The 72,089-nt window shown below is 42.3% G+C and overlaps 1 protein-coding gene across 1 annotated transcript; it reads left to right on the plus strand.

Moving 5' to 3' along the window:
- Positions 1 to 6,083: 6,083 nt before the first annotated feature.
- On the plus strand, positions 6,084 to 54,687 carry epha8 (eph receptor A8; the record flags this gene model as incomplete). Its single annotated transcript, XM_080846430.1, has 17 exons — positions 6,084 to 6,171; positions 18,887 to 18,951; positions 33,803 to 34,469; positions 46,202 to 46,357; positions 46,677 to 47,114; positions 47,370 to 47,494; positions 48,578 to 48,740; positions 49,367 to 49,499; positions 50,437 to 50,504; positions 50,691 to 50,816; positions 50,973 to 51,158; positions 51,762 to 51,823; positions 52,589 to 52,798; positions 53,115 to 53,264; positions 53,468 to 53,658; positions 54,207 to 54,362; positions 54,573 to 54,687. 17 exons carry the CDS (start codon positions 6,084 to 6,086, stop codon positions 54,685 to 54,687), a joined length of 3,099 nt encoding a protein of 1,032 aa, XP_080702556.1.
- Between the last annotated feature and the right edge of the window lie 17,402 nt (positions 54,688 to 72,089).

Raw genomic sequence — 72,089 nt, forward strand, 5'->3', positions numbered from 1 at the left:
CATCAGTACAAAAGGTACTGTTCATATCACACACAGATGAAGGAGTTTGATTTGAAGGTATTTCCAGCCTGGAGCAAGCAAAGACACTGTTTTTTTTGATGATTTGATAGGAAGCACCTATTTCTCAGTAAAATGTATAGCATATCTGTGTTGCAGATTGCTTTGATTAAAAGCATCTAAATGTATAACTGTGCTGTGCACGGTTTACTTAGTTTTAACATGACGTTTGGATAAGGGGCAGACATGAAGTGGTAATAGGATTTTTTTTTAAATCAAGACAAGCCACTTTAATGAAACCACATTTATCCATCATGTCAGCCCACATGGTTGCCTCTACATTAGGGTTATCTCTATGCTATATTTACCCCTCTATGCTACATTTATGAATTGTTGAAAGGAAAATGGCTTAAGCATTTCTCAACAAGCTCAATACACACAAATGTTATCCTAAATACTATGCGTAAAGGAGTATGGAGCATGATTAATGATGTTTCCAAACTGGCATCAGTGGTCTAAGATTCTTCTCTGATAGCCAACTTGCACCGTGGGCTGTCAGGTACATATTGTCATGCTGTCAACCTGATGTGAAAAATGGTAATACCTGTTCCAACATATGCTGCAAGTTAAATTAAGATATATTCTACCGTTATTGGGAGTATCTTTGCCATAACAGGACTTAATGTAGCTCATTGTCATTATAAATATAAACACAAATAAATTCTGTTATGAGAGACATGTCGTGTTGTTGGTTAATATTAAATGTTTATATCACCTGTTATGACATAGTTATAAGGAATGTCATATGAACGATGAGGACATGTCATAGCTGTCATTTTGTGTCCTTGAACATGTGTGTCTGAACAAGTATTAACATGGGGGGTTGTTCATTAATAATCAAGTACAATTTGTTTTCATTGGAAGAAGTCATTATACGTAATAATGTGTCTGTGTGTGTGTAGATGTGTGTATGAAGATTTTAGAGGCTTAAATTAGTTATAACCACAATCCATAGCGAGAAAAGGAAATCATAATTTGTGAGGATTCTCCTGCTTCCATAAGCCAGTCACAGTTGAAATGACTGCGCGGGCTTTACAATGTGATTACCTAAACATCAGAAACGGCATCTTGCCATGGCAAAAGTGATTTATTGGCACGTAACATGTTGGCAAGCTCTTTTCCCCCCTCAGCCACTGCAGCGTCTATTTGAACTGTGTTTGACCTGTCCGCACTGTCCTCAGCCTGCCTGCAAACTGAACCCTCTGGAGCCCCTCGGAGGGGATGAAAGGAGAGGAGCGCTCACAGCACTAAAGCCCTGAGCCCGGTGCTGGGGCCCACACTCTCCTCTTGCCTGTGCTCGCTTTTCCCGCAGATCCATCTGGAAATACCCGGTGGCAGACGGCACGGAACCCCGCGGCCAAATCCCATCTCAGTTAGCAGCCCCTGCGTCCACACTCCAGCTCACCTGACTCACAGGTTTGTCTGTGCCGGGGGCAATTAATCCAAGTGGATCTAAGCCGATTGGCGAACGCAAAGCTGTTGCACGGGCAAACAATGGCAACGGTAATATTCTTGCACAGTGCAAGAAGACTTCAGTGAGAGGGCTGATTAAAATGTCTCACGCTTGATTTGTACAGTATTCCTGTGTCAAAATAAGCAAATCAGAATATGTCTCAAGTTTCAAGATTTCATTACACAGCATAGTGTTTGTGAAAAAAAGACTTTGATTGAAAATTTAAAAAAAATAATTGTAATGGTAATGATTTGATTGTAGTATTATAAATACAGAAATGCTTGACAGAATTCTGGATCAACAACCTGAGTTGACATACTTTCTCTTGCTTCACACACTTTTACTGCATCAAATTACATCATATCCATATGAGCAGCAGAGAGTGCGTGACAGAGAGAGAGAGAACATGAGAAAGCTAGAGAGAGAGAGAGAAAGTAGTAGTAGTGTAGTAGATGGACAAGAGGAACAGCAGACCATGTTGGGCGAGTGAATAAAGTGAAGCGTGTTATGCTAAATGACTGTGTCATCGCCACTCTATATATAGCCGAGGCACAATGGCCGACTCTTGCCTAGTGACCCTGCCATCTGCCATCACGCAGAGACACAAAATGGCAACCCAGAGGTAGCCAGGCAGGTAATTCAAGGTTACTGCCAGCCAACTGCTTCCTTCTGACCCCCGTCACGCACAGATACACTCCCAGCGCAGTCGTTTGGACTGGTCCCTCTCCGTCTCCCTACCTCAGGGGCTGCTGCACCTCTATGGGGTAGTCGCACACCTCCATGTTGGCTGGCGACACAATGCTCCTATTGGGGAGACAAGGCCTTCTGGGATCCAGGAGGGTAAGGGAATGAAAGCCAACCATATGACTGATGAGAATGAGCCAATCTGCAGTTTTTCAGTGTTTCCAAACAACATGATGACTCTACCTTTCAACTGCCACTCTGTGCCTCTCACACATTTTTTAAGTATCAAAAGGTCCAGTCCTCTCAGACAAAATATATATTTGACATGAAAGGTTTTGCAAGATGGAAGGAAGCTGTTATTACTTGAAATGCTAAATGGGACATACTCAACCATACTATAGCCAAGGATGCACAGACGATGTCTCAGCCGTCTGACAGTGATGATAGGGATAGGGCCGAGAGGAGCAAAGCCATGCGTGACTACAGGTAATGGCTGTGTGATAACTGTAGAGTTGTGTGCAAAGTAGTTTATAGATGAGTCCTCTACAACTTGACACCCATCTCGCCCTTTTTTCCCCAAGCCTTGCCTGATCTTTTCTCCTGATTACTTCCCCTTCTGTGTTGTAAATAATGTTTGAATCCATGAAAATTACATCTGAGCACAGATCACTCCAAACAAAGATGTATAATTCAGACAGACAGATAAAATATCCTTGATTGTAATGAGCTCTCGCTGTGTGTATGAGGGTGGTTGAGTGTATGTGTGTGTCTGTCTATATGTGTTTGTGTGTGTGTGTGCGTGCAACCGTGCATTCCATGTTAAGAGCTGTGGCAGACATATGTCTTGTCCTGATTATGAGCCGTCTCTCTCTCCCACACACCCACCAGCTCTCCATAAAGCATCACATCCCATTCTCCTCACCGAGAGGCTGAGACGGAACAGATATGCCGGTGTTTTTGTTTGAGCCGAGAGCAGACAAAAACTTTGCAAAGAAAAAAAGCCCAGTGAAGGAGGTGTCATCACCGCTAGCTGTTTCAGTCGCACAGAGGAGAGAGGTACAAGCCCTGAACGTCACGCTCTTTTCTCTCGGGGATTATATCCTAAAGAGCCGAGGGAAGAGCTCCCAGATTCAAACACAAGCACCCCCACACCCCCGCCCTTTTTTATTTCCTTCAAAACACCAAAGCTGTAACTACAAGCAGGGAAAAGTGTTAGGAAATGATGCCATTGCTGAACCATATGTCCAGAGATTCAATGAAGGAGTAGTGTTGCACGACATTGGCAACAACTAGAAATTCAAAATCACAACAGCCAATCGCAACAGTCAGAGAAACGACAGTCAGGAGCTTTAGAAAGGTGTCTGGAAAGTTCTGAAGTATCCTCTTCAAAAGCACTAAAGTCTAGACCTTGTGTGATTGGGCTTAGGCTCAATCCATGTTTGTCAAGGTTTCTCAGAGTTCTCACTTTTATACAACAGGCTGTCGGCTCAAAAGATTCTCTTCTATTTCAACAAAATCTCACCATCTGAAAATGTAATTTCAGCAAGCATAGACGTTAATTAGACACTTCAAGAATCTGGTGTCACTTCAGCAATTGAGATAAGCAACGCTATCTAACAGTCGTAGACCAAGTAATCAATTTAAGTCTGTCAGTGGTATTTTAAAAAAAAAATAAAAAAAAATCATCTGTTGTTGCTGAAGGCTACCATTACCTTCCTATAATTTACAGCAAATTGCAACATTTAAGTTTTCTTTGCCCATATATTACAATTGTATTATTAAAGCGTGTCTTGGCGTTATTGAAATCTGGCCTTTCTGCTGTAAAGACTCGAAAACACGCTCAGTAATGCGGCACAGTTACTGGTCTCGGGCCCAGGCTCTCGTGCAACATCCAAACATGCCTCAGACATGTCATTAGTCTCTTAGCATAGAGCTCGGTGCCGTGCTTCCCTCCATGCGCTCAGCCTCCGTGCGGCACAAACAGCACGCATCCACGGGGCACTGTGCAGGCTTGGCAGGGATAGGACAGGAAAGGGGTGGGGTGGGGTGGGGCGGGAGTGGGTGGTAGTTTGGGGGGAGAGGAGCACATGACTGCCGCCTAGCATCACACAGAATCTCCCCTGTGTGCTCGCTCTCAGAAGCCCCTCTCCCTCTTTTGGCCGCTCCTCTCTCTCCCTGGCCCTCTGTGTTTGGCCGTGACCAGCTGCCCCTCGGCTCAGCAGAGGAAGCCCTGCGTGAGCGAGAGGTGCTTTTCTTCATCGCCTCTCCAGTCATTACATTTCCATCTTCCCTTTTTTATTGTTCAGCAGCCTCTAAAACCAGCTGCTCATTGGGTGCGTGACTGAAGTGTTTGCTTTACGAATCCGTCCTGTTGTTGCCGGTAATTCCAAAATGAAAGTGGGTTTTGTAAATAGAAGTTTTCTTTCATGAAACTGCAACAGTTTTTTCAGAAGTAAAAAATATTGACATCACCTTTTTTTTCGCAGAATTCAGACACATTTACTGGCTATGCTGCTAGCAGTTATGCCTCAATGCCTTAAATCAAGGCTTTCACATACTTGGCTCAGCTGACACAAATTATTCTATTTAGCTTTGTAATAGGAAGGAATTACATTTACAAACATATAATTCATGCCAAAGTGTCAGCCTCCGTAAACAGACAGGGTTTAACAAAAATCATAATTACTTTATGCAGATTTCAGCCAAGATTAATTTACATTTTGATGAGCATTTAGAAAATATTACTTCTTATGAGCCCATAGGGTTGCTGCAGCGTTTCTTTCTCTTCACACAGGGCCGACCTTTCTCTTATCAACATGTTAAAATGCTACTGAAGTGTGCATTGACTAAACAAGTCACCGTTTGAAGCAGTTGCCAAGTAAATGAGGGATCAATCGTGCATTGTTTGTCCTTGAAGAAGTGTGATAAGACAAAAGACAATTGCTCTTCAGACTCCTGACAAAACTGAATGTAGTGAAGCCATAAGACGCACTTTTAGAATAAGTGGATATCGCCGAGTAATAACCTGAAACCAAGTCAGCAGAAACGTCTACCCTATATAAGGAGCATATTAGGCTAGATAGAGAAATGTCTTTTGTGTCGACGTATATGCATATGGAAAAAATACACAGGAAATTGTAGCTTTACAGTAAAACAAACCTTCATCTATGGGAAAGATTTGATCTAAACCTCTGTGTTTAAATACAAGTAGCACATCGGTGTAGACCTTTATGAAATCTTTATAATGTTTTTAAGCATAATTTCCCTGAAAATAATTCAATTAATAAATTCAATTTATTCTTGAAAATTGGTCTATACACACGTTTATCTTGTTAGAATGCAAAAGTATTGTGATTTTATCATAGAATCGACACAAAGTTATTATGTTGCGTATGCATATTTTTTGCGAATACATCCACCCTTAGGTTGGATTTATCATATGTGATATTTATGTACGATATATTTTAAATGTACCCTGATAAAGAGTGAAAGGAGGGAAGGGAAGAAGGGAAAGAGATGAAGAGGGGAGGAGAAGAGGGTGGAGTATTAGCAGAAGGTGTGGTTGGAAAGTGCCTTTGCTCAGAGGCAGAGCCAGAGTTCTCCTGCTCTAATTGGCTGCGGGCGCACTGACAGACAGTCGCGTCCCGCCCCCCCGTGCCACTCCTGGTGGTGTTGCATGTGGCCAAGTGCAGCAGGCAGTTTCTGAAGTCGGCGCAGAGTGCTGTGAATCCCTGCTCGAGCCACCACCACTCTGCAACACTGGCAAAGAGAAAGCCTGGGGAGAGAGGGAGCGAGTGAGAGGGAGAGGGGGGAAGGAGTGAGTGAGCGTGAGCGTGAGAGAGAGAGAGAGTGAGAGATCCTCACTTTGCGCCGGGTCCACATTTGCACGATGGCATCGGATCCGGGGCTGCTGCTGCTCGTACTGTGGACTATATCTCTCCAGGTTCAGGGCTCCAGAGACACAAACAGCAATGAAGGTAAGTGCCTCAGAGTGAGCCTGCTCTGTCACAGACGCACAACGCTGGCTTCTTCTTGTTTTACAACGCCTACAGGATGAGACTAAAGCGAAGGGGTTTTGTTTGATTGCCATGCATTCAAAATTGAGTGCAAGTTATCTACACACACACACACACACATGCACAAGCTTACTTTCAGAATTTGGGAGCTGTCAAACAATCTCAGGTCTGTGTTCATCTGATCAGACAGTTTTGATGTGAGGGAAAGGGTGTTTGAGTGAGTGCATGTATAGTCTCCATCCACAGAGAGACACATGCTCACTTGTGTGTGTGTGTGTGTGTATGTGTGTATGTGTGTCTTAAAGTTCATCCGGGAGCAGCGTGAGCTCCAGGGGACGCTTCTGGGGCTTGTGTGAGAGTGTGTGCGTGCAGAGGGCTGCCTGCTCTGAGAGTGCCTGCACGCAAAGCTGCTCCGGCAGCGAGAAACGATCAAGTGCCGTGCGTGCTGTCAGCCACCTCTGCTCTCTCTCCCAAAACACACAGGACAGGAACAGGCAAGCAAAGGGGAAGCAGCACCTGTGTGCCATCCTGTGTTTTTTTCCCCTGTACAGTCTGTGTTTGTGTGTTAGAGCAATGGGTTTTATTGATGTGTTAACATATATGATTGCATGTATGCATATGTTGTTATGGTGAAGATAGTATTTTTCTAATTCTTATGAGTCGCTGCTGGCAGCATGTACTTCGTTATTCTGTTTAAGGAGCTCAATAGTACATCAATATGTATGTTTGGCAAAAATTACGTGGCTCTCTTATTTGTTATGTGAAATGCAAAAAACAAATACATTTCATAGCCCACTGCTTTGAGGGACCAGCCCGTGTGCTGTTTACCTTCAGGTGAGCAAGGACAGACAATGTTTCTCACCGCGGTTGCAGTCGTGCAGGACGTTTTTCTCTCCCCTCTTTAGACCCAGATAAGCTTCATGTGTGACAGGGACGTGTGACTGTCATGGAGCTCTAAAGCCTGTGACACAGAGTGACCCAGGCTGAGCTGTCTGAGTGATGGGTCTGGCTGCTGTTGTGTCTGACATAGCCATGCACGGGCGGAGATGGTGAGGTGGGAGAGGGAAAGGAAAAGCTTACAAAGGGCACAGGGAAAAAGGGCTAGAGGATGCAGAAGGTAGAGAGGTAAAGAAACAGTTGAGTAGGCAGTGCAGACAAAGACGCAGGTTGAGGGAAATACGGGTGCATAGACAGGTGAGATGGTGATGTAGATAAGTAGCCATTAATGGGCACCCTGTGTAGGGGCAGTTGAGAGGGCAACACTGGGAAATAAGAGAGTGAGAGGCCAGTGTGAATCAGCATGCAAGTGAATGCTGGATGCAAACCTGCAGATAAGAGGAACTATGGTAAACACACAAGCGATGAGCACAACTGACTATTTATCCCGTCCTGACATTTTGAACAGACAAAGCGTAAAGGTATGTTCAACTCAGTTTGAACTTGGAATTATGTCTGATTATAAACATGATGTCAATCTTACATCACAAGAATACACTGAGCAATTTTGAAATTGTGATAATGTCCCAGACATGTCAACCTTGAAAGTGACAGAATGTAACCTTTTGTCAAGAGAAATCTATTTACTTGGCATCATTGTTACATCACCTTCACATCAAAATTGACACGTGCTGACATAATGACAAACGACTCAAAGAAGGATCAGCCTTTAGAATTGTTTACAGACATTTAGTTCAGTTGTCACTGAGTCTTAAAAAGTAAGCTGAAGGTAAAGTGTCAAGCCACCATGCATCATTAACTCTGGTGCTGTCTTGATTTAATGTATATGTTTATCTGCTTATTTGTCTATTTATGGACTGATGAAATATCATAGCAAATATCATAGAATTAAAACATCAAATTAAGGTCATGTAAAACGACAGTAACTAAATAATTTAGAAATAATATGTTTACATAATGGATGCAATTGATTAACCTTCCATTTTATGGCCCTTAAATGATTGAATTCAATTCATGGCAAACATTCCATTAAAATAATTTGCACTCAGTTATCAGAACCATAATCCTTCAAGAATAAATAAGTAATCATTAAGCCTCTGGTTTGAGCAACCGTGTTTATATTTGTTACCAGAGACATCACAAAGCAAATGGAATCGCTATAATATTATGCACTGCAAGAGTTCAAAAGTTCATGTATGGCTGTTTAGACTGTAGACTGGTTTTATTGTCATATTGAACCATTTACAGCTAATGCAGTGCATAATGAGATGAAACTACGCTCCTCCAGGACCATGGTTCTACATAGAACAACGCAGGGCCAAAGAAGACTACACGAATCTCCAGAGGACAACATAAAGTGCATGTGTTCAAACATGAACAAACAGCGCAAGACAGTACAAAATGACTACAACAGGACAACAGGCACAATAAAGGACAGTGCAGCGCCGATGATGGTTCATTATTAGTCATCATAAATTAAAGATTAAAGCTGCAAAATTGAATTGACCTAATAAATTACTACTTCACAGCAATTTGAAACATTCTAAGCTGCCCAAGTTGGATGTCTAAGTTTTATCTTTTGAATTGCAGCTCAAAGGATTTCCTTCTCCTGACTTTCAGGCTGAAAGATAAATACACAATGAGTCCATGTGCCTGAGATGAAGAGGGGGCAGAGGAAAATAATAACACATGGAGGGATTCATTGATTAATGGCTGGCTCTGTATTAAGCAATTTTTCCCCTCACAAAAAAACCCACCTCAAATACAGGGTCTCCTGACATTAGACACATGGCTCCTCTACCTCAGTTAAGTGGCGGCACAAGTAAACAACTGATGAATAGTTTGACTGTCAAGGCTATTTGAGATTGTCTTATATCAGTGAACAGCTAGCTTAGATTGTCATTTTCACGGAATGCACAAGAATGATCAGCAAGGAGAAATGTTTGAATAGCTACACCATGGGTTTGATACTGATCCCTGTGTTTGCACCTGTGTCTGTCCATAGTTATGCTCATTATTTTCATATTTGTACTCAATTTGCTTCTGAATCATAGATATAGCATCACTTGCCAAATGCTAATTGCTATGGGTTGAACACTGTAGAGGTTCTGTAGAATGTAGCAGGCAGAGCTTAATGAGTACCTCTAAACTGTGTGACTCACATGATGTGGGGTATCCCACCACAGTGTTTTTGATGATGCTTTGAGCGATTGTTATTGGAATAAAAAAGGTACTAAAGGCCTGTGATTTGCTTTTCTTGCTCACAACACTCAAGCAAAGTGTTTGACCTCATTGATTACGTATGCGTGTGTGTCTGTGTGGGATATTAATGGCTGCTTTGGTGCTGCTATGAACATCCAAAGGGCTAATATCACATCTCTTTAACAGTTCTGTCTGATGTACTGACGAATGTGCTGCTATCTTTTTCATTTCCTGAGATAATCACTCAACAACTAATTACTTAAAATTCTTGATATTTATGGAGGGGGTTTTTGCCACATTTTGGCCTATATTTGTGCAAGAATTGATATAGATAGATGGAGAGAGAGTGAGAGATAGAACATACTGGTATAGTAATTCAGTTGCTGTACTTTCACATTATTATGGCATGTATAGCACAATGGCAATGCCATTTTAATTGTGTTTAAAGACATCTTCATTAGTGTTTAGAGCGCTTCAGTGCTGAGTAGGCTCTGTTGTATTAGGATCAGTGTTCCTGGAGAAATATGTGCCTAGGTGAGATTGGCCCACGCCTCCCCGAGCAAATAAATAAATAAGGAGCGATGGGCACGTTTGGGTTTTTATCTCAGTGGCGAGAAGCAGCACCAGAACAGGAATGAATAATGCAGGGTTGGGAAACACATGTCATGTCTGTGGGACTGCTGTTGTGATGAGGCCTCATAACTGCTTTTGTTCAGTCTGTGAAGAACAGTGTGTATGCGCGTGTGTGGTGGAGAGGGAGGGAGAAAAGAAAAAAAGGCAAAAGCAAAAGAATAACTAACCCCAGAGCAAATCCTTATCGTCCTCAGGAGAAAAACCGTAATTATGATGCTGCGTTTGAAAAATCTCTGGTCCTCTTGAGTTTTCTTGTGCGTTGTGCGTTGTGAGCTGTGCACGTACATACGTGTGTGTGTGTGTGTGTGTGTGTGGCCAAACACTTTGTAATTGGGCACTACTATCCCAGGGTTCAAAAGGGGGTTATGCACAATTTCCCACTCTCTGCTCTTTGGTCTTGCTTCTGCTCTTCCTCTTCCTCCTCCTCTCCCTTTCTCTGAGCCCTCTGCCCTGCCTGCTGTTGGTTCAATCTCTTCTATTTCCTTTGGCCCATCTCTCCTCTTGGTCCATCGCTCCTCCTCCCTGCTGTCTGAAATAGCACATGAAACTACACAACCAGGAAGAGGTATAAAATAATAGCTATAAATTAAAAAATGATTGTGTGTTATCTGCAGGTGTGTGTGTGTTATCTGCAGGTGTGCGTATGGCCAGCCTTGGTCTGTTTCTGCAGTGTGTGACGGCAGTGTCCATGACTTGCCAGTAGTGCATGCTGGGAACTTCACAGCCACACTCTTGCTAGGTGTGGTGTCACTGATCTTGGCTATGTATAGCCTTGACATTTTGACACAGAACTTTACTATAGTAAAAAACATTGGGGTTCTTTTCAGCCCATTCACCTTTCGGAAGAACAAGTACAGTGTAGTCAGTGCACTACTATTTGACATGATGCATATACCTAGTCATAGTGTAACTACAGGTACGAGGACTAGAATTAGCACAGGTTCTAACATAGTAGGACCTTAAGTTCTTGGCCCATTTCAGTTTTTTTCCGATGGAATAGATGTGACCCTGGTGATGGCTTCCCCTCTGGCTGATTAATCTAATTCTGAAGCTCCAGGTGACCCTGAACCCTAATTAGTAGTTTAGCATCTTCACTTTTTTTTTCTGCCTCGTCTTTCCTTTTTTTACCCCAAGAATTTTCAGTCCACCGTGCCCTTCCTGGGCGAGCTACTGCCAGCGTTTAACACCAACAGCAACATTTCTGCTGCTTTTAGCTGTGTCCCTGATTGTGATTTAGTGATCAGGAGACTCTGCCTGATCCACCGTGATGGATAGTTCCTCCCATTTTCATAAGGAAATAATACATTTTATGCCCCCATAATTTGCACATAAATCACAGGCCTAACATGATTAAGAGGGGCTGAAGGTGGAGAAAAGCTGAGAAGCAGGATGTTCACCTCTCTCCCATTGCAAACACATTTTCCCAAAGATATTAATATCTGCCATGCACAGTCATTACTTTACCAATAGCACTAACACACTCATAATGCGTTACACAAACAGCACCGAGGCTCGGCTGAGTGAGAGATATATGGAAAAATCGAGAGAGAGGGATTTTTTTTTCAGTCAGTTTCTCTACCTAATTAGATCCAAGATCATTAAAAAGAGAGGGAATGTTTTATTGGGAAAGGTGGAAAATGTATTGCTTTCTCTTGCATCAGTATTCACACTGTTAGTAAAGAATGGGGGTCCATGTGAAGTTACAAATGGCAGAACCCACAGTGTAATGGCTCTAATCAGAGATGCTGTAATCGCTGAGGTGGAGACTGTCAGGGAAGACAGGTTTGACCGAAGAAGCTCTGTCAAGGGTCTCAACCCTTGGCCTTTTCCACCATCAAGTAAAGACAAAAGACAACTTTGGTACGCCCTCATTGTGACAGTTTTATTTATTATTTCTTGACATTTTTAATTCACAGCACGCTTCACACAAGACATAAGTCTAAAGCTATAAAATGCAGATGTGACAGGGAATCGGGGAATTCTGAAACGAAGATGAGTTCCTTTGAGGGCATGATAAGTTGTTAAACACATATTGAAGTATATAACGCATAAAACAAGGACATTTGGAATTTTCATTTAGTACACACCATTCAAATTTCCCTAAAGCATAAATAAAATGTAAATACGATGGCGGAATGGTCAAATCACGTCTTCTCAGCCAACTACGTTCTCTTTCCCCCCGATTTATTAAGGACAATAACAAAATACGCCTGTGGCAAACACAATGACAGAAATGGGAAATTAAGACTTGCACTTGAGTGCAATTTTGAAATACAAATTGAAACATGATTGATTCATCTTTGATTGCAAAAGTGAAATATGCAATAATCCACTGAAATATGGAAGCAAATGTGCTTGCATGATTTTATTTGAAGGAACAATAGAATATTACATTTACATATATCTTATATTTAATACGAATAATAGCAAAAACAGCAAAAAAAATCTAATAACAGCAATTTTCCCAATGTTCCCATCTCACTATTTTCTCTTGTCAATCTGTATGAGATGTAGGACTGTGTTGTGCTCATCATAACTTATATTCTGTACACAGGGAACAAAATGGCCAAACCTGCATCTCTAGCCATTCATTTGGTCGCCTCTTCTTAGGTCACTCATTGAGTTACTCAGCAACTGCACTGTGCTTTTGGTTCTTTTTTGTGTGAAGATCCAATACCAACAATATACAACATAGAGCCCACATTGGAGGCAATACAATAGTTGCTTCCTTTGTACCTTGGGTCACAGTGAAATGAATAGGATATGAAATGCCACATCACAGTGGTGGATAAGTCATGCTGTTAGGCTACATTGTTAGACATCGACATATTTGTTCCATTTATTTGCCTGCTCTTATTGCTTATCCAGTCACATTTTATCAAGCGATGGCAAAACAAAATATGGTGGCATGGCATCAAAGTCTAGACAACTTGTAAGCCTCGTAAAGGCTGAGTATCTGTGCAATCAGGCCTATTGCATCACATGACATACTGAAGAAATCACAAAACACAGTTACACTAACACACACACACACACACACACACACACACACACACACGTATGCTTGCAGTCTATGCACACCAATACACACACACACGTATGAACACCCATACTCACACACACACACACACACACACACACACACACACACACATACTATATATTCAGTTTTTCCTGCATGACTGTCACTCTTTGTCAGACACTTTGCCCACACACAGGCACACATAAGCTATACACAAATGTAATCCATTATCTGATGAGACTTTCCTCCATGTCAGGAGCTTAGTGCCGATCCAATCTATGGTAAACATCAACACAGACGAAGAAATGCATTTCAGCGCTACAGTTCAGTGGGCTCCATTAAATGGCAAGCAAACAATACAGCCATTTACACAGATTTATACAGATTAAAACAGTATCTTGTGGAAATGGACTGTCAAAGGGTGGAATTTATCCTTTCATGTGCTGTGACGATTTTCGCCCATAGACCAAGGGAGCGATTACCATGAGTGACTTCTAAAAGCATTTTCCCTGGTTGACAGGAATTGCTACATAGTCACCGGCATTCCATCAGATGGCCGAGTGCATAGATGAAATAAAAAAGGGACGGAATGGCGACACTGCTGTTCCAGAACATTCCGTTAAGCCTGAACAGGGTCTTGAAGAGAGAGCTGGAAACGTGAGGAGGAACACACTAAATAAATCATCTTTTTTTGTCATTAATTGATGAGAAATGTAGGCATTGGTCTCCAGGAATGAAAAACACAGGCAAAGTCTGGAGCTCGAGGAACTATGGGAGGAAGATAATTTGAGTTTCACCCTGGTCTGAGGAAAGCCGTCGCTGGCCCTATCCGACTGAACCTGTCAATAATTCACAGTCAGCGCTGGTGGATTTCACTGCCCCGCATCCTAGACTGGAGACATATCGGGGACAAAGAAAGTTTGAAGGGAAAATATCAAAATAAAATGAATATACCACATGGGTGCTTGCTGAACTAATGAGATCCTTTTATCAGATGGAAGATGTTGATGAAACACTATCAGTGGATCATTGTAAGAAAATGGGAATTCATTAAGGCTTCTAATGAAAAGCATTCTCAGTAGTCGTTAGAGGTAGTGATTAGTTTCTGATAGACCTTTTTGGGCAGTCAAGTGGTTATTTATTTATTTGTTTATTTTTGCTGTATATGGTTTTGTGGCTCTGATGCACACAGCCCCTGGTAGCCCTTAAAAATAAATCCACCAAAATTGGAGCACCTCCTTTTCAAACTAGATCAAAAGATGAGATGTCTCCTGGATAGCTCCGGTGTATTTTGGGGAGCATCAGGACACGGAGTCAGCTAGCATCCGTCGTTAGCGCATGCCGCTGCCAAGCGCCCTGCTCAGTGAGTTGTGGCTGGTGGGTGCCCTCTTGGCGTTACCTGCGATATAAATATCTACACACCCTGCGTGTGCCGTGACACTCCATCAGCAAACACGGGAGAGAGGTGCTCCCTGAGGAACGCAGACACTGATGCGCTCCGTCCCGCTGTTCCCCCGAGGGAGCTTCCTCCTGCCAGCGCTACGCAAGACGCACCCACACACTATGCTAAGCTAGCACGCCATGCCAGCGCAGAGCCATGCAGCTGCAGCATACTCAGAAGTGCCCACACTTCAGAGTACAGGGAAATGGATGTTCCATAGAAACAGCTGCAGTGTGAGCTTGCCAGCAGGTAAGGTGTCTGTAAGAGGAAGGCAAAAGTGAGAACCTCTCAGCATTTGGCAGAAAGGACAGGATGTTTTAGGGTTTTAAGAGACAGATCCACAGGGCACAGGCAAACTAGAAATCACTGCCATATGTTGCAATGTTTTGAACACAAATGAGCGTTAAAAAGCCTTACCTGATAAATTGAGGATACAAAACACAAAAGGGCATCATTAAAAAGATGACAGAATAATATTATAGCCACAGTATGAAGGTAATTTTATGACGAGTGACCATTTCACTTGACCACTGTGAAAGCTTAACTTGGACATAAGGACAGTTTACCTAAGGTCAATCTTCTCTGAACATGCTCACTATCCTACGGCCACAAATATCATGATCTGTCCATTTAATCATTGTTCCCCTCCACAATAAATAATTTATATGAATTTAAGAGGCACGTAATCCTGCCCCGTCCGCTGACAATACACACTTTCATTATCTCCAGATTGAGGAGACGTGTGTATTTGGGCGTAATGTGCAGCATTTTCCTTTTTTTTTTACTCAAAACCTCTGCGAAGGCTCCAATGGCAAAGTGACAGTCATTAGAAGTTGATGAAATCGTTGGAGGCATCAGACACAGCTAAGCGCAGCTGGCTGTAGCTCCACTCACACCTGTGTGTGTGTATGTGTGTGTGTGTTTTCCTTAATGAAGCCTCTTCATGTGCCAGCGCAGCACTGCTGTCCTCAGCTTCCTACTGGAGATGAATAATGCAGATCTCTATAGCAGATATATAGCCGGTCCGTTTGATAAGGAGATGAAAGGCAGTGCTATACACTTTGTTTGGTTTCCTTCCCCCCTCGCTAGGCATCCTATTGACTACAGCAGCATTGTCAACAATCCTTGGAATCAGTTCTCTCTATTGATAATGACTTCTGGAACTGGTTTGCATAGCCCGCTTGGGCACTACCTATTATCTGGGCTCCATCACAACTCTTTTAGAGGGGCCGCCTCTAATAACTGTACAGTGGTGACTTAGTTCAATAAAATGAAACGGAAAGGAAAACTGAGAAAAAAATAAAAATACTGAAAAGTAAAATGGTACAGATAGGTTTCTATATATACGGAAGCAAGTTTTGGTATTTTGTACTGAAGGAGCAGAGATATTTTCTAATTCTACAATATTTTCCAGAAGTTACTCCCGTTAGTGTCCCTCTGGGTAGCGCAATGTCAGCTAATCGATCATTTTAGATGTAAAGCTCATAACTCTGGCTTCACAAGTGTATTTTTTTTGTGTGTGTAATTATGAACAAGAAGGAAGATCCAAGCACAAAACTAATTTTTCCGTACCTCAGAGGATAGAAATGTTCAATTTATTTGAACCGAGAGAGAGAGAGAACAAACTGAAAAAATAAACATCTCTGCTGCTTTTTTAAACTCATACAGGAAGCATAAAGCTGAAATGGAAAGGGAACATTTCACAACTTTACTGCTCATTATATTGCCAAAGTGTTTGTGTGAGTGTTATTGTTTGTGAGTGTGTGTGTGTGTGTGTGTGTCTATGAGAGAGAGAGAAAATAAACAGGGCGGGCAGCATGAAGAGTGAGAGTGTTTTCACCTGCATCCCTCACACCCATTGGTCGGCAGTGGGCCCCCGCAGGCAGCACACTTAACTCCTGGCCCTGGATGGCCGATATTTCAGCTGTGTCACCGGAGACGCACTGCAGGCGATCTCCTCCAGTGACCCGCGCCGAGGCCCTCCATCACTCCATTCATTTGATACATGTTCCCCTGTGACTGGCCAGAGGACGTGGTGGAGATGCTGAGCGCATTCAACGTGGAGCAAACGTATATTTTCTCTCCAGACAGGGTTGCAGGGCAATCGATCTTTCCATCCCAAAGAATAAACACCTTGGTACAGGTCCGATAGGAAATAACATGTGTTGCATCGAGAAATATTAATGTAATGTATGTTCAGTCCAAACAAAGAACACCTCGTTCTACAATCTCAGCAGAAATGCTTTAATAATGCTTTAATTATACATTATCCTCTGTATTTATACAACGCTGAGATTTTGAGCTGACTACAGAAAAACTCTCTCAGTCTCTTTTTCTCTCTATGGGTGTATCATACACACATACACAACCAAACACATTTTATTGTGTTGAGATGTGCTCAATTTGTGTGAGTAAAGTCTGAGTCACTACTATTTGTCTGACCTTGAGCACTCCAGAGGACAATTTCATGCTCTTTGTCCCAATGGCTGATCATATGCACAGAATCTCTAGCATGAGACTGTGATATCTGTGAGTACCTTCAATGACTACCGTCTCCATTTTTAATATCTATCCAGCTTAGACCGCAATATTTGATGTCAACAAAACGTAATGGAACATGCCATCGGGGAGTAAAAGAGAGGAAGAAGTATTATAGAGCGGAAACTATTTACCTGCGTAAAATACAGCAGGGTATTTTGGGGAGCATTCTGTTCAAACGAGCCACATACAAACATATGAATGTACGGCTGTATTACTGGCACAATGTTCTATGTCCAATTGATACAACACTTTACACATTGTTTGTGGGTCTAAAAACAAAAAGAACATAAGACTTTTTGTGATCTCGTATCTGAGTTTCCAGTGCTTCATCAATTTCATCATGCCGATGGAGAGCGGGGCAGGAAACTGATCAATACTGAGTCAAAGGAGATAAATAGGCAGACTGTGTAAGGCCACAGACAGAGAAGGAGGGAGAGAGGGTAGATGAGGAGGGAGGGAGGGAGGGAGGGAGCGTGAGACACCTGAGGCTTGCTGACCTAATGCCCTCATCTGCAGCCTTCTCAAATTAGGAGAGCTATCACCATATGCGCTAATCCTTCCTATTTATTTCTCCCCTCTTATTTGCCTCCGCTATCGCTCAACTCCCATCCCTCCCTCTCCTCCCCCCTTCGCACAAACATCCCCCTCCCTCTTCTTCCCCCTCTCTCTCTCTTCTCTTTTCTCTCTCCTTCCTCTCTTTTTTCCCCCCATCTGCATGGCTAGCGTGAAGAGAGCAAGAGTAGGAGAGTAAGACCTGAACATCTGACGGTTGAACACGAGACTCTCCTGTGTAAACACAAGCACCTTGATGAGTATCGGCATGGCAACAAACACTAATGTCTGTTAATGAGGGGTGGAAAATGTGAGAGAGGAGAGGACATCTGTTCCAATGGCTCTTGATGTTCCTTGCAACGTGTCTGGGGGAACCTCTCAGGGAGAGTTTATTTAGTCCCCTTCCTCCGTTAGATGGAGAAATACACCTCATATATACAGTGGGTGTGGCTCTTGTCTCCCTGTATCGCATACCCCTGTAGTTCACTGTATCGTGCCCAGGGATGTCCAGGTCTCAATTGCCTCATCTTTCCACATTGCATCTTCATCAGGTGTCTGCCGTTCGGCATAAGGCCAGATGAACAGACTCCTCCTGCTGCTTATGCCAGATGGGCTTTTTACAAAATATCCAACAACAATGTAATCTAAACAGCGCAGTGATAGAAGAGGATATGGCCTTCAGCTATGATGACAAAGAGATAAATAAGGGGTGCCGATGAGCTTGGAAGGGTGCGTCCGCCGGGTGTCTACTCCCACGGTCACCTTGGTGTGCCCCCCAAAAAAGCTGGAATCCCAGTGTTAGGCTATCAATAAATAGAGGGAGAGTCCCAACAGGGCCTGTCAGCGATGAAGTTAGGAATATTTCATCACGCTAAATTTAAGTGCCTCGAGAAACAGCAGAAAGACACATGAACAGTGCTGCGGGGCTTTAGCTGGTGATCAATGTCGGCGTCACACTTCGGAGCCAAGCGACACATTGATCCGTCTGTGAAGGACTTCGGTGGGGATTGAGAGGCGATTAATCAGACAATTAGAATGTCACCCGTCAGTGTTCCCTCGGCAGCATCTGAGGGACACGAGTCAGTCGATCGCTGCTGTAAGGCAGAGTAAATGAGATGCCATGAAAAACTCCTGTCCTCCCAGCTCTCGTGGGTTAACCGACAAGGGTCTCTGAAACGGGTGTACTTTTGACCACGTGTCGACCGCACATGGCTCAGTACATCACTGAAACAGGATTGTGTGTGATGTTTGTTTTTCCTTTGTGACCACCTAAGCATGAATGCACCTGATCCTTTGCCTTTAAAAATGGTATCTCTCTTCTGTTGCAGTTAATCTCCTCGACACAACACTGAATTCAGGAGACTGGGGCTGGCTGACGTACCCATCACATGGGGTAAGACTCTCTTCCTGTTTCATATAAACCCGTTCTATCAGGCAGCACTGTGGAATATTTTCTCTGTTCGTTTTTAAAACTCAGCATCACCACAGAAATGATTCAGTCGGAAAAATGTGCATTTAAATGAATTAAACTGGACTTAAAGGCTGAGTCCACGATTCGGTTTCGATTCGGATTCAGTTATGCAACCATTGTTGATATTTGAGCTCAACAGCCATCCAAATTACAGCCCTCACTTCCGTGCTCCTTAAGCATGGTGTCGATTGGCTGGGATAATTAATATGGCTCGGTCTGAGCCACAATGTTTGTTTAGCATTTAACAGGACTGTGTATGAACACCAGAGCTTTTTTCTTAAGCACAAACACTGAACGGACAGCGAAAGGACCTTTTGAGGAGCTATGAAAAGGGTGTATCGGATTACAATCACAGTCCTCTAGAAGATACAGAGCAACAGGTTGAACTTTATAAGGGACTATTATTCTGCCAAAGCATAGAGCTGCAATGGCATCAGATTCAAATCAGGTGGGATATCTGAGTTCTCAGCAGAATCGGACAAGTGAGACCTATTGAACACAACGGCATGCTGCGGCTAATCTATGTGCTTACATTCCTGGCATGAGTGCTTATGTCCCACTCCGGTCTAATCAACAGACCTGCCTGAGCCAATGCCAATGCTTCCCCACCTTGCCAGGAGGACCTTCAGCTCCTGAAGTGTTTTGATTTCATAATAGAATTGTTAATTATTTCAATAACTACATACTAGATTGCCTTGCATGAATTCTTAATTCAATGGGGGAAATGGTGCTCTCTCCGACGAAAGACATGCTATGCTGTGGTTTGTGGATGGATATATGGATGGGATTGTAAGACTGTTGTACACTATCCCCCTCCCTCTCTCCAAGTTGTCAGTTCGACACATTATTCACTACTGGTTTCAACAGCAGCAGGAGAGAGGAGAAAAAAACAGCAGGAAGAGTGGAGAGAGAAAGAAAGAGAGCAGGAGAGAGAGAGGAGAGAAAGAAGAGGGAGAGGGAGAGAGCTGTTGTCTGTTTTGCAGCTCCGGGGATAAATTAGCATATTCTAATGGAGAAACTAATGCATGGGGTAGTGAATTAGCGGAACATAAAGTGATCTAAGCACTGAACTGTCACAATTAGCGTGTGGCTGCTGTCAGCGGTGACGGCGGCGTATTCCTGCCCCAGCGAGAGGCGCCTTCCTGCCGGGCAACAATTACCAGCTCTCATCTGAGCACTGATGTTACCGTCACCCCACGGCCTGCCACAGGGGATGAGGTGCGCCTAAATAAAATTGCTCGACGGTGGTGCCCGATCTTACGGCGTCTCCTCCTAAGCCACAGGGGCTGCTCTCAGTCCAACCTTGAAAGATGCTAGAGGTGGTCGAAGACGGCAGAAATTGCATGTGATTGCCCGTGTTTCCGTAAGGCTGCTGGCCTGTCCTTTTGACAAAGTGACTGACAAAACCACTGTTGTAGAGGGAGTGGTTAAACAGCATGTGGGCTTGTGTGGGGGGGGAAACGCAAATCTTTTTTCCCAGAAAAATCAGTAACAACAGAACAGGTCCTGGATGACCTGGCTCTAGGGAATTGTCAAAGCGCCATGTTTTCCAACGAGTCCCTGCAAGATATTCCCAGCACACTCATCAGCTGCTTTGAGGGTGCTAATTAAGTCTTGCCAGTGGTATAGAAGATGGCTATCTCACCTACAAGAGCTTCACTGTGAAGTCAGACAGCAATAGCAGTCACATTTTTTTTGGACAAGGGACAATTTCCTGTGTAAGAAAACAGCTCTCCTTTTGAGCCTGCTTGGATCATCGCCCATGTCCTCCCTTTTCAATGGCAAACATTCGTGAAGCATGTAATTAAAGCTTATTTTTTGGGAATGATTTGGAGTGATGAATAGGAAACGTTTTTTTATGATATCCACCTTGCTCAGACAGCTTCAATATGTTTTGCTTTGTAGGTGCATTAAAGGCAGACTGTTCTAAAATACATCCCATTAGAGATGTTTTCTTAAAAGGGCTTCTTACTGATTTGTTGTCTTACAGATTTAATAAGTACCTGCACTGCACCATGATTTTTAAAATATCCACGGTATGTTGCAGTTTGCATCTTTTTTCTTGGAGCAATGTGACCCCTTTTCTGCGGTTTTGGTGAAGTTTTTCACTCACTTTTACATATTGCATCATTAGTGTGTTGCAGAAACGGAATTTTAAACATGTTCCATATTGTGTGCTTACTGCAAATTCCATTCGGGTTGAAGAGAGGTGAGTGGTAGCATATCATTAAGAATGAAATATGCAGAGCAATGCAAAGAGCACAACTGTGAGCATAAATGTCAACACAAACATGTGGGTGACAATCATTTTCCCAGGAGGATTTGCCAGAGGAAATATCTCCTAAATGTTTCCGTTGCTCTCGCTGCTCTGCAAAGCTTGAGTGTCTCGGGCATTGTCTTCAGACAGTGATGGATGACCAGATTTACTTGAGGAGAGTTCACGGCTTTTGGGATATTGACAGGCTATCAGAAATGACTATTGTTGTCAACAATGAAATGTTGTCTCTGTCTCTGTGGTCCATGTTGCCATGTATTACTGTCTGTCTCTGTGTGCTCCACTCTCATTGGCTGGGAGGAAATGCTAGTCCCTTTTTCCAGTGTTGTGCTAATTGCCTTTGACCTCTTCCCCATGCCTCAATGTGACACACTGAAGGTCCCCCAGAATAAATAATAAAATAATTAAATAACAGATAGTGCTAAGTAGTGTGCCCTGGATTCATGTCCTCTTACCACCAGCCCCAACACACACACACACACACACACACACACACACACACACACACACACACACACACACACACACACACACACTCTCTTCCTTCTCTCACCTTTAGCTGGGGCTGGCTCTCATCTCTCTCTTGGTCAGATGAGAGGCCAGACTGAGCGTTGAGCGCCTGAGAGGACGACTGAGTTGAGGGACTGCGAGCAAGTGCTGAAAAAGCCCGGGGTCTAAAAGGCTCCACAGGCGTCAGGAGTAAATAGATTAGGGAGGCCTTCAGTGCTGCTTATGCTCTCAACAAGCAGAGGTCCACTCCTATGAAGACTGACTTCAGTCCTGCTTTTGCTCTCAACATGCAGAGGTCCACTCCTCTGAAGACTGACTTTTTATTTTGCTGCATGGGCACTTTCACTTAATCGCCTCATTGTTGTTTGTGTTTTTTTTTTTTTTTTTTTAACATGCACTTGGCATTTTCCATTACCGGGAAAACTTCCTATTGAATGCAGTGTGTGATTTTTGAAAATGTGTGCTCTGCCACACAATAAGTCTGACTGCCGGAAAAAAAAGGCAGACTCAGTAAAAGATTTCTTGCCAGTAATATTTGCAGCCTCAGTTTGATGTTTTTTCGATTTTGATTTAATTTTCCTTGAGTGTGTTCCTCTTTGTGGGCTGTTGAGTGAGTGTTGGGAGTGTGAAGCTGTGTGTGTGTGTGTGTGTGTGTTTTATGTGCATACAGCGTGTGTGAGAGAGAGAGAGAGAGAGAGAGAGAGAAAGGTTATGTGTGGCCTTATTTGTTTTCATGTTTGTGACTATGCGCATGTTTGTATGTCTGTGTGAGTGTGTGTGTGTGTGTGTGTGTGTGTGTGTGTGTGTGTGTGTGTGTGTGTGTGTGTGTGTGTGTGTGTATGTGTGTTTTTCTGCATGGGTGTGCTACCACACCTCTCGATTTAAAACAATAAAGTGTGAGTGTGTGTTTGCACATCCCCTGGGTCCAGGCCCATAATAATGTTGTGCCTGAATAAAACTTCAGAGAGCATAGACACAACTTAACACCAAGGCAGTGTTGCTTCTTCAGCAAAAATCTAAATCTAAATCACACCTGATGGTTCACAGACTGGTACAGCGAAGAAGTGCTTTTTTATTTGTAAATGTAATGTAATATCTGGGTGGCCCCTGCTAGTGCATGCTATTAATGAAATATCCTGGGACCGGCTGCATTATTGTAGATAAATGGACTGTGTGGATTCCACACTTAATCATGGATGTTCTCTGTAGCCTGCAGTTTTTTTCTGTTTCGTTTTGTTTTGTTCAGTTTTTTTCATTTGCCCCCAGTGTAGTCCTTGCTATCTCCTTGGATAGCAGACTGCTCCCTGTTGTGCTCAACCCCTGCATCAGCTGAGGAGGGTCACATGTGCATCCTCTGGCACGCTGTGTTTCTCACTTATACATACAGCCTGAGCAGCACCCTGACCAGCATGCAACAATCCCTGTGGCAGCGGTGGGCAAATGATACCCTTTTGGCTTTTTCAGTGATCTGATAGAGCCTGACTACCCTTCCTGTTCGCCCCCTTGGTTTTGTGTAGTTAAGAGCTGTGCTGAGCTGCAGAGGGTTAGTTGAGGGCAGTCACTACCCACTCCTCCCCCCGGCCTTGGCTGATAAAGGGCTTCCAACAGAGATTAGTGTCAGACCCACATGTTCACTGGGCCATTTCATTGATCTCATTCCATGACATTATGGGAGAAAAAAAAACAAACAAACAAACGAAACAAACAGGTGACCTGTTGGCCTTCAGAGCTGCCAGTTGAGATAAATAGCTGCTTTGGTGTCGGAGGCCTGTGGATTCAGACAGAGTCCACAAGGTAGCTCAACCGTGAGATCTCAAACATTGCTCGTGAGTCCAAACTAATTGAGGCCGGTGTGAGACCCCAGCTGGTGACGAGGCGCAGGATAGTGAGTGAGTGGCGGACTGAGTGAAAGAATGAGTGAGTGCGCCTGTAAGCGTAAGTGAACGGCAGAAGTAAAAGGGACAGCAGAGTGTCGTTTTCACTGTGTTTTGAATAGCTTTGTGCTAACAGCAAAGTGGATGTGGTTAAGAAAGACTTGCGAAGTATCAGAGATAACAAAAAGACACTTATGTTTAAAGAGGGACGTTGTTTGTCTGTGTGTATGTGTGTTTTGAGGGGTTTGGGTGGGAGTGAATGTTGCTACTCACCCACACACACACACAAACACAAACCCACACACACACACACACATACACTTCACAAGTACTACAGATATGTATCCGATAGTGTTGACACATTAAGATGTAATGCACCTGGACCTGTCTCCAACTGAGCAGCCATTTCCTTTTCATGCAGCAGATGCCCACCTCATCTTGTGTGCAGTGAGGCCACGAGCTCCGACAAAACGCTCATCCTACGTTTCAGTGCAGGTCATCAGTGGCCTTCGTGCTCCCTTCCCCATTGTTATCTCGGTATGTCTCGGCTCTAAATCATTCATCTCACCCCAGGAGCTCCCTGTGAGGAGGCCACACTCAGCAGGAAGAGTGGGCGGAAGTGAGGGGAGCCCCAGCCCCGCCGGTCGCTCTCATCTCGGGCCCACCTCTCCTCTCCTCTTCCTCCTCTGGGGTCTCATCATAGGAAGGCTGTCAGCCGGAGCCCTGACAGCCCCTATCGGAGGACTTCATTATCTTCCTGTCTGCCTCGCTCCCTTTTCCTCCCGCTGCACTCGTCTGCCATGACAACTTCATTCTGTCCTCCGCCTCCCCCCCCCCCCCCCCCAACCCCCCATCCCGCTCTCTTCAAATCAATCGCGTTGACAAGACAGGTGGAGGCTGATGACAAATGCATTTAGGAGGGGGAGATGATGGGGGATGATCCCGGCAGCGTCCCGACCTCCCGCCTGCCTCTGCCGCTCCACCAGAACATCATCCAAATGTCCATATTCTCCAACAGCCACCCCCCCCCCCCCCACACACCTCCATCTCACCCCTCCATGCCAATCTCATCACCTGCCGAGTCCACATCATTGCTCCTGCAAATCAAAATCTCCCCCAATAAGGCTGAGCAGGTGTGCAGTTGTCAACCTAAACTGGGTCCAGGATGGATTGACACTGGGTGATTATTATAACACAATGATTAGGCTGGGGGTCCTCCACCATTCGCCCAGATTGTTGACACCAGGGGAGCTGAACCCAGGAGCTCAGAAGAAATTGTGAGAGAAGCTATGAGAAGGTGTGGAAACAAAGTGAAAGGGAAGGCGAAACAGCTGGAGATTGTTACATGGAGACAGAGAGAGAAAAAGAGAGAGAGAGGGAGAGAGAGAAGAGAGGAAAGAGATAACCAGCATATGTTGGTTCTCTAGGCACTCCTGCCCTGAAGGCTTTGGCTGCATGAGTCTTCATGGACCACTACCTCTCTCTTTTCCTGTAATGACTGAGCCAATATAATTGAAAAACACACCAGCCCCCATCCAAGAAAATAACGAAATAGCACAACAAATAAACAAACCGGACTGGCCATTCGTCTCGCCAGCACATCATCAGCTAATCGACGCGAGTGTGAGGCCTTCATGAGGCATTAAGCGCAGTGGATTGTTTTCCATATCCTCCTCCTCCGCTCCCCTGCTCCTCTCCTCTTCTCTACGTGAGTAAACATGACCTTTTCCTAATGTGGGGTTGATGAAGGGGGAAGCAGGCAATGTGTAGCTATAGCACCGCAGGTGTGCCACGAGCAGCTGGCACTGGGCCGCTTCACTCACACAGGCTTCGTCCCTGCGGCCAGGAGAGAGGAGCAGGGAAGGTAGAGGGGGGAGACGAACAGACCAGTCAGTCAATCTGTGGAAAGAAGGAGGAGACAGTAAGTGACTGTCCAGCTACCACAGTGTGGTACTACTACTGTACATGAAGTTTCTACTTCAGATCTCTTAAGAACTAAGTTATGTGTTTTTAAGACTTCTCACACAATTTTAGAATTTTCTTTAGGCTCTCAGGTTATATTATTAAAAACTAGCAGCAGGAAAACCATAGATAGAGGTAATTAGAAGAAGTACATTTATGCCAACCTCCATATTGAAGTCATTTTCATTACTCGTTATTTTCTTAAAGGTCTTCATAAATATGTATTCTGGCCCTGCGTTGAGTGTTTCGGTCCAAAATGTTTGTCTGCTTTTATCCTCAGTCAGTTTGGAGCATCAATTTTCTTCCATCATAACAACATTTTTACCTAATGTAGTTTACATCAGCAATTTCGCCCATGTGGATTATGCTAATTCCTCATGCGCAATTTGGGATTTAAATACATGATCAATTTTCAGAACATTTGGATAACTCTGTTGGTGGCATGGGGTGGAGAAAGTTGTTAGTTTGTTATTGTGCTGTATGGAAAACTTACAGATTTTTATTACATATTCATAAATGCTTTCTATTATATATTCATAATACACTGTAGTCAAGTCTGTATTATCAGTTATGCTCCACTGGGTGCATAATTTAAAGGTACATTCAATCTCAGCTCAAGTTTTTGCTCAGATTTCAGGCTGGAAATTCTGAATATAGATGAGACCAGATGTTTTGGCTTGCCAATCAGAGAGTCAAAAATAAATAAATAAATAAAACACCACATGCCTGCTGTTGAGGAGGTTAGGAGATGCTGCATTAAGATCCACTGCATGTGAAGTTGTATGAATGATGTCCTGTAAAACTAGACCTAGACCTAGAACTAGTTGTTATGGCCTATTCCCATTTTGGTTCTGGTACATTTGATTTACTAACAGTGTATATAGATTTCTCAAAATGTACACCTCATTGTTTGTCATCTAGGAATTCCACCTTAAAAAAGCCCATGCTGGTAAATTCACTTTCCTAAAGTCTTTCTCTTGAAAGAAGATTACATTCTGTGGTAGCCAGTCAGAGTTATTCCCATGGTGGGCTACCCTATGATTTGACACTGTCTATATAGCAGCCAGTGTGTCCATCTCTCTTTCCCATACTCAGAATGTTACAAACCTTGATCAAATATCTTGTAATGTGGCAAAGTACAAAGCCAACCGTCTTTTTAATTTTACAAAGGAATGTGAACGCAGAACATGAAAGCACACATGGATACAGAAGTGCAGACGATCGTGAATAAACAATAACTTAAAATAAAAAAAAAAATAACTTAAAATAATAATGACAGTTTAAAAAGAAAGGGGAGGGAACAAACCCAAATAGTAGTCAGTTCAGCCCCAAAACTTGTCAAGCTTGTTCTTTGTTATGTAACTTATATTTTTTCTAAAGCACAGTAAAAGTCATGCCCTTCAGCCATTGTGAAATTACACAGGTTGTATGGTTCTTCCATTAATGGGCTATAAGCAAAGTCCTTACATATGAACAGTGAACTTAGATATCTAAGCCCATGATCTTGGCACTTTCCTGATGACTTGAGCAGCCTGTCTGAGATGCTGCTGCCTGCATCAGTTTGGTCAACTCAAGTAATGTACACTTGCAAGGACGACCATAAGTGTTTGCAGTGCTGCTCTTTGCCTGAAGGACAGAATGTTCCGTTGATCAGGCAGAGGAGGCCATTACCTGACTCTGCCTGGGCTACTCAACACTGGAGGCTTTACACTAGGTAGGCAGCCCCCTCGTCCCCTTAACCTTGGGGAGCAGAATGAATTGGCCAAGAAGAGGTTGTCAGAGTCAGTGTTCAAGCAGGAGGTGAAGCAATGGTAGATAGTGTCAGCACAGACACACACATACACACGCACACACACACTCAAACAGTGAGAGAGATTCAGCATTCAGCTTTGGCAATAGGGTTAAAAAACATTCATGCTAATAAAGCTTCTTTTATTGATCCCTCAAAGGCATGTCAGACAGCAGCACACGTTACACAAGTCATCCAGCTGTTAAACAGACTCGACTTGTGCGTGGACCGTTCTATGTGCTATAATCACCTCCTGTCATTAATGTGCTTCCAATCTGATATGTTCCCTTATCATGTTACGAGTGCAATTAAAATGATTCATGATCAGTCATTAAGACTCATTACAAGCATTATGAGGCCAAATGAATATGTAATAGGCACTTGTTAAGACACTTATAATGCATTATCAATATTCAATTTAAACAAAAAAGAAAGGACTCTATTGGCTTGTTTCATGTGGCTAAATGGAAAAAGTTGAACATAAGAACATTAATTTAGTCAGGGGTGAATTTCCCAGAGCCTTCTTGATGCTCCATCAGTCAGAAGTTATACCTTAAGCTGTACTCTAACGTTCTGAGGTGTTTCTCAAAACTTTCTTAGCTAAGGTATACCTTCTCTAAGAGATACCCGCAAAAGGCTGGTCTGGACAAGTACCTAACACAGTGTTCAGATAAAACTAAAATGTTTTGTTTTATGCGCTGACTGCGATGTGTGTTACTTTTTTGTGCTTTAATATTAAAAGATTAAAATATATGCTCAGTGACAGTAATCGATTCCAGAGACATGGATTCAGCCTCTTAAGGTATTCCTGGGTTTATCTTAAGAATTCTTAAGAGATTGTTTTGGAAACAGGAATGACAGATGAATGGGAATATTGAGAGGTATTCATTTGCATATATCTTTCTATTCTAGTGTTATTAATTAGGCATGTTTTCCTTCCACCACTGTGTTGAATTTATACATATCTCTATAAAACAAACTATTTGAATAGTGAGCTGATATAACACAATACAGCGGTGGGGTTGAATGGATTTGGCACAGCTTGAAGCTAACCCTCTGCTGATAAATGTGTATCTGTAGTCAGATAGAGAAGATAAAGAAGGGAAAATGTACCTAGATACAAATGCAGCGGTGAGCTTTTTGATCATTTCTCACATATCTCACATGCATTTGTATAGTTCTCTCAAAGCATTGCCAGGTGAAATCAACAGTGGCGACAACAGTGGTGTTTACTTTTACCTCCTTTTGTCTTGTATTTTAGAAGTTGCCATCACCTTCAGGCAATTGAAATTTAGAGGTCATTTGATGGCTAGATATTTTGTAACAAGTATTGACTAACCTTTTGAACTGACAAAAACATGTTTCAAGAACTCTTTCAACTCTAAATGACTTTTTCTTAGAGCCCACAATGGGGGCAAACTTTGCCAAAGTTTCGCCTGGCACTGGAATAAAAAGCATCCATTCTCCCATTGGGAAAATGTTTGAAGCTAGAAGTGTTTTTGTAAGGCGACACACAGAGGTGCCGTGCCCACGCTGAGTGCTGGGCACCTGCCAAAGTGATCACAAAGGCAAACTCAATGTAAGGCCTGGGCCAGGTGCTTGTCTCAGGAGAGAACCAGCTCCTCCACCTGTAATGTTTCATGTAAAGTTAAGCACCGACATCTAAGCAATTTGAAAGTAGTTTTGGGTGGAACGCACCACGGTCAAAGTTGAGCACATTTGCATATTGTGCAATGTGGAATCAAACTTCTTTTGCAAAGGGAAAATAGGTACATGTGTTGCATACCAAAGTATATGACTTCTAACAGTTCAGAGCCAGAAAGCCAGTCTCTTCCTTTACAACAGATGAGGACAGGAATAGACTGTAATTACAGTTGGGAACATTCTCCAGTCTCGTGTGCCTCTGATTTGGCAAGCTACAAGGCAGACCTATGCAATTAACCGCCATATTGGGAAAAGGTTATCGTTGTCAACACTGCTCCGTTAATCAGAAGTGCGGAAGATTCAGTTCGTATCTAGGCTTTATGTGGCTGAGGAGAGAAACACATGGGGGTGATATTTCATATCAGTATGAAATTGAGGGAGTGCGGAAAGATTACACATTAATATGCAGCGCTGATGGTTTGCGGGGCTTACACTGTCATTGCAAATGCCAGCCAAAGATGGGCAGTTATTTTGTGCTGGTGCCGTCCCAGTGTTTAAACAGATCCTGAGGATTTCCCTTTCTCAGTGTCTAATCTGAAATGGGATCTTCAGTGGTTCAGGAGAAGTTCCACATGCTGGTTTTTGGTTTTTAACTAGTGTCTTTTGAAAACTAAGTTTGGGGCCACAGGTTGAAGACAAGTAATTTGTTCTTTCTTAGTGTGCTCGGCTCATGGCCTTTGAATGAGGGGAACTGTGTAAAATGGAAGTGGCTGCCTGTAATTGTTATCTTGGCGTAAAGGAACTGCACTGCATTGAATGCTTACAGTTACCCATAAGGATGTTCTTTTCAACTTGCACTTTCTAGGGCCGCTAATGTAAAAATTGAACAGAAAAAAAACCAGACCTTTCCAACATTTGTTTTTTGCTTTGTCACCCTACTGTATGTTGAAGTCATAACTATCGTATCATGATCATAATCATGATCAATTCTTATAAAGCTATTTTGCCTGTATTTCAATCTCTTCTCAGAAAGAAGTTTCCACATTGTTTGGAAACATTCAGCTATCTACCAACCCAAGACATCAGTAAAGTTACATCATTTCAGTAGGAGAATTGCACAGACTTGAGCATGGATTTTGTGTATTGCTGGCAGGGTCCTATATGCCTTTCAACAGTTATGGACAGACTAGCAACTGACATGTAAGGGATAATGTTTTGTACAGCGGTCATTATCCAAAAATAAATCCTGACGGATTTATTGACCACCGGACAATACATTATCCTGCTTATTATACGGTTACTTGCCAAAACGATAGAAGACATTCCTCCAAAAATATCCCTTTTTAATGATTTTGTTGCCGTTTCGTGATTTCCGCTAAGAAAAAATTGTTCTTCAAGCAAATAGAACTTTAAAAGTTTCAGGTGAACCCATTACTTGCTGACTTCAAGTTACAATGACTTTCCGGTACATTAAATGACCGGACTACTTGCGGAATGATATGAAAGATGTGAATTTAAAGCACAAAACCCGTTGTCAATGACAGCGGCCATTATCTTTGCGCAGTGGTGAATATCCAGTAAGAAATTACAGACCTGTGAACGTTGGGGTGGCCCATTCTAATCATCAGAACTTTTTGGAACATTCTGAAGAGCCGTATAATAAGCAACCATAACACCCCTCTCCAGATCTTAGTCAGCAACATAGCCTCTAAGAATTACTGATGCACCAAGCCAATACTATGGTTTCCTGCAATTAATATTTAAACTGGACTATTGCAGTAATGTTTGAAGCTAAGTCTGTTCATTTTATGCAGTATTCGCACTGAGTGCTGGACTGTGGTGCGTATGCCCTGTAAACACCGTTGTACCCCATGAGGCAGACTATTTGAAGAGGAGCGGAAAAGGTCCACTTCCAGGTTATGTGCTGGCAATTAGCTCATCATCCTCGAGTTGCTCCTGAAAAAGTAAAAGGGGCTGAGGGAGGGGGTCGGGTTGGTGGGGGGGGGGGGGGGGGGGGGAGGCTGGGGAGGAGCTGAACTCTGTAAGACCTCCAGTCAGCGGGAGCGAGGAGCCCCCAAAGGGGTGCGATTGGGGGGGGCACAAACATGTCATCACACTCACAGAACTTTCATCTCGGCAAGCTATGAGTCTCGCGCCAGACAGACACCCACATCCACACACACACACACACACTCACACACAGAGGAGTGTGTGGCTGAAAAAGGCACGGAGGGAGACGGAGACTAATTAGAATGCACTGGAAGCTGCAGAGAGGCCCGTTTGGCAGTGCAAGCGTGGATGGGGAATTCAGACGCCTCAGAACCTCGACCGCAAACGAACAATGCAATCGTGATTGCCATGGTTCGGTCTATGGACGGTCAAACAGGCGGGCAGGATTAAAGACAGTCGAGTATATGTGTTTCTGACAGAGTGATGGGGGGGGGGGGGGGGGGGGGAGAGTGATACAGACTGATCAAGCTCCCATACCCTCTGGCACCACAGACAGCAGTTATTTTGATGGGAATCAGACTTTTTCAACGGCCTAGATTTTGGACTTTGCTGTGGATAGAGAGCCAGACCCTGGACTTGTGTCTCTCCCTGTGGCTTCCCACCACATAACTGTAAGGCAGATAAATAGTTCTCACACGGAAATAGTAAGAAGTTGAGAAACATTATTGTTTTAAAGTCTGTATCAGGGGCAGCATCAGTCTGAGCTGACTGCCTATTGAGCAGTCGATTATATTTGTTGTATAGCACTAGGTGTTCGTGTAGAGGTATTTTAAGGGGAACAAACACCACCTGTTAGCACTGAGTGGAGGAAAGCCATCCTGGACCAGCAGGAAAGGATTGTCAGGGTCCACTGAAATAGCCTCAGGACTTCCAGACCACAAGGAGCACCCCAAGCTAATTTGGCCTCTGTGTTGCAAAATATAATTGGTGATAAATGAGACATCATCATTGGTTGCTATCCTCTACCTCCCAGGCTTTCCTATAGACTTGGCTGTTTTTTAAGTGCTTTCTTTTGAGGCATCCAAAGGCAAGGATTTCTCAAACACCATACTTCCTACCTTCACTTGCATCTTTTCTCTCAGTGACAGCCTTCGCCTAATCTCATGAGCCCCCTGTTCAACCAAACCGCTTTTCAGGTTTTCCAGGCATGTTTTTTTTCTCCTTAATTGTGTTTTTTGTTTTCCTGCATGTGTAAGTGTATGTGCTTGTGTGTGTGTGTGAAAAAGACAGAAAGAGAGAGAGAGAGAGAGAGAAATAAATCCTGGTGGTCATCATGATGATAAGCTTGTGTTAACGCCTGGGTTTAGTAGAGTAATTGGAACGGTGTAGAAGTGTTATTTGAGGATGCGGATCCCGCGGGGGGTGGGGGTGGGGGGGGGGGTCTGCAGTAGTACGTAGTGCACGCTCGGCTCCTGCATTCATTATGGGGAGCGGCCGGTCTAATTGAAAGGGAAAGCACTGACCCCAGAAAGGCCTCCAGCTCCGGCGTGCTGAACTTGGCCTCTGCTCAGATGTAGGGGCTCCCAGAGCAGCAGATAGACCTCTCCAGCCTCCCTCTCCTCCCCGGTCCCGAGAGGGCACCGAAAAAGGGCTCATTGCAGTAATTAAGGTCTTGGATCTGAGCAGACACACACACACATAGACACACACAGAAACGCATACATTTCCTCCATGAACACACTACCCACACACCTTAAATCCCGTAAATTGAATATGTCCTTGAACTAGACATGACTGCTAATGATTTGGAGGGGAAATTAGCTGCTGTAAGGGGTTTGAAGGCTCTCCATTTCTTTGAGTGCGTGTTTCAGGCTCTCTTCTGGTACTCAGAAGGACTTTAGAAGTTCGCTTTCAGGCTGAAGATGAAAAATATGCACAGCTGTTTTATTTGCAAAAGAAACGGCTCAAACTGACTTTGAAACAGTGAGGAGGATCTTGGGGAAAGTGATAATGAAGTCATAATGTCCACTGACTAGGGCTGTATGCTTAGAGTTCAGAATGAAGTAACAAGGCAGTGTAGATAGAACACCTCTACGGAACATTATTGTGTTATTGGGAACTATACAAAATATGTATGCTAAATTATTTTCAGTTTATTATAGGTGGGCTCAGTTGAGGACAAAGGACACTGGATTTTGTACATATTTGAACATATTAACTGACAGGAACACCTTAGAACAAGTATCTAATGAATTTGTATCACATTCTCTTGGATCATCACCTTTTATAATCAGATTTGGTAGTTGGACGTGAGGAAAACACAGTCTACGAAAAAAAAAATACAATCTGCCCTCTGTAAACATATTTGACCTACATTGTCTTTGGTTGTGATAGGCTTTTAACTTCCAAGGCTGAATGCATAAAAAGGCATTTACGGTGAATGCTATGTCTCCGAATATTTTAATATTCATGTGTCACCTTTTAAATGAAATCATCACAGAGACACTGCTTTTCAATGACACATTAAATATGCACCTGCAAATGTTCATTTCTGTCAGTGGGCAGGAGAAACAAAACAATTTGTCATCCCCTTTATCCTTGGTTCTCAAGGGGTCTTTGATCTAGCAAAAGTTTCAGACGCAGATGTGATAGCATAACACAAAAACATTATACATATTAAAACATAACCGACAGAAAATAATACAAAAAGCGAAGAGAACCTACATGTCAAACATGACTTTTTTGTTTTCCAATTTATGTATTTTCTAGTGGGATGCCATTAATGAAATGGATGAGTACTTCACGCCCATTCACACCTATCAAGTGTGCAACGTGATGAGCCCCAGCCAGAACAACTGGCTCCGCACCAACTGGGTCTCACGCGAGGGGGCTCGGCGCATTTACATCGAGATCAAGTTCACGCTGCGCGACTGCAACAGCATGCCAGGGGTGCTGGGCACCTGCAAGGAGACCTTCAACCTCTACTACTATGAGGTGGACCGCGACCTGGGCCGCGGCACCGTCTGGGAGAACCAGTACGTCAAAATCGACACCATCGCCGCCGACGAGAGCTTCACGGGTGTGGATCTGGGCGTGCGCCGGCTCAAGCTGAACACGGAGGTGCGTGGCGTGGGCCCGCTGTCGCGCCGCGGCTTCTACCTGGCCTTCCAGGACATCGGTGCCTGCATCGCCATCGTCTCGGTACGCGTCTACTACAAGCGCTGCCAGGGTGTGGCGCGCGGCTTGGCCGTCTTCACTGACGTCGTGACCGGCGCGGACTCATCCTCGCTGGTGGAGGTGCGGGGCACGTGTGTGGACCACGCCGAGGAGAGGGACACGCCCAAGATGTACTGCAGCGCCGAGGGCGAGTGGCTGGTGCCCATCGGGCAGTGCGTGTGCTGTGCCGGCTTCCAAGAGCACCGCGAGGCCTGCATCGGTAAGTCCTTTTAACCCTAACCGCGAGGCCTGCATCGGTAAGTCCTTTGAACCCTAACCCTAACCGCGAGGCCTGCATCGGTAAGTCCTTCTCTTCACAAGGATATAGGTTTAGTATCTACTGCATACTACTACTGGGAGAAAAGATGAATTGCTATTTATTTCTATAATTTTTTTGTATTATATAATATAGTATTTTTATGTCGCACCATGTGTATACTTCAAATGTTAATAGATGTCCTACTCACATACCCTATATATAAATGTATTCCTTCATTTTAGTATAGACACATATTTTGGAATTGTTTTGTTTCATGCGTTTGTGTCTGATGGAATGACCTCATTTGTGGACCTGTGCATATCTTAGGCTCTAATGGGTTACAGTAATTAAAAACAATTAATCACAGTGTGTGGATAATTAAGCTTTAGGTACTGGCTAAAAGAGTATTACAGAACAGAACACCACTCCTGGCCAATGGGCTGCTCTTGCAGCTTGGCCCACCAGGGAGGGGATGCGGGGGAGTCATGCGAGTAAAGAGGTTGTTTTGACGGCTTATCAGCTTCCTGCTCTGCACCCAACATCAAGGTTTTTCAATTATGTATAGGTAGCACAGAACGCCTGTGGATGTTCCTAATTTGTAAGTGATTGTAATTAACATTTGAAGATGCCGCATGCAACCAAAAACTGCTAGTGTGTTAAGTTGATGGTTGTAGGTAGTCAATGAGGGTTGTTGTTTGCAAGGGAAACATATCTTGGTTTTTCTCATTTAATTAGATATAATACTCACCTTGTTACTGTGTAAATTTGATCAAATTAGGCCTGTGAGGCCTTTTTACCACAATTTAATTCTCACAACATTTCATTATGAATTTCAATTAAAATATTCATAGCACTATTTGAGTTGATCCCTTCGCTGTGTTTTCATGACTATGTGGAACTTAGTTGTGTGTGAGTGTGTGTGTGTGTGTGTGTGTGTGTGTGTGTGTGTGTGTGTGTGTGTGTGCGCGTATGCGTGCGTACACGTGCCATGTACAGACATAGAGTGTTCACTTTTTTCAGTCGGTACAAAAACACACATTGGTAATTAGGTAAATAACGTCAACGCTGCGCTGTGGATGCCATTAGCTGGATTTCAGCTGTGATGGGGCCTTGTAGCTACGGCAGAAATTTTTACGAGTCATTTCACTCTCGTGTGAGCTCTGTCAGGGGCGATATCGCTCTGAAAGGCATCCCTATACGCCTGGATGTCTATTGTGCAACACAGGCTCGTGGTTAAACGGGGGAGCAGTCTCTGTGAATCCATTTAAGGATGAATGTCTGAGCAGCACACTCAGCCCTTTTAGACCAAACTGGGTCGCCAAGCTATTTCTCCCGGCGCCTGCACTTGCTCTCCAGTCACGCACATCTCCAGGACAGCCAGGGGGAGAGGCAGAGGAACGTGGAGGAGAAACGTCAGGAGAGTGTGTGTGTGTGCGTGTGTGTGTGTGTGTGTGTGTGTGTGTGTGTGTGTGTGTGTGTGTGTGTGTGTGTGTGTGTATGTCTGTGCATGGCTGGTCTTTTCTTTTGCTTTAATAATGCCCACTCCATGGCACAAAAAGTCATCAGACAGAAGAAGACAGAGGGCTGAGCGCTGGTGAATATTCTGGAAGGTTTGCTTGTCATCGTTGAGTCTTGTGGAAAAAAGCCAGGGGGGAGGGGGTGATAGCGAAACGACATCATCGGAGACAATCTTATGAACTGCCGATCAAAACACAGCGATAGCTTCCCATGTCAGCCCTGTCGACTCTGTTTTGGGCTCACCTTCTGCGACATGGCTCTAGGGTCTTTAGGCTAGTGAGAAAATGGAGTCAAACGTCTACTTGAGAAGGGGACAACACCACAGCATGCATGTTTATCAGAATAGTCAAGGAGCTTGTCAACCCCACTGCTCCAACACTGCAATAACCCAGTTAGAATGTCACCGAGGCTGTGGCCTATAAACAGCGTGGCAAACACAAATGTTGCAATCATTTAATTGACAGTTCAATTCTGTCTCCTGCTTAAAATTGCAGCAGCAACTTAGAGAGCTCCTGACTGTGTAATATAAATATCTCATTCTTTCCTCAGAGGACTTCTTTTAGGAAACATCTGCTTAGCTTGTGAGGCATTGACCATAACCATGTCACCTGGCTTCGTAGAAATTCTAAGATGTTTTGATGCAGCACAAAGCACAAGATCCAGATCCTTATTAGCACTGTCCTTTCCATTGATTCTCATACCCTAGGTAGATATGAGCAAATATGATGTCTGAACAGCACAGTTCCGTGCACCCAGGGGCCACACTCTAGTTTCAACAAACACTGGCATCTGTGCCGCAGCTTGCCCTCCATCTGTGACCAGAGGTCGAACCTAGACAGCGGCGGTCTCGCTCGGCCTGGCAACAGCCGATGAAGCAGAGGCAGACACGGTCTGCTCTGCTACCACAGTGCCATCGAAAGAAACAGCTGCCATGTCTCCTGTGTACGAGACGGTAATCAGCAAAGCGGAGGAATCTGTACAAATCCAAGTATCAGAGCCACCAGTAACTTGAGTTAAAGGACATCCTGACTAAGTGATCTAAGTTCACTCATTAAGGATACAAAACCTCTATGACCATTTCCTTTTGCAGATGCCATGCACACACTTAGTATGGGCTGAGGGTGAAGACCCCATGATATTATAGGTAGTTTAGTGTAAGATCTGTGGCACAGCATCATTTGTATCTAACATACTGTAAATTCCTTTGAAAATAAATGTCTTTTGGCCTAATTCGCTGTAAACTCTGGGGTTAAAGGTGTTGCACTACTGTAGCCTAAACAGTAGCCGTTAAAAAAAATTCTGACACAAAAGGAGCTGGCAAATGTACACTACAATAAGAAAAAATACAGTAGATTTTTTCTCTGACAGTGTTATGCTAAAAACAATGTTTTAGATGGTTTACCCATGTCCATGTGGCCCATCAAAAGGTTCTTCGTAGAACAGATATTTTACACGATCACTGTGCTCCCCTGTGTGACCTGAAAATACCATCATTGCTGGATACTTAGGCTGGCAAGAGTAAACCTCATCAATGTAGTGACAGAGAAGAGAAATAAGCCATCAGAGTGAGAAATGCAACTAAACAATAACATGCAGAAGGGCTGGAAACACTAAAGCCCCCTAAGTAAGGGCTTAGCTGAGGAAACAAGACCAAGAATGTCTGGAGAAAAACAGAAAAACATGCTTGACTATTAACATAGAAAAAAGAAAGACCCTTTGCTGTCACCTCTCAGCAAGTGGCAGTGTAAGCACACAGGGTACAGGGAACAGCTGCTGGACACCTTGTACCTGTGGTTGCACTGCCTCACTGCCTGGGGGATTACTAAACATACCTGACAATTGAAAGTGAAAGAATGTGAAAGAGATTTGACTGGCTTTTGTACTTCAACCCCAGAACCTGGTCATCTGTCATGGTACTGGAGAAAATTGTATTTGTGTCCACTGGACACAAAAGGATGGACATGTTTAGACATCCTTTTGCAGCCTACTGGCCTGGGCAACGAGAAGTTGAACAGCAGAATTTGTTTTAACTGCTGTTTTATCCACCTTGTTGAATTAATGCAGTCTGATATCAGGACATTGGTAAAGCTTTGAGCTCAGGGACGCTACATTGTTTTAGGCTGGCAGATGCTTACGAATGTTACCAGCATGCTTTTTAAAAGCGGCACTTTGGAAGTCCTTGGCCATGATGTGGCAGCATCTCATTCACCCTCCTCAAATGTTCAGGGACAAAATGTTTCAACTTTCAATACCAGGCCACACTAAAACCCAACTAAACTAAATTTGTTCAGAAGTTTCACTTGTTTTGAAAAGATTCTAATTCATCTAATAATTATATCTAGCACATTGATTTTTTTTGCCACCTACCTACCACGTGCTTCTGAGAGGCTTTATGTGTGGCCAGTGATCTCTGGCAACAGTGATCTGCTCTGACACACATCCTGCGGTCCAGGGTAGTGATTGATCAGACACTTGACACCTGACGGTCACCCTGACAGGCCAACAGGGAAGAGTAATAATGCCCTCCACAGGTAGCCTCAGAAGTCAGGAAAGGCTGCAATCAAGCAGCTCGGCTTACAGAGAGATGGTCAGGACAGATGAGCTGGTCGAGACTTCATGAAGTGATGAGACTCCACAGTGAGATGAGAGTCTCTTCATTTCAACTGTAAAAGGATGAACTGAACTGATTCGATTGGGTGTAAATCACTCTATCAATATTGTGTAAAACTGCAAGATAGTTAGCTTGAGCGAGGCACATGTAATGGTATGTGTGTGTGAGAAAGGGTGGGTTTTTTCAGTCTTTTCAACAGAATCTCAATTCTCACTTGAGCCCTCTTGTACTAGCTATCATGCCACTCGCACATGCTGTTACTCTCGCACTGTAATAATATCACTGTTTTATAGTGAGAGTGAGACTTAGTTTGATTGAGTGGTTTGATAGTATATGGAGGACAGATCACAGTGTGGGAGATCTGACATTTTGTTTAAGACTCTTTTTGTAATAGAAAGTATGAGTATTTGGGAGAATCATATATCTCATATAAGAAATGTCTACTGTACATCTATGTTGGGTGCCTGTGATTCTTTCATATTCATTTAGGTTTTATATAGTGCATGCTTTCAACATATTCATTGTTACCTGAGGTCAAAATAATTTATTTACATAATTTCATGTACTGATCCATTATAACGTGTTCATTTTCCAGCTTCAATAAAATATACCCGACAGGTTAATGTTTTCATTTACAGTGTAGTAATTGACTGGCAAACCCTGCATAATAAGGTGCAAATTGAAGTTCAGAAATGGATGTATGTAGCAGCAGCTGTCCATGCCTTTGAATCTTACGAAACACCCATAATAATACCTGTCAAAGTGGCAATTTCATGTTTGTAGAAATATGACGCAATCAAATTTTCGTAGGTGTGTTCTGTGGAATTATTATGAGAATTTAAAAAAAAATGTATTTTGTAATGTATTTATTTACTGACATATCTAAATTCTAATACTAATATAATTACTAAATCCATTTGTTATTTAATTACATTTGCCCTTACACACACTTAACATATACCATTTCTTTTTTTCACTAAAGTACAAACAACTTTGTTAGAATGCATGCTGTTTTGGTATTGAGGCAGTTGACCATAGGGGAAAGACACCTCCCACACACAGCTGTACCTCGCGGGCAAGCATGACACTTTGGTGGCCCAGCATTCGTAATTACCCAGGAGTGACTGTCAGCGGGCATTCTCAGGGGGCTGCTCTGATCCCAAAACACAGCTAAGCGAGCTTCGCTATGATGTTCATAGGAAGTTAGTGCCTGCTTTGAAATTTGAGGCTACAGTTCCCTTTTTGTTGTTTCTTTGTGACTAATTATTTGAAGACACCATCTGTGCAGACTGCATTTCTAGATGTGTATGGCCATGGAGACATGATAAATGCTAAGTTTCATTCAGGCCAGGTTGTTTACTTGGAAGGATGAAAGGCTTTTACACTGAAGTATTTCTATTTAAAAGAATTGGATGGTTTTTCCTCAGGTCTTACAAGGCCTGTGTGGTAGGTGATGAAAATCTTGAAGATGATGATGATGATGATTATTAAGTAGTAACAGTAGGAGGAGGAGGTCAGAGAAGGTTTTACATCATGAGCCATTGACCCACGATTAATCTAAGGTTTGGCTGCAGGCACGTTTTGTGGATTGTGGAATATGTATTGGAATGATTTCAAATTCTCAACGGTTCCCTACATTCCTATTACTATAGCAGTTTAATAGAGAATTTCATTAGAGTTATTTAAGCAGTGCTTGCCTCTAGGGAGATTAGACAGTTAGGTTTATTGTTCTATTCAGAACAAACCAATACAAACAACCCTGATAGGCAACCCAGATATTGCCTGTTGAAAATCATGAATTGGAAAGGCATGGGGGGGGGGGGGGGGGGGGGGGGGTTTGGAGAGGGGAGGACTAATTAGCCTTCTTTGTGTCCTGGGCCTGGTCCTTATTGTGCAGATGCATGGCACGACTTTTCTCTCCCTTTCTTTTTTTACCAGGCCAGCATATTACAGTGGGATTAAACTGAAGGAGCTGAAGGCTTTTTGGATAGGCATTATTAAAGCTCGCCTCCCGCAAACTGTGCCATTGTGACAAACCGCGTGGTTTTAATCTGTGAGACCCACGCCACCAGCCAGCTAAACAGGACAGGGGGAGACTGGAAGGGGGTGGGGGGTGGGCCTCCTCCGATAAAGAAATGAATTGTATCTCATCCAGACGGGACTGCATCATGTCACTCAAGTCCGACCCCTCTTTCCCCTCCTCATCGATTGTGCGCCTCATATCTCCCTGGCAGGTATTGTGAGATAGTCTTTAGAATCGCCGCAGCGAAGCCTCACCGGTCATTCAGCATGCAGTCTGGTTTATTAATGTCCATTTGAATGCACCGCTGTGTTGGGAGCCCTGGGTGCCATGCCAGCATTTACCCAGTTATTTTAATGGATGTCTGGAGAGCGCTGCTAATGAAGGACAAATCCACTGCATGGTCAACACCACAAAAGGGGCACTGAGCACTCGGGACTGCTGTACTGTCCATCATTTTAGGCAGCAAATGGGAAGAAGAGAAAAAAAAAATCTGAAATAAACAAACACACACTCTTGCTCACATCAACACTGATGCGCCTGAGCAAATATATTCAAGTCCTCAGGCAGTCTTAGTCAGACATGTGGCGTGTGGAGGTTATTGCTTGATGTGTCGGCAGATCGCTCCATCTTTTGTTTCAGCTGAAGCCTTTGTGCAAAGCCACCGTCTGTCTGCCTGACGCTCCCTCGCTCTCTCCCAACACAGATCAATTAGACACGCTCAGATAGGTGACAGCAATTCAATCAAATAATTAACAGCCGTTTAATGCTCATTAACAGAGATGCATTGGGCTCATTTGATGTGTCATTACAAGGGAGTTTCAAAGGAAAACACTCGCCGATCTGCGTTGCTCTGTGTTTATGTCTGTGTGCCATTAATAAAAATAGACCGACACAACAAACCAGACTGATTTGTCTTCTTCAAGCAATACGGTTTGACCTTTGACACAGTGCATTTGACTTTCTGAACGAGAATTGTTGCTGTTGTATCTACTTCACGCAGTAGAGCACACACACACACACACACACACACACACACACACACACACACACACACACACCCCCCCCACACACACACACAGGGAAGACACAGTGCACATCACTCTGCCTGCTGCACAGTCAATTCAATGGTATGCATTTTAGAATGCAAAAAGAGGTGTCACTGAGTCGACTTAATGAACTGCTAGCCCCAATCTCAAGTTAATTTCTCCTCAAGGACAACAATTACTTTCAGTGCGCTTCATCCTCCCACCATCTATCAGCCACTTACTCTTGCCCCACAAATAGGTTTTCTATAAATTAATTTGTTAGAAAGGCTCCTTTCCATTTACGCCATCCAAAGTTCAAACAGTTCACTTTCGCAAGCAGTGTTACATTGGTAAATAGCTATTAACATGAGGACATTAAAAGCGGATATAGGGATGACAAAGACAACATTAGCAAATTAATGTTGAGTAAATAGGTGACTAACTAACCAACTAAATAAATAAGGAAACAATTAATTACAAAAATAAATATATGCAAATATTTAGATGCTGGAGACTTGTCAGGGTGCAAAAACATGTCAGTCGAATATTTATTAATCTATTAAGTTGCATGTTTGTTTTGGTGCAAAGGAATTGGACAGGGTGATATACTGTATGCAACACAATTCAATATAGCAGTGTTTAGCACAAAACAAAGAAGGAAAAGACTTGAGTTAAGCCGTTGAGCATCTATTTTTCAAGCATTTAGCCTGAACAGATGGCCAGTGTAATGCATAATAATAATGCAATGCAATATAGGATGAAAATGCATTTTCCCGCATTGCATGTTGGGATGACTCAGAGTCTCTTACCTTAGGCAATGCAGATGCTTCGCTAACCCCTTGCACATTGAAATACAGTTCTACTCCTCAGATAATTTCTGTTTTGAATACAGTCATAGCATAAGTCAAATTAACTGAATTCTGTTAATGTTAATTCTATTAATGTGAACCTATTAATGTTAATTCATTAATTATAAATCATAAATCTGAATTATAAATCAGAGATTGTATTTTTTCTTCAATTTTGAACTAAATTTAAGGATATTCATGCAAGTTCAGATTGCTGTGATTTCTGAAGATACTTATAGGAACCTACTAAAATGAAGATACTTTTGAAATCATCTACTCATCCATCGCATTATTATTTCTAATGGGAGCAATAAACAGTTGCACATTGTAAATATGGTTCACAATGCATGTGGCCAGAGGGCACATCGTATGGACATACAGCTCAATGGTTTCACTGAAAAACAGATTGCATTCATAATATTAGGGGCTCTCTTTTCATCATGTAGACCACAAAACAAATTCACAAAGGTCAATTCTGCCTTGCATGACCCCATTAAAAGTAAGTCTTATTCCTTTGCATTCCTCCCTAAGTGTATCGCGCATTGCACTGAAATCTAACCTCACTTCGCAATCTGACTTGAAGTAAAGTAGTCTAATAGTAGAACCGGTTCCAGTCCTACACATATGTGTCAGTCAAACCTATTGTTTGACGAGGATTAACTTTTGATCATTAAGATATAGAGATAGATATGACATATGAAGCAACTCATTGAGAAAATATGTTCTTAATCTTCCCCAAATGTCAGAATAAATAAATAAAAACACAGAATTCAAAAGAAATGAAAAAAAAAAAACATTTAAAAAACATTTTCTCTCTAGTTCTGGAGGTATGCCAGCAGTATTGTGAGCATTACAGCTTGAAGCCGTCATCGTTTGATAACAGTTAAGACCCTGTGAGTGATATCAAAAGGTCAAGTCTGAATCTGCGTGTCTGGGGATTCGATTTTCAAACGGGCAGCGGCTCAGTCACAGATCCTCTTCCCCCGTTTTCACGGTGGGGTTCCACTTGTTGCCCACTGGGGAGTGACAGTCCTTTGGTATCGCTGTACTTATCATGCCCGTGTGACTCTGCGTTACAGATGGTGTCAGTCACAGCTCCTATCAGCCACTGGAACAGCTCTGCCCGGGGAGAGATTAGCAGGCTGCAAATGTCAGCGACCCCTCTTAATGTCACTCCTAAAAGGAGGGGTCCGTTTCGTTTGCCGTCTCAGCCATTTTCCATTATTTGCTTCAATTTCATTTCACATTTTTCCTCTGTGTTTAGGACAAAAAGAGAGCCACACACATGTAATTTTAAACAGGCGTATGTTTCAGCCACTAACTACTACTTTTGTTATGATATTGTGCTTTCTGGTGCAGAGTTTTTGTCTTTAACTATGATACATCTACTTCAGTCAAAAAAAAATCAGCAAACCTGGCCTAACTAAACTAAAAGCAGGACACTATGTTTCAGAACAATATGGGGCTGGTGCAAAAGGCCTCCCTTAAGTTAGCTGTAGCCTCCGAAGCCGACTGAGGGACATGGCAGCCATTTACAGGACACATGTACTGGAGCCCCGTGATGGAGTGGCCCATTTCCAGCTATGATTCCGCTGACAGAGTCATTTATCACTCAGACAATCCACATAGCTCGTTAGCAGCTGTTGTTTGGTCCCAGTAGAGGTACACATGTGTGTATTTGTGTTAGTCTGAGTTTGTGTTGTCAGTGAGAGAAAGAGAGAGAGCACCAATGTTTGAATGTTTTCTAAAAAAAACAAACAGTTCTCGCTCCTTTACCCATCTAAAGCGGTGTGCCTTCAATAATAAGTGAAGGCTCCATATCTATATATTTTAGTGCAAATCTGAATGCCCACGAGTAAATACTGAGCCTTACGTTTACAAGATTGTTGCACAGGTTTTGCATGTGGGAGGGATTCCTGTTCTGTTTCAGTTAATGAGTCTGTGAAAGTCCCCATTCATGTGCAGAGAACTCAACAAGCATGTGTGCGTTGCCAATGAGGCTTCATGAGGTGAATGAACTCAGAAGTACTTTTAGTTCTGGTCAGCTCCCTGAAAATGTAATTTAGCTGCAGCTTTAACATAACAACACTTCATGCAGCCCACCTCTGCAGTTCTATGGACTCCAGACTGCTTCGGAAACAATACCCTCCTACTAAGCTGCTCTTTTTATAGTCCTGTCACGTGGGGACAAATAATTTCTTCTCGCAGGCCGTTTTTAACTCCTCTGTATATTTATTTATTTATTTTGCCTTATTTATTTATCCATTTATACCAAAAGTAAAATCAAGGTCAGCACACATTGGCTGCAAATATTCATTAAAATTCATTGCAATGCAAATTCCCCAGCCTTGGGAGGCGAGCCCCTGACAGGTGCTGACAATCCAAACAATGCGCCGGGTTGGGCTTACCTGAGGGCCTGATGCTGGTGGAGTAAACACAGCCGAATAAAACAGTTTGAGGGCATTTAGTGCTCCCTTCTTCACCTCTCTTTCTCTCTCTCTTTCTTTATTTCACTCAAGGACTCTCTTTAGGAGAAACTGGTTTAGTCAATGGTTTAAGAGATGGCGATTCTGAGCAAATATAGGTGGCATTGATCATGAAACCTCATATTTCCCTCCTCCTCCTTCAGAACTTTGTTGAACTGACTCTAACAGGAAAACTGAGGCTAAGACCAGAGCTGTCACAAAATGTCGTCAAAATGAAAAATGCAGCTGATTTGTGAGGATAGAGTGTTTTGCTATGGGAGACCCAGGAATACACACACCATCTCCTGTGGGGGAAATGAGGTTGCTGACCAAGGCAATGCAGTGTCAGAAACCTTCCGCTAGCAGTCATAATGAGCCCAACAGCATTCAAAATATAAACAACATTTACCACATACTCATCATGTTTTTCAGAGCAGTTTACTATTGTTTTGTCTGCGACTGATCTTTCTACAGTAGCTGCTAGTAAGCTGTCAAAAACTTCAAAGACAGAGAGATAGTGCTTCGACTGATGTTTACCATGACCTCCTTTTCAACTCAGGAGCTGCAGAGTAAAAAAACTAAAACAAAAAGAAAACATCAAGGGATGCAGGGATTAATGGAATGAAAAGGCAGAAAAACAGAGTGGGATTAATATTGCACATACAGCATCGTCTTCATGGCCTCAAGGGATCCTCTGACAGAAAGAGAGAAGATATCGCTACTAATCCCCAGTGAACATCTGGAGAAAAAAAACCTCATTTCTGCCATTTGCACACTTTATGACAGTCAGGACTACCTGACTGGATTTGATATCTCAGGTCAGGTAAGCATGCTAATGAGGGAGAGATAATGTACAGGCCAGACAAGAAATGGACCCCAACAGTCTGACTGTACAGTATTCTGCATATGTTAACATTATTTACAACAATTCATTGATTTGAAACTAACTAACATTCATATTAATTCTGTTATCACTGTGGCAGAAACAATGCCTGCCATGCAGGTCGAATCACGTTGTACACAGTGCTGTGTGGTAATATATGAACACATTGTAGTCATAAGTGTTCAAAACGGGCTGCAGATTTGAGGTATTTTGCTCAGAGGCAGTGAGGCCATAGTGTACAATGGTAGTATGATGTCCGTGTGTCAGCCCTGTGTTTGAACAGAGGTGTGATAAATGCTCCCTTATCTTTCCCTCTCCAGCATGTGAAGTGGGCTACTACAAACCCACAGCAGGGGGCCAGCCCTGTGAGAAGTGTCCGCTCCATAGCCACTCCGAGACCAGAGCTGCCCTCACCTGTCCCTGCGATGCCAACTATTACAGAGCCAGTTCCGATCTTCCTGCAGCTCCCTGTACAAGTTGGTGAACACAAACACACCATTAAATCTTACTGTGGCCAGTGAGAATTGTCTTGACTAACAGCATGCTTTCTGTTAATTGGGTAATTACAATTCTGAAGCTTAAAGCTAATTATCTGTTAGAAAACATTAAACAAGCCACCATTTTATTTATCTGAGCAGTCTGCAAATTACCCAACTTTATGTAGAGGCTTTCATTTCCTTTTTCTTTCTTTCTAAATGGTTTCAATCTGAACGACAACCTCACCCTAAATTAATTAATTTAAACTGTAATTACTGATAACATTTATTTAGCTGAACATTTTCTGTTTATGTCCAGGACCCCCCTCAGCACCCATAAATGTGATCTCATCAGTAAATGGCACCTCTGTAAGCTTGGAGTGGGGTGCTCCTGTGGAGAGCGGTGGGCGCAGTGATGTCATCTACAATGTTACGTGCCAGCGCTGTGCGCAGGACTGGAGCCAGTGTGAGGACTGCAGCACAGGAAGTGGCGTGTCAGGGGTGGGGCTTGGCGTTAACAATGGGGGTGGGAATGTGGTTAAGCTGGGCGGAGGGGCAGGCGTGGTGGCTCGAATCGGGACACCTCTGATACGGTTCATACCACAGCAGACGGGTCTCACCGACCCTTTGGTGACTGTTCTCAACCTGGCAGCGCATGCCAACTACACCTTCCGCATCCATGCCCTGAACGGGGTGTCTCGCCTGAGCAATGAAGTGCCGCAGTTCACCACCGCGAATGTCACCACAAACCAGGCAGGTAAGAAATGTCTGATTTACTATGTCATAGGTGGCGTGATTGAGCAGGCCTATCACCTCAACATAGAACGTCTGGTTGTATAATAATTAATACAGTCATTACTCTCAAAAGAACAAGATTTATACATTTTCTTCTGTGCCCCCCATTGACCATAGGTCATTCTAACTATTGAACATGGTCTCCTTCATCGGGTTGCAATAGTCTAGTGCCAATACAGTGGTATGGCTTTATAGTATATCTGTTTCTTTCCTTCAGCTCCATCCCAGGTGATCGCCATTCGTCAAGAGAATGCTAGTCAGAACAGTATCAGTCTGCTCTGGCAAGAACCAGACCAACCCAATGGTGTGATACTTGAGTATGATATCAAGTACCACGAAAAGGTAAGATGTTTAAGTACGAGGTGATAAAATAATTGACCTACTCCTATGTTTACACACAGCTATCTTCAGTCGATCAGTGAATATTCAATGTATTTCTTATACTTGTAATTATCACCCACCAATATGGAATCTTGTAATTACTTGGAATCACCATTACTGTCATAATAAATTCACTGTTGAAAAACAGAGTTTTGCGGTAAAATGCAGTTATTGAAAAACAAAAGCTCAACACAGGAGACATTATAATGCAGTGTTTTTTGACAAGCACTTGCTTTAGATGTCTCCGCTTAAGTAGGAGGGTTCATGGCAGCAGTTAATTGAGAGGAAATAGCTAACAATTGCCACTGTGTGACTGATTTGGTCTGATTATTGAAAGTGACAAATGACAGCAAACAAGTGAGGGGAGCCAATGGCAAATGCCAGAAGTGAAGTTAATTGCTGCTAGAGCTGAGAGCTTTCCTGACTAATGGGGCAAAAGTGGTCTCAGCTGGGCCACAGGAATTAGCAAACAGCCCCCGCATGACAAGGTAGCTACGCAAAAAGATTTACATGTAATACCCCTTTTCACCAACTTGCAGCGTGTAGTCCAGGGGAGTCCCTCAAGGATGCTAAATTAGTGGCACCAATTTAGCGTGTCTATGACAGATAAACTGAGGCTGTCAGCTCCTGGGGGAGAAATGCCATCCTCACATCCACTTAAGCAGCACGACTGTGCAGCGGAACCAGGGTCGTGAACCTAAGTGAGTGCGTGTGTGTATGGGTGGGTTTCATAGGACTGCAGGCAGATTAGCATGCAGCTCCAGATGTGTTAATCTGCCAGTCATCCAAATTAGCACACAGGAATGGGTTAGTGAAGCAGGAGAGGCTTCAGTTTAGGGCGGAAATTGCCCTGGATTTCACCGGTGGAGTGTTGGCACAAATCCTTGGCCAAATGTTATTTAGAGGTCTTAGTGTTTGTTAAACTCTCCCAGAACGTACCCAGATCCACCCGTGGTACATTAGATCATGTGCATTACCCAGTGGAAGCGTGGCCCCCGGGGGCCCTGCAGTGGTGTTGCTAACTTTGGGCTGTTTTTTACACAGGACAACGAGCTCCAGAGTTACTCGACAGTCAAGGCCAAGAATACCAGTGCAAAGGTGTCCGGCCTGAAGCCTGGCACTCGATATGTCTTTCAGGTGCGAGCCAGGACCTCAGCGGGCTGCGGACGCTTCAGCCAAACGGTGGAGATCCAGACGGGTAAAGCCGGTGAGAGAGAGCCACAGGTTCCATAAACCTGTTGTTGCACCTATCAGGTGCTAAGTGTCCTCCACATGAATTCAAACATCCAGAAAACCGTGATAAATCCTCATCAGACAAATGATGACATGGTCGCTTACGGATGTGAAATCCTTCTTTTCAATAAGCATACGATAGCATGATATATATCAAATGCTCAGTATTTTTAGTACAGAGGGAATTTGGGAATTTCGGTTGACACTCCCCTTCTATATATCACGAGAGGTCACCCTGTCATGAATCCCCCCTTTTCAGCTAAACTTGAGCCATTTTGAAGCAGAAGTTTTTCCAGTGAGTGACAAGGATATATGTCTTCACTTATGTGAGGATACGCATGTTTGGGAGGATGGAGGGAGACAGCAGGCAAACTGTTTTTGAGGTTTCTGGGTGTAAGCACAACAATACAACAACAATCATGTCATTACTGTATATCTCAATCTGAGATGACTGAGGCCTTGACATGGACACTATAAAAAAAGGCAGCATTCAGCATGGCCAATGTGATGACATTTTGTAATTGTTAGAGAATAATGTAAATGATAGGGACAAGTGACATTGGGGAATAACTTTTTTTCTGTTTTGTTTCTTCTGAACAGTCCCTTTGCGCTACGACACGATGACAATCACCTGGATCTGCCTGGCTCTGGTGACCAGCCTAGTCTCTCTCCTGGCTATTATCATCTGCAGAAAACGGCAAGAGGAGTACTTTGACTTGTCCACCTTTACTGTGTATCCTCTTTTCTCACATTTGTTTAATTTGCTGTTCATTTCAATGGCTCTGACACATCTGCATTTTGTTTCCATCCATGGAATGTCAATGTTTTTATTTTTTTAATTTACTGCATGAAAAAGGGTTTTATATTACAGTGTGTCAAAAGCACATCTGCATCAGTGATGTGGATATGCCCACTACTGACCCATTGTGAAATAATATTGGCAACATAGAAGTGTAATATTATTTTTCACTGTAATACGACCCACAAATATGTATTTAAAAAAGTATCCAAAACGTTATGGGAGATAATCACTCTCTAATTATGAAGAGATGATATGGTCTTCAGACACTTTAGTCAACTCTTTAACAACTGTAAGATGATTGTAGTTTTTCAAATTTGGAAAGGCATATGGCATGAAAAAAATACATCATAACTATTTACTTATGATATCTATGGAGCTGTTTTATTACTTTAATCTATAACTTTTGGTTTGAAGTTATGTGTAGGCGCATATAATTCACCAGACGGCTAGCTTATTGCTTTAGACTTTAAATGAAATTACTTTGATATAGAACTATTTACAATGCAAATGTTTGCAGTTATCCTTAAGCTTCCTCTTTTTGATGTCTACAACTTATATATCTCCATAAGACCATGTGGGATAATTAGATTTATTTAGCTCAGTTCTTTTTCAACTGAGAATTTATCTTAAGGGCAGGGTAAGAACACTGAGCAAAAGCAAACTGTCTCATTATATGACTTAGACACATTCAAAAGATTTCAGTATCTGAACATCCTGGGGTGATTACAATTCTAGGGTTTAATTAATTTTCATATCTAGGCTCTTTTTTTTGTGCCTATATTGTATTCAAGCACAGGAACATTATATCAAAAACACAATTCTTCTTTTTGGGTCCTTAACGTTTGATTCTGTTGCTTGTGTGATGCAGACACTGCGGTTATAGCAAGGCCTTCCAAGACTCTGATGAGGAGAAGATGCACTATCAAAATGGCCACGGTAGTTTTCATTCTTATATAAAGTGTCTTCAGTATTTCCCAGCCACGGATATGTCATATTTCTCTCATTTCAGTGTTATTGAAACAGCTGTAGTCTCTGTCTGTGTGTCTTTGTGATTTCTGACTTTGATAGGTTTTTTGTCTTATCCTGCAATATGTGACCAAATGCTAATTCTATTTATTTTAGTATCCTTTCCTGAAGCCAGATTCTATATTGATCCCCACACGTATGAGGACCCATGCCAAGCAGTGCATGAGTTTGCCAGAGAAATTGAAGCCTCCAGGATCAAAATTGAGAAAATCATAGGTTCAGGTACAGAGCACCTTGAATGCAAACAACACAGAAAAGGAACTGCCTTATCACAGCTGCCATTAACTGTGTCTAATATTTCAATTTCAAACTTTAGTTGGAAGTTAAGTTAGTCATTCCACGCTTAAAGTTTCCCCACTTTAAACCTCTGCCTTTTAGGGGAGTTTGGGGAGGTGTGTTACGGACGTATGAAGCTCCCAGGAAAAAGAGACATCCCGGTGGCCTTGAAGACACTGAAGGCAGGCTACAGTGAGAAGCAAAGGAGAGATTTCCTTAGCGAGGCCAGCATCATGGCACAGTTTGACCATCCCAATGTCATTCGTCTGGAGGGAGTGGTCACGCGCAGTAAGACTTTTTTTTTTACTTTAGAAGACTACAGGAGCAATCGAACTGGTGCCACAACGTGTTTATACCATGTAAACACAACTAACACCTCCATCCACTGTGAAACATTACATTCTGTAGGACAGAAAATCATTCTTTATTGTCATTATGTGAAGTGCAAGTCCGTCAAAAATTGTGAAATTAGAGAATAAGAGAAGAGAATTACAAGTTGACAAGTGACATTCTAGTTTCTATGGATAAAGGAACGGGTGAATAGGAATGAATGCGTCAGTTAGTGAATGTGTGAGTGAAGTTTTCTTTTTGTAAACACCACGGGAGGGATACAATTAAATTCAACGATGCTTTTGTTATGCTTTGTAATGCCTTTTAGCATGGATTCCTTTGCTGAGTGCATGCTAAGTGCACTCGATAAACAGACACGTTTCTTGACCGAACATTTAAGTAAACAAATGCTTCATACTCCAGATCTCCTCAATGATTATGACCCCTGGCATGACATTTTTCTAGTATTCAGAGTGGAATATCAAGGCATTCATCAAGCAGGTTCATTTACCCAACTCAATGCTTTCCCTCTGCTAATCCTATGTCTACCGTTATCCTCAGGCAAACCAGTGATGATTATCACAGAGTACATGGAAAATGGATCACTGGACTCTTTCCTTAGGGTGAGTTTGGTCTTGTATTGACCCAGGAAATAAGCATGGAATGGGAGTTTCATTAATTTGATGCAATGCATATGGTTAGCTAGCACACAAAGCAGTAAACACAAAAATGGAGTGCTACAATTTAGTACTTTGAGATTAAAAGTGCTGTCACCATTTATTTGATGTTGCAGCATTGCATATATAGTTATTTATAAAATACTATAATATTTTTTTCATTAGCTGAAAATAAAGAAATTATGTTGGTTTAACTAAACAGTGAAGGCCTTCCCAATTCATAAATGTGTACATGTAGAATGTTGTAAAATATTCCAATAACATTTGTTGACCTTATTCACACTAAGCATCAATGCAAGGAGATGCACAGATGCAAATAGAACCGCATGAACTGTTTAATTGAATTCAATTCAGTTTCAATTATACGTGTGCAAGGACACTGGGTACCAGACAAGGGCATTTTCTGAAGAATAATGCACAAAGAACCATAGCCCCATCCCCAAATGCAAGCCTCATGGTAGGCTAAAGCCTCAAACACAATACTTTAAAGGACACTTCAGTGGAAAACCTCATTGATCCACTGCAACAATGTTTCAAGCGGTGTTAGCATCAGTCCTTGCTCTAAAGCTCATGCCCCACGTCATGACCTCGCCCTTGCACTAGCTCGCAACTTTGCAAAAAAAGCCCTTTTGGAAGCCTCTAAATCCTCTTCTGATGAGTTGTCAGTTGACCTCTGGCAACAATGCTAAACACCTTCATTTTTCAATGCAGCGGCATGATGGCCAGTTCACCATCATACAGCTGGTGGGTCTTCTCCGAGGCATTGCGGCTGGGATGACTTACCTGGCTGACCTCGGGTACATCCACAGAGACTTGGCTGCCCGCAACATTCTGGTCAACAGCAACCTGGTGTGCAAAGTGTCGGACTTTGGACTTTCTCGCGTTTTGGAGGATGACCCAGATGCAGCTTATACCACAAGTGTAAGTTTACCTGGATAAATGCCAACATCTGAACAGTCTAAAAAGATTTTTTATTTCATTTTTAATTTTAGAGCGGCTTGGGTGATTTGCAAATCAATTTTAGGCTCTACGTCTACAGTATCTCATTTTGCAAATGAAAAAAAAACAACATCCCACTCTTTGAATTGGGCCATGGTCTGATAACAAGAAATGTACGGAGCCACAGATAGCATTTCTGCACACCCAGAAAGAGAAACAAGTTTTCTTTGTGCTTTCTCACAGCACCTTGGCAAATTGGGTGCAATTCTAATTATAATGTCATCATTTCTCTGAAAAGGGGGGGAAGATACCAATTCGCTGGACAGCCCCAGAGGCCATCGCCTACAGGAAGTTCTCGTCAGCCAGTGATGCGTGGAGCTATGGTGTGGTTATGTGGGAGGTCATGTCGTATGGAGAACGGCCGTATTGGAACCTGACAAACAGAGATGTACGTATGGCTGACACTTAGATTACATGCATTTGTATACTGTACCAGTTGTATCTTTCAGGCGGTGAGCATTGACTGTAGACTTAACATTTTGTATTGACTCTAATTGGCAGTGGCTGTGGTATTGATGTTTGCACTTATAAGTTTAAATCAAACCAACCACTGAATAACTACAGCAAGTGTGTATGTGTGTGTGTGTTTAGGTGATAAAGTCAGTAGAAGAGGGCTACAGGCTGCCATCACCCATGGGCTGCCCTGTTGCATTACACACGCTGATGCTGGACTGTTGGCAGAAGGATCGCAACGAGCGACCTAAGTTCTGCCAGATCGTCACGGTCCTGGACAAGCTGATCCGCAACCCAGAGAACCTCAAATCAATGGACACAATGCTCAGGTGACAGCTCCCGTGGGTCGATAGCCCGTCATCCAAAGGGATCAGGCAGACAAAGTCATACGGGTGTTGTTTTTCTCCACTCCATATCCCTCAGAAAAGTCATGCCATGTTGGCAAAAAAGTTGCTTTACCATTTACTAAGGTGGCTGCCTTAAGACGGATAAGGTGCCTCTGTACTTTTTCCAATAAGCTCATTTTAAATAGATGTGTTCTCTGTTAAATAAAAGGCAGAGACGCTATATTGACATTGATCTGCTGTGAATGAAAGGAGAAGAGGAAAAAAAAAAACCTGGGGCATTTGCTATTGGACTGGTGTAAATTGCTTAGTTGAGTGTCTTGGTCCCTGAGAGTTACTGGTGCATAACGCTAAGGAGAGGAGTGGAGAACGTAGACCCCCCCTCCCCCCCTCATATACCCAAACCAGTCATCCCCTAATCAGATCCACCACCTGCCTCTCTATCATTTTCACTTGGATTGATTTTTTTGCCTCGGCCGGTTGCATTTCAAAGGTTTGCTCTTTCTCCCCTTCTCTCGCTCCCACTTTTCCAGACTAAACAGTCCTTTGATGAACAGAACCAATCCTGATTTCAGCACCTGCAGATCGGTGGGAGACTGGTTGGACACCATCAAGATGGGCCGCTACAAGGACCACTTTGCCGTGGGGGGTTACCACACTCTGGGCCACATCATGGACATGAACCAGCAGTGAGTCTCTGCCCTCTGGACAATAAACGACAGCACAAGCTTACCGGTCAAAAGTGACCTGTTGTTTAAACTAAGTTGTTTAAAAAAGAATACTTGCTTAAAGAATAAGAAGAGAAGGCCAATCCATGTGACACCGAAATTACACATTGTTTAACTGAATTCGTACACCTTAATACGTTTTTATAGAACTAATACACATTTCTTACGCAGTGACATCCAGAGGATGGGGATTACCCTCATGGGCCACCAGAAGAAGATTATGACCAGTGTTCAGATGATGCGTGTTCAAGTATTAAACCACAGTGTGCCGTCGGTGCATGTATAATCAAGTGAAGCGCAGTGGGGCTTGCTGCAACGTCCAAACTTTGAAAGGTTATCAGCAGCCTGTACGGATCAAAACCATGAACCTTTGAAAGACTTCTCTGAGAAACGAAGTTTCAGCAGGACTGCTACAATGCAGAATATATGGTTGATGGAGGTGTGGGTAAGTTGGGATGGGGTGGGGGACAAAACCTTCTGTTTTTTCTTCAAAGAGGGTGTGAAATGTCTTTTTTGTAAATTAATTGGGTTGCCTTAATCTACACAAATGAGTTTAATTTTGTTGTAAATGAAGAGATTTTAAGATGTTGAAATATAAAATATAAGACTATATGTAGAAATGATTTGCAAGAGGACGTAGGGCTGTGAAATGGACTGAGATCTGTGAAAAGCTGTTGTTGACGGACTGTGATATTTACATGCCATAGAAATTCTGCTGTGGGGTGTTCTCTTCAAGTAATATGACAGATAGGGGATTCCTGATTCTAGTCATAACCCAAGTTGTAAATGAGACTTTTTTTTTTTTTTATCTTTTGGTCTTGGTAAGTAGCTAGGATCCCATCTCTGTTAAGCTAGGATCCCATCTCTGTTAAAAAGCTGCATAGCGCACAAAACAGAGAATGTATGAATCAAGAAATCACAGTTTTGCCTGTTAGTTGAAAGGAAGGATTTGATTTAGTTTCCTTATAAAATGGGAGGTATTGCTTTGGATTAATGAAATCTGGATGAACATTTTCTTTGGTAATAAATGGCTGCAAAATCAAGGGTCATTCATGTCCAATTCAAATCAGTATTTGTAAAATGAGAATTATAGTTTGAATCCTTGCCACCTGATTGGCATTAAAACTAATGTCAAGCAGGGAATTGGTTGAAGGAAAATGTTAATAATTTGGATGGATCAACAATCAATCCGTCAACCGTCTTTCATCTGTCTTGATGCTATCCCATGCAGTTCATGGGTTCATGTAGTACGTTATTTGTTCCTATTGAATATGCGGTATTAGACAAAACTGCATTACATTTTCTTTGATACTTAATAGGAGCATTTTAATTTCTTCTGCACCTTTTTGTAATGTAAATGTGTTCCTTAAACTCTGCATAAGTCTATGAATATTACATTTGTGGGTAATTTTGAATGACGAAGCAAAATTCTAAAATAGATTATCCCTTCAGATAAGAAATGCTTAATCGTGTAAGCATTTCAGTATACAAAAAAAATGTACAAAGAAACTCTGACAGCATCCCAAAATGTTTCAATTGAAGGGTCATAACTGATTGTGTGTATTTCAGTAAATTTGGTTGTAAAATACCATTCAGAAAAAATAACTCAAAAGGTGGGAGCGACTTAAAGCTTGAGTCTTGTGTAAAAGATGTGTAGTTTTGTACATATAAAGTCAAAAGTTCTTTCTGTAATTTTTGAAACAGCAATACCTATCTGTATGCACCACTCCGTGCAAATAAAGAGACAATACTGCCATGAGTGAACTGCCAGTGAATTAAAAAAAAAAAGGTTTTGGATAGGCTTGTGCAGTCACACAAGTCACAATGATCGGGATGACAATGATTTCTTCAGCATTTTAACATTTGCTGTGAAAGGCCTTTAAAGGAAGTCCCCTGTAGGTTTTTATGTGCAAAGACATCAATAAGTACAGGTGCATTTTTACTGCGAATGACTGCATTTTTACATGAACTGTCCATACTGTTATGTTGTTCGTCACATTCCTCTTTCTGTCTGAAGTAGTCATCTTGGTTCACGTGATGTAAGTTGTTTCAGTTTCATTACAGTCCCAGTCTACAACTATGTCAGTCTGTCTTCAAGATCGCATCCATAACTCTCACTGTACAAACATATCACACAGCGTTTTCCCCCACATTTGTTTTTCAAAAAACCTTGCATGTTCATTCATACGTAGGAGGTAATTTGACAGTAGCATTTGTTTTGAAATGAATATCTAAGTCAAATAAGTAAGAACAAAAACAGGATAAATATTTCAGTTAACTGAAAACACCTCTGTCCTCTATCAGTCTATATCTTACATGTCCATTAGTTTAGTCTTTTTTACAGGAGATTTTATAAGCTATTTATCTTAGAAATGAGACACATTCTCTACCCAGATGCTTTATTTCAGATGACAATGGCACAAAAAGTTTAAATATGAAAGAATTTCAGAGTTTCTTAATGAGTGCTGAACATGTAAAAGTTCTCACTGTGTCCAATACAGAATTATGCAATAAACCGGTCAGGTCCCCCATGCCGTCCTTTTCTATCCAGTCTGCACTTAAGGGCACATTATTGCAAAGCAGGAAAGAACAAAACAAAGAACAAAGCTGAAATCATCGATCTGACATGACAGGCTCTGAGCCACCCTTGTTGCCAAGGGGACCCTCGACCCATTATCACATGGCACCCTAGTCCCGTGAAAACGATCATCTTCCAGACAATGGATGCCTAAAATTCTCCTCTCTGTGCCCTAAGTGAGCTGAGAGCATGCCTGTGGTACAATTATACCCGTACCTGCACATTGTGACAGCAGGGCACTGACACCAAAATTATGAATGTTTCATGTACAATGGAGATAACAGTAAACCAACAGTAGGTGAACAATAATTACAGTGACGTTAATGACATAGGCTTATAGCTATAGATATTATGCTTGGCACTTACCTAGCAGGAGGAAGGAGCTAACGAGCTAACTACCTATAGGCATGCAAACACCTTGCCAACGACAGACGAGTTGGCACTGGTGAAATCTTGCTAGGATGCTAACCGGTGTGTTTTGGTGATACATTAAGCTTTTCTTACATTTCAGCCGGGCGGTCCTTCCTGGACCATAGAACTACAAAGTGCATATCCTGGTTGGTGGGTAAGACTTGTGTTTTCCTGTCCTTCACATGACCGTATCAAGATGAATGTGAAGATGTTCCCGAAAACTAGTTGACTATATAAAAACATACCAAAAATAAACTCCTACATACTGTTGTTTTAAGTGATGAGGGTATTATTTCACGAGGTGAACTGTGGACATAGCGTAGGTGAGCACACTGTGCGACACTTCTTGTTCCAGGGGTTATTGCACAGCATTAACGGCCTTGTTTGCCCTCAAGGCTGCTATTAGTCAATTAATCTTCAGGCCTTTCCATTTCCTGCTCAGCCCAACTGATAGATTACACCCAAACTCTGCAGCCAGAGCTGCCTAGTCACCAAGCCAAAACAGCCGAAAACAGGACAGCTTTGTTTTCTGTTTGTTGGGGTATGGTCCAAGGCCCAGGCTGTCTAATGATAGATGCCAAATCTGTGCTAACCAACATGATCATCAGTTGAGTTAAATCAACCGCTTATCTGACTGGATGTGGACGCCCAATCAAAGATTCAGTGTTTTTCTTTAGCGCTAAAATCCACTAACCTATCTAAAGTGAAAAACAAGCAGACTAAACACATGCTTTCGAACTTTCATGCCACAAAGCTATAATTCAGATTTGTACAGATCATAAAAATCCAATCACCAGCATAGGAATGCCATCAACATACTGTATACTATTTTAAACATTTAAACCTTGCACTCTAAAGCGGTAGCACATTAAAATGATATAGAATATAAAATGTTTTGACATATGACATCCTGTATCCCTTTGACAGGTGCACAATTTAATAACTATGCATCACCTGACCTCATCACATTACCAGATTATTAATGCCTACTAAATAGGCAATAATGCAGTCAGCCAGCTAAACCTGGTTAAATGTCCCCAACAGAGCAATGTAAGACTACAAGCATACAAATGAAATGAAATGCATATGAAATATCCCAGCAGCTAATGTATGTATAATATTTATGTATTATATTATATAAATATTATTTATTATATTATATACAGACCAGCCAAGCCAAGAAAAAATTGAGTTATATCATTCATAAACAATGTGGAGACACTTTTTCAGATGTTAAGAAAAAGGACATTACAGCCCATTAATTTCACTTCATAAAAACAGCTCATACGGGGCGGCACCATGCCACTTAGCGTTTGTCTCCACCCACAGCTATTTACAAACACAGACATGCGTGTTGATCAGTGAATGAGGGCACTGCGTTCTACACATCCTCCATTGCACTCCTGATCACTGTTGAGTGAGCACAGTAGGACCTGCCAACAGGAGGCTCTGCTGCACGCTGTGTGGCAATGTGCTATCCTCCCTCCCCGAAAAAACACACACACACACACACGCCACTATCCTATCCTTTATTTCTCATCCACTCCCTTGACAAGGACAAGATAAACTTTATCTCAATGACAAAGTACATTTGTCCAAATCCAGCCCCAAGGTGTTTGACATACATTGCACATTATAACTATGCAGCCATTTACAGATTACTGGATAGCCCAGTTAAGTGTATTCTTAGTCAGGATAGTTATTAAATCTGTATGTGCTATAAGCTATTAGATATTACTGTGATAGAGGAGGTCAGTATTGAGTATGTTGACATTCAAAGGATAAAGACTAAACAACGACTTGATGCCGTATTGCTCAAAGTAATTTAATGTGGTTAAACATAAACAAACACATGCATTATGCATTCCTAAGTTATGCATGCAAGATGATTGTGCATACTTCGGATGTTCCATATTTTGTGTGTAGATTTTGTACACAATGCCAGCTGGTCGGGATGATCTCCTAGTGTCCTGAGCATCTTGAGGGTCAGATGTTTACCTGAGTAGACCTGCTGTAGATGAACAGTTATAATTGTTAACATTTAATTTGTGAAAAAGTCCATGAAATGCATCTGACAGTGTTGGGACTGATGGACTGGGACTGATGGAATTCCGTTATGAAAAGTACCATCTACAATTCAGAATATGTACATATCTAAAATACTGTATGTGCATACATGGCTGCTCAATTAAGTCTGTGAACAACAAATGTGATTTGCTACATTTCACTTTAAATAAGTAAAATAGCAGGAGAGTAAAAACACTGCCGTGAAAAGATAAACTCTCACCTTTCATAGAGTTTGAATCCATCTGTAACCTTGCAACATGGTCTAATTAACTTCTACCTGAAGAACTTCATTAAGGTTTCCCCATTCTTGGAACAAAAAATATGTAAGTTAATAACAAAAAAATCCCCAGAGTTTAGTAATTTAATAAGCTCTGCATTACCATATATGCAAATACACATCATTCTGCTTCCTAACCTCTCATCTCGTGGCCTCAGCATGCACCTCCTTTCCCATTTATAGAGGAACTTTCCCTTTCATGTTATTAAGCAAAGTCTGTCACCGATGATCCCTATTTGCATGGATCTGATGCGAGCCATGATTTGCAAGTGATTAAGCCCTAGAGATACAAATGGACTGGGGGCGAGATTGGAACTCTCTATTTCAGGAGATAACAGGGAAATAATGAAATAAGCGGGAGAGGTGGTAAGAAGGAGGAGTGGGTAGATACGTGCCTCCTCGGAGAGCTATGCTAGAAGCAGCTGAGTCAGGGATGGCGCGCAAGTTGTTGCCTGAGATTACACCATGTTAGTCACACTGTCGTCTGACCGCTGATTCAACTTCACGGGGGCTTATTTTAAAAGAGATTCGAACAATGAGGGCTAACGTGTTGTGCAGACGCTCGGGCTTGGTAATAAGGGGTTGAAGGGCTGCGTTGGACTCGGAGCTGCCTCGGGCGACAGTTTAAAACAAAGAGTGGGACACAAGAAGGAAGCTTGCCACACTACTCAACCTGAGGGAGACTTCAAATATGTCCTATTATAATTTCAATTTGCATGAGGTCACCACAGCTCTTTCGTGAAAAATGGCATTTTTTAGCTAGGCAGGGACTCCACGTTATAATTCAAATCTGATATTAGCACCCGCTTATAACCAGAAACTTCTTATCCAAATTAATTCAACTTAACTCTCTGTAGTAGCAGTAACAACAAATTGTGCATATGAAAAGATGATGTTCATTTTGTCGATCTGGCAGCGATAGTCATCCCTTTTATCAGTTGCTGAAGGGTGCTGATCAAACTGGCATGTATCCTGCAGATTTTAGCATCCTGGCATTTATTCTTTAGCATTATCACATGGATATCAAATATAGATTATTTCTAGCAGACTACTACAGCTTGATTTATCTGAGAAAAACTAATTTCACACACAGACATTTACACGGCCCACAAACCGAACATTCTGAAGTTAATGCCATATTAAGCGTACAAACCGAATTTTACTTCTTTTGATTGCATTGTTTTTTGGCAAAACAAAGCTATGTTTCTGTTCGCAGGATGTGCTACTGTGAAGCCAACACGTTAATAATTCATGATTAGATCAATGGAAGTGATGCTGTTTACTGTGTTTCCAAACTGTACAATAGCAGTACTCCAGTGACAATGAATATTTCAGATAAACTTTAACAGAAGTTTAAGTGTCACACATGAACTTGTAACAGTCAAAAGTGTGTGAGATGATATCTGCATTATTTCCAAACAGATTCATCACACAGCTTACGCCTTACCCCATCATGGAGTTTACATTTCATACCCTCGAACACTGAACTAATATTTGACTACTACTATTTGACAATAAAGAGTATGTTTATCACAACTGACTATAAACCACTGATCTGACTGTAAGAAAAATGCCATAATCAGAAGAGATATGTGGATACGAGAATGTGTAGCTTGAGATAGGAAGAGACATCCGTGCTCTTTTGTATGGGGCGTGTATGTGTGTGTGAGAGGGAAGTGCTCTGAATATTTGAGAGGCGGTGTCCTAGTTTAACCACACAGCTCGCTCATGGTTTGTTGCCCCTGCATTCAACTGCCCCCCTACTGCGGGAGTAAAAGGGGGGGGGTTCTGTACTCATGGAATAAGGATTGAGTGCACACAATAAACACACACACATGCACGATAGAGAGAAAGTGGGTGGAAGAGGAGAGAGAGATAAAGAAGAGGACTAATTTATTAAATGCCTGAAAATCTCCTAATGTCTGGAGCCTCATTTGGGAGTAATGAATATGAAATACGTTTTCCACGGTCTTCGCAACCAGAGGATACTCCCAAAGAGCAGGCTTTATCGGGTTAAGAGTCAGATAACGAGCTTGTGTCCTCAAACAGTTTTGCTACAGCTAGGACACATTTGGCTTTGAACCACTTTGGAAAATGGGATTTAGGTTCTAATTTAAAAAAAAAAATACAACCACCTAAAATAAGATGCTGGACATTGGATTAATGGAGCTGTATATGCCTAGGAGTATAATGACACTTGTGTTCGCATTAAGTTCCTAAAAGTCCTTCATTGTGTCATCTGCAGGAGCTGGTCTCAATACTGCAGGACTCAGTAGCATCCACTAATAGTTATTCTACATGCAAATGAGAAGGTGATCTTTCCCAGAATAAAACAGCCTTCATCAGCAAAATGTTACCCTTCTTTTCCAAAGTAAGAGAGAAGAGAGAGGGGGGTTGTTTGGACGGATAGAATCACAAAACCAACAGAGGCTATGTTCCTTGATCTGTGAGCCCCCTGGAGCTGATGCGCCGCCCAGAATGTCCTTACTTTTGCCGGGCCTTCCTCTCCTCCCTGAAGCATGTCCTCCGGTCAGGTGTGCTCTCAGCCTGAACCTGCTCCTGCAACCCGGAGACCAGTGCTTCCCCCCTGGCCAAATCTGACAGCAAAGCTTTGGTGCCCGATAATCCCAGCTCAACCTCCCACCACAATAAAAAATGGGAGTAACAATAGCCTGATTCCTGCATGTGTGTGTGTATGGTTGTATGTGTGTGTGTGTGTTTGTGTGCATTTGTGTTTGTGCTGGGTTTGGGCTCCAGATGGAATTAGAGACAATCTATTTATCCAAAACAACACGATGGAACTGCTTGGTGGACAGTTTTTAGAGCTTGCCAAATGCCCCCAAAACATAAACCCTTTAAAAAAAAAAAAAAAAAAATGAGCACTCATCATCTTCAAGCAGGTGTGTGTGATTAATGCGGAAAATGTAGAGACCCTAGAGCAATGATACCTCAGTTATGTTTGTTTCAGTTCTATTTGCAGTGTTTCAAACAAACCATTTCCCATGAAATCTTTAAAAAGTGCCTTACACACACCTCTCTTGGTCATGCCACTACTGGTCATGGTATTTTATAATATCCACAATGAATGATAAATCAAATATAATTTCTCATTGCTTTCTTTGTGATTGTAACAGCTTCATACTACCAAATTCCTCATACCTTCAATGTGTGAACATTAGAGTGGCCATGTTCATTTCCTTATGCCCTCACCCAACTGCCCTTTATTTTGTTTATATGCCTGAGAGGCTCTCTGTGCTGAGTCACGCAGGCATGCAGGCCCTCCTGGGCACCTGGAGTCGACAGGCAGCGAGCGGCTGCACGCACACCGAGCCAGCGCCTCAGCCTGTGTCGCACTCGCACGGAAACCCGACGAGCCGCTCGCCTGGGCGTTTTTAGTTTGCTCTGCCTCTCCAGCTCCTTCTAGTGCTCTCCGTCTCACTCAAAGCTGGGAGAAAGCGCGACTATCTAGGCCATGAAAAAAGAATGTGGCTTGGCGGCGCTTATTGTTGCGGTGGTGGTGGTGTGCCGGCCGTGCGCGTGTGAGTTTGTTTGTGTCAGTGGCGTGCCGTGAGTGAGGCTTGCTTCCCTCGAGTCATTAGCCGTGATGTTTCATTCATGAGAGGGGTGGGGGTGTGGGGTGCTTTCTTTCCTGGCTCACAGCATGTGGAGCAGGATCCAGTCACGGAATGATAGACACGTCACGTCACAGACCCCTGGCTAATGAAATAATATTCTGTAAAATAAAGGTAATGAGGGTTGTAATAGAAGTCATTTGCTAAGATGCCATTACTTATTTAGATGCAGACTTAATCTGTTTTATAAGTACTATCCTCCTTCCCCTTGGATGACTAAAGCGGAGTTTGATCTGATTGTGGTGTGAATGCTATTGTTAAGAATTTGCTACACAGATGCGTTAGCCATCGTCTTTCACACACATAGCTAGTTTACATTAGTAGTACTTAAAAGAGGAAACTATTAGACAAAATTAAAGTTATTTGTCTGGCCAACATTACAGCAATATCGGTTATGCCATGAATCTGTTTAATGCACAAGAGTTGTTCTTTTCCGTAATGAATGCACTGAACACAAAATGATGAGTTAAACTGTAATATCTGTCACAGGCAATGTCCCTGCCTAGCTCTCATTTCCATGGTATGCTGAAAACAGCAAGCTATTAAAGCGTCAGTCAACAACTTGGCCATAGATTCCAAAGTAAGCATTACAGTCAGTTGAGAACAACACAAGAAGAAAATTAAACGTCACATGTTAAAAATGCATGGCAAAGCAAAAATGATTGCAAGGGAGAAGACTCTCTGTAGTTGGATTTTTCCCCCCCACAGTGTGTTAAGGCACTTGGCATACATTGCAGGACAAAAGAACTGGAACTAAAATACAACAATACCACTTAGACTAATAGACTAATTGGACATTTTGGAGGCTTGTACTAGCAGTGATTTCATGGGATGGATCAATGACTTCATACATTTGATAACTGAAAGCTCTCATAATACTGGAATAATACCCTTAAAATGAATTAACCTCTACTGACCACTACTGCTGCAGTTCCTTGGTCAGTGTTTAACAAATTAATTTAAGGCACAGATGACAGGAGAGCTTTCCACTGTTGCTTGAGGATACTCAGGTCAAAGTGCACAGGCAGAGGTGTGTGTGATTTTCTGCTCTTCACAAGGTCAACTCTGTGGATTCAGGGGAGGTTAATTGGCCATATAAAGCAAGCCTCAAGGACATCCCATGAGTGATATAGCTATTGCTCTCAGCAGTAGTGTGGCAGCATCCAATGAACATGACTTTTTTTTCATTTGCTTCTTATGGCTCTTGGGCAATTTCACTTTGGCATTTACCTTTACCAGATAAATACAGCTATTTAATTATGTATTTATTTATTAGTTTATTTTCTTTTTCAACACTGCAGAGTCATTTTACTAAAAATATCAAAAGGTGACCTCAAATGTCATTTTTACAAGTATGCTTGCATTATGTATTGAGAGTGCGAATAACTTTCGAACATGCAAGGGCAAGCACTCAGCCCATTAGACCCGTCCAAAGGAAAACAACACTCCCTCCTCCTCTCCTCTCAGCACCTTTCTGAAGTCAGGGATTAGTACTTCTTAACAATTAACCATGGACAAAACCAATAGGCTGATAAGGTTGTGGGTGTTCATCAGTAATTTGTTTTCCTTTGCCTCAGTCTCTGGCAGACAGAACCTGACTATGCCATCTGCATTAAGTCCACCTTTCCACTAATGCAGAGGGACCACGCCGTGGGCACTATCTGCCTAAGCAATCAATTCAAATCAACGGACTAAAGCCTCCTCATCAGAATGCCCCTCTTATCAAGGGTATGCTGAGGTTAGATGAGTGAAGTGAAGTTGTGCATTATGGATAAAGCGGACGAAAAGTCATTGAAACCACTGTCTCATTTAAAGCAATTTTCTATGTTGAATTTCCTTGTAGTGATATGAAATGATTGTATTGATCATTCTGAGTCATCCACAGCGCTGCTTCACACATTCAGACATTCATCTCTTTGATCGGAATTTGAAATTCTTCCCTTAAAACAGCCGTGTTTGTTTTCAGCACGGGTTTGATGAAGGTTGGCGAATGGAACGTGACCATATTTGAATCAGGTGCTGCAGGGCAGGCTGTCGGCCGCGTGCTTCACTGGGTTAATGTCTGGAGCTCCTCCCAAGCCTCCGTATGGCAGCCTGCCCCTGGGAGTTGGGATTGTGCGATAACACTCTGAGATGATAGCGTAGCCCAGGAGAACACTTGACACGCAATATCTCAGCCCACAGATCGACAGGCAAGGCGAGTAAACACTGCCACCCAGGGCATAGTCGGTAGGCAGGAGAGGAGTACTGTGAGATGGAAGGTGATAGCCAAGGCACGGTGTCTCACAGTTCATCACAAAGAAGAAACAAAATAAGAGAGTGGAATGTTAGATGAGCCAGGGGTATTCTGTTCATCACCGGCAAAGAGGGACCACACATAGAAAAACAAACAGAGTTCTGAAATTCAGACTTCCAGTCTCTTTTATGTATGTGGCTGCTGTCTTCCTATATCACTGGGAACTTCCTTAATTGAGTGTCCTGCAGGAATCGAACACCCCCACAACTTGAGGGATTCAAGTGTGCATGTGTCTATTTAGCTGATGGATAAACAACGCAAACTGTCTTTCACCAAGAGAGAAACTAAATCACTAAATGCTTTTCCTGCACCATACTTTCTTTCCACAGATAAGTCTGACTTTATGGCATGTGGCACAGGGTGAAAAGCAAGATATTGTGACTCCTATACATGTCCAGTTTATACACCCAATTAAAAGAAATGTTAACTAGCACAAAGAAACCTTCAGATTATGTTATGATTTTATGTAGCTCTGGCATGTTTACAACAGATTTATGCCTCCTGCTAAATACCCTGGTCTCGTTAACCTGAGGGCTTTCGACACAGTGTTGTCAATGACATGGTAAATTGTTCAGGTTCTTTCTTCTAATGGCCTAAGATTGGCAAAACTTTGAAGACATTAACTGTCTCTTAAATTACTTTAGGTCCTCATCTAGTCTTATGTGAAGTTTCATAGCCAGGCCTTAATATTTGCATATAGATTTGGGTGCTCATTAGGACACCTAAAAGGGATCACTTGTATTGTGATCATAGTAGGTTCATTATAGGTAATGATGTTAAAGAATGTCACCTTATTTCATTTAACCCCATTTCTCAGGCACAATAGCATAAAGACCATAGGGGTCAGTAAGTGTTGGAAATATTGGTAAGAATAAAATTAGTTAATATACATAACTTTACATGTTGAAAAACTGCATACATTAAGGCAATCTCTGATTTCCTGAGGTATGTGATGACATACAATAGTCAAGCCAGTGCCACCATATCTTGCCACTGACATAAAACATGTATCGTAGGTGATAGTTGTCATGTTATGTCAGAGAAATCAAATCAACTTCAGGAGTGTGCTGAAAACCTTGCTGTCAATATTGAATATACTGTATGTATTTCCTCCCATCCCTACCCCCTTTTGAAACATACAATTCCCTTCAAACTATTTGAAAAGCTAAATGGACAATAAGTCCTTGTCTTTTTAATTTGACAGCTAATAATACAGTTCAGCTGGTCAAAATGGGTTCAACCACCTCCATCCAATGCACAAACTACTGATTCTGCCCCATTCAAGCTTTCCGCTCTGATTACTGCAATTAATCCTAAAAGTATGGATCTTTTGGCAAAAACAGTGCTGCCATTTCAGCAGCTTAAAAGCCAGGGCTGGAAATGGAATACAGACCACTGTGATTGCATGTTACCCTAAACACCCCCATCATTTTAGACAATGGTTACTTTTACAGAGTTTGAGATGTTCAATGCCTTTCTCTCCTTGGAGAGGATTCAACATATCTGCCCTTTGGCTGACAACATATCTATTACATGAATTGCACAGACAAGCCCATTTTTTATGAAGGTTTTTTAATTGATCACTATCCCTACATTGCACAAGAAAAAAACACACATATTTCATTTATAATTACTCCTATTTAGCAGTCTCTCCATGTCACTGTAATTTCAACCACAAACCCTCTACATGAATTATTAATTGTACGATAGCTTGTATATGTGATGTACAACTTTTGTTCTGTTTTCATTCACAGTAGTGATGTGTCGTTCGTGAACGATTCGTTCATTTTGAACGAATCCTTACAACGACTCGAGAGTAACGAGTCCTCTCAAAAAAAGATTCGTTCTTTTTCTCGTTCATGACCACACATCGGGACAACTGGGACTGCTGCATTGGCTAAGCCAAGGAAACAGAAATGATTTGTTGAATGCAGGTCACGTGAAAAATGATCCAAAGACCCGTATCCGAGAGACCCAGTCGGAAAAAGAACGAATCATTTCTGTTTCCTCTAGCTGACTGTACTGAGCCTATGCAGGTCACGTGGAAAAGGATCCAACGACCCATATCCGGCAGATGAACGAATCATAGATCCAAAGACACGGTTGTCTAAAGAACGAATCATTGAACGAAAGACACGTTTGGCAAAAGAACGAAACATTGAACGAAAGACCGATATCCGGCAAAAGAACGAATCATTGAATGAAAGACCCATATCCGGCAGATGAACGAATCATAGATCCAAAGACACGGTTGGCGAAAGAACGAATCATTGACCCAAAGACACGTTTGGCAAAAGAACGAAACATTGAACGAAAGACTGATATCCGGCAAAAGAACGAATCATTGAATGAAAGACCCATATCCGGCAGATGAACGAATCATAGATCCAAAGACACGGTTGGCGAAAGAACGAATCATTGACCCAAAGACACGTTTGGTAAAAGAACGAAACATTGAACGAAAGACTGATATCCGGCAAAAGAACGAATCATTGAACGAAAGACCGATATCCGGCAGATGAACGAAACGTTGATCCAAAGACGGTCGGGAGGTGAACGATTAGGTCATCTGCCGGATACAAGTATTTGGATCATTTTTCACGTGATCTGCATAGGCTCAGCATGGGAAGCTAGAGAAAACCGAAATGTTTCGTTCATTTTGACTGGGTCTTCGGATACGGGGCTCTGGATATTTTTTCACGTAACCTGCATAGGCTCAGAAGAGGCAACAGAAAGGACATATTAACCTCGTTCACTTTCGAGTGTCTATGTTTAGTAAGACGTGAATGATATTCGTTCACAAGAAATAATTACAGGTTTCGTTATTTTAACTTTTTAAAACCTTACTTACAGTTCAGTGCAGCGTAATTGTTTGCCGTGATAATTAAATGCTTATGTGATAATAAATGACCATTTCATCCAAACTTTCATAATATATTATTTGAATGCAGGAATTAGTATCTGCTGGTTTACATGTAGTAACCTCCATGAAAATATGATACGTGTACGTGATACGTTTGTAGTGGACGTATTTACGCCAGTGAATTGGCTATACAATTTTAAAATGTTGAGTAGCACCCCCCCACCGTTGAAATGAACGAATGACTCGAAAAAAGATTCGTTCATTTCACTGAACGAGATTCAAAGATTCGAGTCGGTAAAATGATCAGAACTTCCCATCACTAATTCACAGAGTTGAATGTTTTAACATGCGTCTTTACCTTGATTACAGCTCATCTCTGATGAACAGCAAGGTGACAGCCTTCCAAGAACCATGATTACATAATTAGTGTGCTTGCCCGAATTATTGCCCATAATTATTGTTCTTCGTTATTTATTCTCCCCGTTTTTCTTGCGACGAATCAGGCCTCGCCCGATTGAGATAGAGACGCCGTTCAAACACCGAAACGTCCGGCCCGATCCGGTGCAACCTGCTATATCTTTTCGTGGCGGTACTCCTTGCCACTCCTTTTTTATTCCTCTTTTTCATCACCTTTTTCTCTCATAGACTAACATGGTGGAATGTTGAGCCATTGTGACGTCACCCACTCTAGCCAACTGAAATTAGATCAGTTTTTAAATGCCATAAAAATCATGTAAATCGAAAACCACCATCAAGCTTTATATCACAGGCATATTCAACAGAAATCTGTCTTTCAATCACAGGGATATTCAAGGATATTTAAGTATATTCTGAAGCCATAAAAATCATCTAAATCGTAAATCGTTTTGTACATTATTTCGTGAGCGGACAAGAGACTATATTTCTGTAACACGGCGGTGGCATTTCATTCCGTTTGTTAACCTTTTCGGCTGTCTGTATTTACTAACCAGCAGCAGACGTAAAGGAAAGGGAATTAACCCCGAAGTTAAAAACATTTCGTGAGCGCACAAGAGACTATATTTCTGTAACATGGCGGTGCTCCCCTGCCATCTCGGAATGAAATAGCTACACAATACACACGCTATGCTTTAAAAAACTCACGTTTTATGAGACACCAACAGAGGCACAACAGACAAGTCTTACCATTGAAGATCTTTTTGCACGCCCACGTTCGTTCTGAAACTACATCCAACCATCCAGGTTTATCCATGTTGTTGTGGAGAACGACAGTTGCATCAATCATATTTCATTAAAACTTCACACTCCTTACATTGGACATATCCAACAGCCTAATTAGAATCTGTATTGTCTACTAAGCAGAAATATCTCCATACAGTAGATTTCCCCTCGTTTAGTATCATTTTGAACTCTCCAGATGACCGCTCGTCAAGTGAAAATCCCCGGAAATCCTTACATTGGACTTAGCGGAAAATCTCCTTCTTGGGGATAGCAAGGGCTAGCAAGACCTAGCATAACTGTCAGTGGCGGCTCGCCCATAGGGTGCGCTGGGGCTCCGCTCTCCCTGACTGCCTGTTTTTCTTTTTTAAATAATCTCTCATTTTGAAAAAATAACCTGTGTTAATGAGATGATATTGATGATTTTGCTTTAGAATGGGTTTAGAACTCTCCAAAATTATATTTACATTCACTTTCAAGTTCCACGTTTAAAACGTGAACGTTCATCATTTTTGGTGTAGTAGCCAATAGGCTGTCTTGCCGGGGCTCCTGTTCGATCAGCCCGGTTGTGCTGTATTTAAGCCAATGGCTCCCCTGTTGCTAGGCAAAAAAGAATACACATCCGCCAATCATCGTCGAGGAATTTTATGGGCTACGGGCGCTGAAGGATAGAGCCCCTACCAAGATGCACCACTGCTTGTTAAGGTATTTTCATTCCAGCAGAGAAGTGTGTAGCATGGCGACGTCGGATGTAGTTGTGGGAGCTCAGCTAGCCCCAAATTCAGTCAAATCCTTACATCTGCATCCCTTTGGAAGAAGAACTTTTGCGGAAAAGCTCATTGTTAAACAACTCGGACCAGACAAGCCAGAAGTGAAAATAACCCAACAGACGCGAGAAAAGGGGAAAACATACACCAGAACCTTTTCCCGAGATTGGTTCGATCGAAAGGCATGGCTAACTAGGCTAGCTGTGGGTATGTCAATGCCATCTTTTGTTTTCTTTGCCTGCTGTTTGAAACAAGTGCGTGTGTGATAAGACAGTTCGTGGACACAGACAGGAATGACAGAACTGAAGCATTGGTCAGAACGCGTTTAAAACCATGTGCGGTCAAGAGTGAGCTGTTACTGTTTCATACCAGTTAAAATAATCTTTCTTCTTATACTCATACAGCTGCAGTATACATGTCTTTAAAAAACTAAATTGTTGTAGTAGTTGGAGGTCTATCAGGACATAACCATAATAAACATGTAACTTGTTCATTATCATTACCTGTGAAACTGTTGATTTCTACATGGCAGATATATTAATATTGTCTTTAGACCATTGGTATTGACTGGTTTGAGTTATTTTATTGGTATAGGCAAGGGGCTGTTTTAAAACTGAGCAGCACTTCTCTGCATCAACAGCTCACGTCTCGTTTTTAATGTATTGGCCTACATGAAATAGCGAACAACAAATGAGTCGATGTGTGAAACACAAATGTATCATTGTGAATGATTTGGGATCTCCGGCTGGCCACCCTAAAATGCACCAGAATGCAGGAAATCACATCTACGAAATTCAAAATGTTCTGGGGGAGAACCCCCAGACCCCCGCTCAAATAGCCCCACCAAAACAATTATTCACCAGCCGCCACTGATAACTGTCATTCACATCCAAAAGTAATGCTACCTAGCTAGGTATGCTAACTGTATCCATTGTTAACTCGTTAATCGTTAATACTCATGTCACTAGCTAACGTTAGCTAACTATGACGAAGCATATCCTAGCTAAGTTATACTAGCTATCGATAGCTCGCTAGTAAACTCATTGCAGTATGGACTATAGGACAGGCTACGCACAACATTAATCAAGCAAAAAATAAATGAATATGTGACTGGTTTGAATAGCCTTGTCTATTTGGGCAATTGTTATTATAGTAAACTCATTGCAGGACTATAGGACAGGCTACACATAACATTAATCAAGCAAAAAATAAATGAATATGTGACTGGTTTGAATAGCCTTGTCTATTTGGGCAATTGTTATTATCATTGACACCACTTTCAACTGTCAAAACTATCCGTCTAGCTAAATCTGTTGGTTATGACATTTCACAGCATTTCATATGGAGGATATGTGGTTGATTTAACTCTAAGGCCAGCTAGGCATAGTAGTTGTATTGTGCCATCACATCATTTGAATTTTCAAAATCTAGACGTGATATTCTCATATATTTGAATGACAATTCTGTTAATCAAGTATTGCCTTAAATTATTATTTACATTGATTTAATTGGAATTCAGCTGTAGGCATGAGATCTGTATCTTGGAGACTAATTGCATCCACAATTTAAGTACTGCAAGCTAGACTACTATGCAGTAGAC

Source organism: Sprattus sprattus (genome assembly GCF_963457725.1).
Source record: "Sprattus sprattus genome assembly, chromosome: 10".
In the NCBI taxonomy this organism is placed as follows: domain Eukaryota; kingdom Metazoa; phylum Chordata; class Actinopteri; order Clupeiformes; family Clupeidae; genus Sprattus; species Sprattus sprattus.